General features: G+C 47.6%; 2 protein-coding genes and 1 long non-coding RNA gene across 7 annotated transcripts; 1 reads left to right on the forward strand and 2 right to left on the reverse strand.

The window, feature by feature from the left end:
- Positions 1–665: 665 nt before the first annotated feature.
- Positions 666–13,654, forward strand: LOC308577464 (vomeronasal type-2 receptor 26-like). 3 transcript variants are annotated; one of them, XM_081177671.1, is made up of 6 exons: positions 666–1,374; positions 2,205–2,496; positions 8,194–9,048; positions 9,813–10,031; positions 10,598–10,724; positions 11,981–13,654. In XM_081177671.1, exons 1-6 carry the CDS (start codon positions 1,160–1,162, stop codon positions 12,883–12,885), a joined length of 2,613 nt encoding a protein of 870 aa, XP_081033797.1. In that variant the 5' UTR covers positions 666–1,159; the 3' UTR covers positions 12,886–13,654. The 3 variants fall into 3 exon arrangements, with proteins under 3 accessions (XP_081033797.1, XP_081033798.1, XP_081033799.1); XM_081177672.1 differs by having other exon boundaries at positions 10,601–10,724; XM_081177673.1 differs by lacking the exon at positions 9,813–10,031.
- Positions 13,655–16,559: 2,905 nt separating this feature from the next.
- On the reverse strand, positions 16,560–43,176 carry SLC5A5 (solute carrier family 5 member 5). 3 transcript variants are annotated; one of them, XM_081177765.1, is made up of 15 exons: positions 41,737–43,176; positions 30,211–30,276; positions 29,745–29,796; positions 29,360–29,427; positions 27,402–27,556; positions 27,143–27,283; positions 25,076–25,205; positions 24,502–24,590; positions 23,178–23,290; positions 22,676–22,746; positions 20,599–20,685; positions 20,066–20,271; positions 18,862–18,965; positions 18,324–18,427; positions 16,560–17,818 (listed from the first exon to the last, which is right to left on the reverse strand). In XM_081177765.1, the coding sequence occupies exons 2-15, from the start codon at positions 30,265–30,267 to the stop codon at positions 17,624–17,626; spliced, it is 1,572 nt and encodes a 523-aa protein (XP_081033891.1). In that variant the 5' UTR covers positions 30,268–30,276; positions 41,737–43,176; the 3' UTR covers positions 16,560–17,623. The 3 variants fall into 3 exon arrangements, with proteins under 3 accessions (XP_081033891.1, XP_081033890.1, XP_081033889.1); XM_081177764.1 differs by lacking the exon at positions 41,737–43,176 and adding an exon at positions 40,996–41,057; XM_081177763.1 differs by lacking the exon at positions 41,737–43,176 and adding an exon at positions 38,250–40,882.
- A 14,254-nt stretch (positions 43,177–57,430) lies between these two features.
- On the reverse strand, positions 57,431–58,121 carry LOC308577371. Its single transcript, XR_014003620.1, has 2 exons — positions 57,818–58,121; positions 57,431–57,774 (listed from the first exon to the last, which is right to left on the reverse strand). It is a non-coding gene; the product is annotated as an uncharacterized lncRNA (long non-coding RNA).
- Between the last annotated feature and the right edge of the window lie 12,082 nt (positions 58,122–70,203).

Genomic DNA, 70,203 nt, shown 5'->3' on the forward strand with positions numbered 1-70,203 from the left:
TGACATATGGTTGTCAAGCCTCTGCTTAAAGACCTCCAAAGTAGGAGACTCCACCACACTCCTTGGCAGCAAATTCCACTGTCGAACAGCTCTTACTGCCAGGAAGTTCTTCCTAATGTTTAGGTGGAATCTTCTTTCTTGTAGTTTGGATCCATTGCTCCGTGTCCGCTTCTCTGGAGCAGCAGAAAACAACCTTTCTCCCTCCTCTATGTGGCATCCTTTTATATATTTGAACATGGCTATCATATCACCCCTTAACCTCCTCTTCTCCAGGCTAAACATGCCCAGCTCCCTTAGCCGTTCCTCATAAGGCATCGTTTCCAGGCCTTTGACCATTTTGGTTGCCCTCCTCTGGACACGTTCCAGTTTGTCAGTGTCCTTCTTGAACTGTGGTGCCCAGAACTGGACACAGTACTCCAGGTGAGGTCTGACCAGAGCAGAATACAGTGGCACTATTACTTCCCTTGATCTAGATGCTATACTCCTATTGATGCAGCCCAGAATTGCATTGGCTTTTTTAGCTGCCGCGTCACACTGTTGGCTCATGTCAAGTTTGTGGTCAACCAAGACTCCTAGATCCTTTTCACATGTACTGCTCTCAAGCCAGGTGTCCCCCATCTTGTATTTGTGCCTCTCATTTTTTTTGCCCAAGTGCAATACTGAGACCTTCTGCATGCAAAGTGGGCACTCAGATATTGAACTATGGACCTTTCCATTAGAAAGCAAAGTTGTGATTCTAGTCCCTTTGATTTGAATGAATCGTTTTGATAGGCTTGCCAGGAGAGTGGTCCATCCAGGCTGGTATGGCCTATAGCGAATTTCCATGGTTCCAGAAAACATGTTTATCATTTCTTCCTAAGATGGTGCAAAAAGAACTTACAGCATGAATTATCTTCTCTTCCCTGAAATTATCGCAATAACAGTCATTCCTGTTGAACCTCTGGAGGCTTACAACGATCGAGTCAATAATAAAGCAAAATACAGGACAAAACCATCTTGTGATAATAAGAAAAATGATCATGTTGAGCTACTCCATTTTATGCCTGACTATTGATCTCTCTGACCTAAACCCCCAGCTGAAATTGGTAGTTTTCAAATCAGGTTCTGCAAAGGTGCAATTGTTGTTTCAAGGGGAATATAATATCTCTCTGAGCTGCGGATGATTCGGTTGCTGCTTTTGTCCTGGCTCCTGCCTCAAGGCAGCTGCTTGATGAAGGGGACAGAGACACGATCCATGAAGCCCTTTCAACTCTACGAACACTTCCATAGGGAGGGAGATCTCATTGTGGGTGGGAATTTACCCCTGTTCAGGGCTGTGGTCAAAGACCAATCCTTTAAAGAGTATTCCAAAGGACAGGACCATCCTGATTTAAAGTAAGTATTCAGACAGGTAGGGCTCTGAGTTGGAAACTGGGTTGCTTATCCTGCCCCCGCCCCCCCCAACTGAAATGCTGTTCATCTTTCTTGTGCAATCTGGGGACGTCCTATGCTAGGGCAGGAGTGGGGTGGGATCTGCTGGGGAGGTTGAAAGGAGTAAAATATCTCTACAGCAATTTGCTGTATATTCTCCCTCTCAATGTCACCATTTCATTTAGTAAGAAATCACTGCTTTGCATTCAATTGCTTCCTTATTGTTCAACATCACTGTTAATTTTGTGAGATTCAAATGTTTCTCTCTCTTCCCAGTTAAACCCATTTCCATGATTTTCTGGGGTTCCAATATATTATTATTATTATTATTATTATTATTATTATTATTATTATTATTATTATTATTATTATTATTATTATTATATTTATACCCTGCCCAACTAGTTGGGATGCCACAGCCACTCTGGGTGGCTTCCAACATACAGTGGTACCTCTGGATGCGAACGGGATCCGTTCCAGAGCCCCATTCGCATCCAGAAGCGAACGCAACCCGCATCTACGTGTGCGTGGGTCGTGATTTGCCACTTCTGCACATGCGCATGACGTCATTTTGACCATCTGCACATGCGCGAGCAGCAAAACCCGGAAGTAACGCGCTCCGTCACTTCCAGGTCGCTGTAGCGCGCAACCCGCAAATACTTATCCCGAAGCTACTTCAACCCAAGGTATGACTGTATATCAAAACATAATATAACATCAAACATTGAAAACTTCCTGATACAGGGCTCAACTTTCCTATCGTTCCACCCATAACCATTTTACTCGCATCGCAGGCTTGTCCCCAAAAACTACCAGTACATCCTGGCCTTGCAGTTTGCTATCAAAGAGATCAATGAGGACCGGACTCTCCTCCCCAATGTCACTCTGGGTTCCCGTATCTACACAGAATGCAATTTTGCAAGCAAGACCATGGAGGCCACGCTGTCTCTGCTTTCCACGCGGAGACAAATGGTGCCTAACTACAAGTGCGACAGTCGGGACCAGCTGCTGTCCGTCATTGGAAGCCTAGACGCCACGACTTCAAGACAGATGGCATCCATCTTGGGCTCCTTCAAGATCCTGCAGGTGAGGAGAGCCACTTGCAGAAGCTATAAATATACAAAAACCCATTCTCTGTAAACTGCTTCTGTTATAATGCCTGGATAGCTCAGCTGTTTAGAGCCTGGTGCTGGGAACGCCAAGGCTGCAGGTTTGATCCCTGCATGGGGCAGCTGCATATTCCTGCCTTGCAGAGGGTTGGACTGGATGATCCTCAGGGGTCCCTTCCAACTCCACGATTCTATGACTGTGATGGTTAGTGATCAGTTTGGTCTTTTGCCTTCAAGCGCCTCATTAAGCTGTTGACAATGAATCAGGATCAGATATGGTACGATTGATCCTAATGCCCACTTACCCATTCCCTCTTATCTCATTTTTAATCCATTTTTATCCCTTAGTTTCTTTCTCCAGCCCAATGAATGAATGTCCTGATTATAATCCCATTGCATATTACCAGTGGTATTATTCCACCTCTGTCTGAGGGAAGAGTTCTTTTTAGAAAGACAATGAAGAACTCCTGCCCCAAAATTTACTCTCCCCCCATCAATTTATTGTGCATAGCCAAAGGCCTTTACAAGGCCTTCCTCTGAAATCACACAACATACCCTATAAAAGTTTACAGCATAGAAAGTTTACAGCATAAAATTTTAAAATTTTGTTGTTTAGTCGTTTAGTTGTGTCCGACTCTACGTGACCCCCTGGACCAGAGCACGCCAGGCACTTCTGTCTTCCACTGCCTCCCGCAGTTTGGTCAGACTCAGGTTGGTAGCTTCGAAGACACTATCCAACCATCTCGTCCTCTGTCGTCCCCTTCTCCTTGTGCCCTCCATCTTTCCCAACATCAGGGTCTTTTCCAGGGAGTCTTCTCTTCTCATGAGGTGGAGTCTTGGAGCCTCAGCTTCATGATCTGTCCTTCCAGTGAGCACTCAGGGCTGATTTCCTTAAGAATGGAGAGGTTTGATCTTCTTGCAGTCCATGGGACTCTCAAAAGTCTCCTCCAGCACCATAATTCAAAAGCATCAATTCTTCGGCAATCAGCCTTCTTTATGGTCCAGCTCTCACTTCCATACATCACTACTGGTAAAACCATAGCTTTTACTATACAGACCTTTGTTGGCAAGTTGATGTCTCTACTTTTTAAGATGCTGTCTAGGTTGTCATTGCTTTCCTCCCAAGAAGCAGGCGTCTTTTAATTTCGTGGCTGCTGTCACCATCTGCAGTGATCATGGAGCCCAAGAAAATAAAATCTCTCACTGCCTCCATTTCTTCCCCTTCTATTTGCCAGGAGGTGATAGGACCAGTGGCCATGATCTTAGTTTTTTTGATGTTGAGCTTCAGACCATATTTTGCGCCCTCCTCTTTCACCCTCATTAAAAGGTTCTTTAATTCCTCCTCACTTTCTGCCATCAAGGTTGTGTCATCTGCATGTCTTAGGTTGCTGATAGGTTCCAGCAATCTTAATTCCGGTTTGGGATTCATCCAGCCCAGCCTTTCGCATGATGAATTCTGCATATAAGTTAAATAACCAGGGAGACAAAATACAGTCTTGTCGTACTCCTTTCCCAATTTGGAACCAATCAGTTGTTCCATATCCAGTTCTAACTGTAGCTTCTTGTCCCACATAGAGATTTCTCAGGAGACAGATGAGGTGATCAGGCACTCCCATTTCTTTAAGAACTTGCCATAGTTTGCTGTGGTCAACACAGTCAAACGCTTTTGCATAGTCAATGAAGCAGAAGTAGATGTCTTTCTGGAACTATCTAGCTTTCTCCATAATCCAGCGCATGTTTGCAATTTGGTCTCTGGTTCCTCTGCCCCATCGAAATCCAGCTTGCACTTCTGGGAGTTCTTGATCCACATACTGCTTGAGCTTTCCTTGTAGAATTTTAAGCATAACCTTGCTAGCGTGTGAAATGAGTGCAATTGTGCGATAGTTGGAGCATTCTTTAGCACTGCCCTTCTTTGGGGTTGGGATGTAGACTGATCTTCTCCAATCCTCTGGCCACTGCTGAGTTTTCCAAACTTGCTGGCCTATTGAGTGTAGCACCTTAACAGCATCATCTTTTAAAATTTTAAATAGTTCAGCTGGAATACCATCACTTCCACTGGCCTTGTTATTTGCAGTGCTTTCTAAGGCCCATTTGACTTCACTCTCCAGGATGTCTGGCTCAAGGTCAGCAACCACACTACTTGGGGTGTACGAGACATCCATATCTTTCTGGTATAATTCCTCTGTGTATTCCTGCCACCTCTTCTTGATGTCTTCTGCTTCTGTTAGGTCCTTACCACTTTTGTCCTTTATTATGGTAATCTTTGAATAAAATGTTCCTTTCATATCTCCAATTTTCTTGAACAGATCTCTGCTTCTTCCCATTCTGTTGTTTTCCTCTATTTCTTTGCATTGTTCGTTTAAGAAGGCCTTCTTGTCTCTCCTTGCTATTTTTTGGAAATCTGCATTCAATTTCCTGTATCTTTCTCTATCTCCCTCACATTTTGTTTGCCTTCTTTCCCCCGCTATTTGTAAGGCCTCATTGGACAGCCATTTTGCTTTCTTGCATTTCCTTTTCACTGGGATGGTTTTTGTTGCTGCCTCCTGTATAATATTGCGAGCCTCCATCCATAGTTCTTCAGGCACTCTGTCCAGCAAATCTAAATCCTTAAACCTGTTCCTCACTTCCACTGTGTATTCATAAGGGATTTGATTTAGATTGTATCTTACCGGCCCAGTGGTTTTTCCTACTTTCTTCAGTTTAAGCTTGAATTTTGCTATAAGAAGCTGATGATCTGAGCCACAGTCAGCTCCAGGTCTTGTTTTTGCTGACTGTATAGAGCTTCTCCATCTTTGGCTGCAGAGAATATAATCAATCTGATTTCGATGCTGCCCATCTGGTGATGTCCATATGTAGAGTCGTCTTTTGTGTTGTTGGAAAAGCGTGTTTGTGATGACCAGCTTGTTCTCTTGACAGAACTCTATTAGCCTTTGCCCTGCTTCGTTTTGATCTCCAAGGCCAAACTTGCCAGTTGTTCCTTTTATCTCTTGACTCCCTACTTTAGCATTCCAATCCCCTATAATGAGAAGAACATCCTTCTTTGGTGTCACTTCAATAAGGTGTTGTAAGTCTTCATAGAATTGGTCAATTTCAGTTTCTTCAGCACCAGTAGTTGGTGCATAAACTTGGATTACTGTGATGTTAAAAGGTCTGCCTTGGATTCGTATCGAGATCATTCTATCATTTTTGAGATTGCATTCCAGTACAGCTTTCGCCACTCTTTTGTTGACTATGTGGGCCACTCCATTTCTTTTGCGGGTTTCTTGCCCACAGTAGTAAATATGACGGTCATCCGAACTGAATTCGCCCATTCCCGTCCATTTTAGCTCACTGATGCCCAGGATGTCAATATTTATTCTTGCCATCTCATTTTTGACCACATCCAACTTACCCAGGTTCATGGCTCTTACATTCCAGGTTCCTATGCAATATTTTTCTTTACAGCATTGGACTTTCCTTTCGCTTCCAGGCATATCTGCAACTGAGCGGCCTTTTGGCTTTGGCCCAGCCGCTTCATCAGCTCTGGATCTACTTGTCCTCCGATCTTCCCCAGTAGCATGTTGGACGCCTTCCGACCTGAGGGGCTCATCTTCCAGCGTCATAACTTTTATATGCCTGTTGTCTTTGTCCATGGAGTTTTCTTGGCAGGGATACTGGAGTGGCTTGCCGGTTCCTCCTCCAGGTGGATCACGTTTGGTCAAAACTCTCCACTATGACCTGTTCATCTTGGGTGCCCTGCTCGGCATAGGTCATAGCTTCTCTGAGTTCTTCAAGCCCCTTCGCCACGGCAAGGCTGTGATCCATGAAGGGATTTTAAAATTAGAGAGCATTAATATATCTTGGACAGAGCTTTTAGCTGCCAGAGCAAATTTGGCTACAGTTGACAAAATTTACTCACCTGTTGCAGTTTCCTAAACTACCATGTTGACCCAGATAATAGTTTCATTCAAACTTTAGACACATGAAGGAGGGGGAAATGACAGAGTGAAAAATATTGAAGCATTATGTTCAATAAAAATTATATTGGGGGGGGGGGTATAATTGCATTATGCAAAGTCCAGGGAATCCAGAGTCCTGCATTCTCAAAAGGACAACCTTCAGTCGGTGCTGAAAGTGAATTTTGGGAGACAGTCTGAACTTTAAAGATGGCATTTTGCTCAGGCTTCATTGGAAACTGCAAGTAACTCTTTGAAAGCCCTGTTTTTATGATGAACTTCTTATAGATCTTCCGTGGATGACTTAAAAAAATATTACAGCCAAATGAAATTGTGGGGAGCATTTGAGATAAAAGCAGCAGAAATGACAAAATAATTGCAATAGGGATGCTTGTAATGTTTACTGTTTTTATATATGTTGGAAGCTGCCCAGTCAGATGGGGGAAGAAGAAGAATGAGAAGGAAAAGGAAAAGAAATAGGAGGAGGAGGAGGAGGAGGAGGAGAAGAAGGAGGAGGAGGAGGAGGAGGAGGAGGAGGAGAAGAAGAAGAAGAAGAAGAAGAAGAAGAAGAAGAAGAAGAAGAAGAAGAAGAAGGAAGAAGAAGAAGGAGAAGAAATAGGAGGAGGAGGAGGTGGAGAAGAAGGAGAAGGAGAAGAAGGAGAAGAAGAAACTTTTTGTAATAGATAAAGATTGAATGCAGTAGAAAAGGTTTGAGTAAAGACACTGTGGAGGTGCTGCTTCTGGTGAAAATGTTCAAAAAATGTAATAAAAATTTGTGTGTATAGTTTTCATAGAATCATAGAATCATAGAGTTGGAAGAGACCACAAGGGCCATCGAGTCCAACCCCCTGCCAAGCAGGAAACACCATCAGAGCACTCCTGACATATGGTTGTCAAGCCTCTGCTTAAAGACCTCCAAAGGAGGAGACTCCACCACACTCCTTGGCAGCAAATTCCACTGTCAAACAGCTCTTACTGTCAGGAAGTTCTTCCTAATGTTTAGGTGGAATCTTCTTTCTTGTAGTTTGGATCCATTGCTCCGTGTCCGCTTCTCTGGAGCAGCAGAAAACAACCTTTCTCCCTCCTCTATGTGACATCCTTTTATATATTTGAACATGGCTATCATATCACCCCTTAACTTCCTCTTCTCCAGGCTAAACATGCCCAGCTCCCTTAGCCGTTCCTCATAAGGCATCGTTTCCAGGCCTTTGACCATTTTGGTTGCCCTCCTCTGGACACGTTCCAGTTTGTCAGTGTCCTTCTTGAACTGTGGTGCCCAGAACTGGACACAGTACTCCAGGTGAGGTCTGACTAGAGCAGAATACAGTGGCACTATTACTTCCCTTGATCTAGATGCTATACTCCTATTGATGAGGCCCAGAATTGCATTGGCTTTTTTAGCTGCCGCGTCACACTGTTGGCTCATGTCAAGTTTGTGGTCAACCAAGACTCCTAGATCCTTTTCACATGTACTGCTCTCAAGCCAGGTGTCCCCCATCTTGTATTTGTGCCTCTCATTTTTTTTGCCCAAGTGCAATACTTTACATTTCTCCCTGTTAAAATTCATCTTGTTTGTTTTGGCCCAGTTTTCTAATCTGTCAAGGTCGTTTTGAAGTGTGATCCTGTCCTCTGGGGATGGAGGACGGGGTGGCAGGAACTGAGGGGCCTAGAAGGCATCACGGAACGTTCACATTATGTCTCAAAGGTCACTTTCAAAGCACATTTCTTGCTCTTTTCAGCTGGGTTATGGCTCCTTTAACTCTGACAAGGAAGATGAAATGGTATCCTCGTCTTTTTGCCGCATTGACCCCAACCAAGTCCTCCAGTACAGGGGTTTAGTCCAGTTACTCCTGTACTTCCACTGGAATTGGATTGGACTCCTTGCTCCGGAGGAGAGCAGTGGCGAAAACTTCATCCAGACTCTGACACCCCTCCTCACCCAGAACAATATCTGCGTGGCGTTTGCCAGAAGGGTCATTCCAGAAACGGTGGCTTTTCTGCAGCATGGGAAAATATGGATGAAACACGTTTCAGATCTTTTCAAGAGCGACGTCCAGGTGGTGATTGTCTTTTTGGACTCCAACACTTTGCGGAACCTATTGGGTCCCATGTCTGTCATGAAAAAGCTCAACAAGATCTCAGCCAGGAAAGTTTGGGTCCTGACAGCCCAGTGGGATTTCGTCTCTGAGGGGTCCCAGAAGCAATGGAAGGGGCTGAAATCTTTCCATGGGGCCCTTTCCTTCCAAATCCACTCAAAGGAAGTGCCAGGATTCGCCCAGTTTCTCTCAGAGTTACATCCATGCCAACCACAGGCAGATGCCTTTCTCTGTCGCTGGTGGAGAGTTGTGTTTGACTGTGAGTTTCTGGGACCAGGCCTCAGACCTTCACGGAGCAAGAGAAAATGCACAGGAGAGGAAAAACTAGAGGACCTGCCGGCCTTCTTGTTCTCAGTGACCATGACTGGCCACAGTTACAGCATCTACAACGCCGTTCATTCCGTGGCCCACGCATTGCATGACACCATGCGCTCACCGGGAACCAACCGTGCAGTGATAGGAGGTGTCAACCGTCTTCCAAAACTCCAGCCATGGCAGGTAATGTCCTCGCGCTGCCTAGTTTGGTGACTTGGTTGGAGCAGCAAGAACGTTGCAGAAGCTGCAACAGAGATGGGGAACCTCAGGTCTAGGGCTGCATGTGACCCATCTGGGTTCTCTTTCTGGTCCTCAGAACTCCTCAGTAGGGCTGGACGAGATTTAGTTTTCAACTTTGGGATATATATATATATATCACAATGGCTGAAATAAGGGTGGAGCTGCTTTTAAACTTTGTGATATATCACCAGCTATGCATTGCGATATATTGATATAGACTGTCCTCCTTAATAGTCACCCAGCTTTAAGGTGACGGGGAGAAAGTTGCAGGAAAGGACCATATTGGGGCGTGTGCCCTGTGCTGTGTTTCTTGCTTTCCTTCCCCACAAGGACAAAATATGGCTGCTTCTGATCTTCATCTGGTTTTGCCCTCTCCTCGTCCCCCACCCACCCACCCATGCGCACCCTAATTTTGGGAAAGGCAGGCTGGGGCTGCCATGTGGGGCCCTGCAGAGCAGCGGAGCTGCTTGGGTTGCCATCAATGCATGCGCTCCCACTTAGATGAGCACCAAAAATGGTGCCGGAATGGGGAAATCCCAACTTACTGTAACAGAACCTCTATGTAAGGGAGTTCTACCAGGGAACTGCAGAAATAATGTGGCTGGTTGAGGGAGCAGTGGACTCAAAAAGGTCAGAAACCAGTGGATCCAAGGGAGCCAGACCAACAACCCCCCCTCCCCGTTTTCTGAGTGTCTCTTCCATTTCAGATTCTTGCCGCTTTGAGGAAGACTCGGTTTAACAACAGCGCTGGGGACGAAGTCTCCTTTTCTGAACATGGCAGGAGACCAGCTGGCTTTGATATCCTGCACTGGGCCTTCTTCCCCAATGACTCTTGTGCTGTTGTGGAAGTTGGAGGTCTGGATCCTCGGGCTCCGCCAGGCGAGGCCTTCAGCATCAACCCAGACACCATTGTGTGGGATTCCCAGGTGGGGCAAAATGAGGGCATAAGGCCAAGGCAGCACAAGAGTTGGCTCCCATCTCTCCGCAGCCATCACTACCTGCCCTTTCTTTCATGGTGGGATCAGTGGGCCCCACATCTGCACACTGCATTGTGGGAGTGCTGTTCTCCAGACCAGATCAAACCACAGTCTCATTTAGTCTTGAAATGTGGACTACATTTGACAAACTTGATCTGAGTTCATTTTTGCAACATTTAAAGAAACTGCAAAGTTCTGAAATGGATCTGGCACTCCCAAGCTGGTTGTCTCTCTCCATCAATAGGGAATCTCCCTTCACCTCTTCCAAGTCCTGTTTAGTTTTTTGGGTTTCTTAAAATCTATTTAATCAAAGCAAAGTGGTCTTTGTCCACAATGTCCCCCTAAATGATTCATTTATTCTGTGAGCCTCAGTTTTTGTGGTTCCCTATAACCTGCAGAGGTATGGAAGAGATTTGGACCACTCAAGTAGATAAATCCCTCCAAGTCCTTTTTCACTGCAAGACAAGCATTGACCTTGTGCAGCAAAACTCAGCAATTTCGCTCTTCCCTTTCAGAAGATCCCCTTTGCCAGGTGTGTGAAGAGATGTCCTCCGGGGCAGAGCAGAAGAGTCCCAGAGGAGAAGCCGCTTTGCTGCTATGAATGCATTTCTTGCCCAGAAGGGACATTTTCTAACCAGACAGGTATGTCAAATCTAGAAACCCCTATTGAGGTGCAGAAGTTGTTAGGAGAAGCGTGGCTTGTGGAGAGAGAGAGAAATCCTGGATGAGGAGAAGTGGAAAAACCCCCTGCAACTTGGATTTGGGTTTATGATTTTACCTGTTCACAAAGATGTTGTGGATTTTGGGCAAAAGATTCCTACATTGCAGAGGCTCGACTAGATGGCTCTTGGGGTCCCTTCCAACTCTAAAGTATGACTCTAGGATTCATCAGAATAGTTATCAATAGTTTAATAAGTTCTAAACCACTGATAATTATGAGAAACTGTTCCATATTTTCATAGCCTCTGTTTTCATAAACATATACATTTTAAAAGCGTGTTAAAATGGGGTGGGTGGGTATTGGGTTGTTCTTGTTTTTATTTTGATTATGTATTTTGTGTTTTTATATTGTGATTTTATCCTGTGAACCGCCCTAGGACCTGCGGGTATAGGGAGGTATACAAATTATTATTATTATTATTATTATTATTATTATTATTATTATTATTATTATTGAAGGTGATGATGAGCTCAGATTAAGCACTTCACATCAAGATATGTTTCCGTAGCTGTGGTTAAAGAGTCAGCTAATTGGGGTTTTAATCTGACCCTGTGATCCAAAACAGAACTGTCTAACCCCCCCCCCCAAGTGTGTCAGGGATCGTGCTGAGGAGGGCTGCACTAAAGAGAAATGGTGGGAGCCTCCCCCCTCAGCTCCTGATCAGGATCCTGAATCTTCCCAGGAGCAGGGAAGTAGTATAGATTTGGAACAGCGGTTTGCAGAGGGACATAGTTCAGAAGGCAGAAGCTGGGAAATACTGAATGGGGAACAGCTACTAGAAGAAGCACTGGGAGAGAGAGAGTTAACAGATTCGCTGTCTCTGGAAAGCATCCATCCGCGCAGCCCAAGGTCAAGAAGAGCTGAAAAGGAGGCAGCACAGAAAGCACAGTGGTTACGAGATCAGGTTACAAGACGCGGGAGTGATGGGGGTGACTAGGGAGGAAGTGGGTGGGATTCTTAACTGGGAGCACCTCCATCCCTAGGAAATGGATTCTTTGTTCTCTCGCTGTGATCATTAAAGTTTCTAACTGGTAAGAAGACTCCTTTTCCTTTGTTCTGCTTATCTACTGCCAAAGAGGGGAGGAAGCCAATTCCCTGATGCCTGACAGAGCGGCAACCACGGTTGAAAACACAAATGGCATATGTGATATATTTCAATAGTGTTTCCTTATGCCAGATGCCACTCAGTGTACCAGCTGCCCTGAAGACCAATGCCCAAACCAGGACGGTGACCAGTGCCTGCTGAAGAAGATCAACTTCCTTCCATACCAAGAGACTGGGGGTCTTCTTTTAGCTTCCCTTGCCCTCTTCCTCTCTCTGATCACACTTCTCATGCTGGCGACCTTCATCAAACAACGGGACACACCAATCGTCAAAGCCAACAACCGCAGCCTCACCTACGTCCTCCTCGTCTCCCTCCTGCTCTGCTTCCTCTGCTCCTTCCTCTTCATCGGTCGACCCAGGAAGGTCACTTGTCTTCTCCGACAAACTACTTTTGGCATCGTCTTCTCTGTTGCCATTTCTTCCGTCCTGGCAAAGACCATCACGGTGGTCCTGGCTTTCATGGCCACCAAGCCGGGAAACATGGCAAGAAAACTGTTGGTGAGACAACCAGCAAATTCTATTGTTCTGATCTGCCCCCTCATCCAAACTGCTATTTGTGTTGTTTGGCTGGCAACCTCTCCCCCATTTCCAAACCTGGACTTCCATTCCATAGCTGGAGAGATTGTAGTGGAATGTAATGAAGGTTCAATCACCATGTTTTATAATGTCCTGAGTTTCCTGGGTTTCCTGGCCCTCGTCAGCTTCACGGTGGCCTTCCTAGCTAGGAAGCTCCCTGATAGTTTTAATGAAGCCAAGTTTATCACCTTCAGCATGTTGGTCTTTTGCAGCGTTTGGGTCTCCTTCGTCCCAACCTACCTGAGCACCAAAGGGAAGATCATGGTGGCTGTGGAGATCTTCTCCATCTTGGCCTCTGGTGCTGGTCTTCTGGCTTGCATCTTTCTCCCCAAATGCTACATTATTCTTCTGAAGCCCAACCTCAACAGCAGAGAACATCTAATGAGGAAAACGGGAATGTAACCCACTTCAATCTTCCATGCCAGTTAAATTTTCACAAAATTGTAGGATTTAAAACTTGTAGCAGTCAAGTACAACATTCATACAGTGGACATGTTAGGGGATGTTTTGTCCCACTCAGGAGACTTCCTGTTTCCTGCTGAGCTGGGACAGACTTGAAGAGGGTGCTGTCTGTTGTACTAGCATGGAGGAGCCCACGGCCTCATGTTCTGATCAGTGTGTGTTCTCCATTGCGTATGTTGCTGTGTGTTTGGAGAAGTGACTCCTTAGTCACAGTCACTTGGGACTCACTTCTTTATGGAATAGTTCTAGTTGTTATGTAACCTAAGCCTGCCTTCAGGGATAGGTCTGTGAACCTGAATGAATCTGAGTAAACTACTTTTATAGTAACATTAATCAGATTCTCATGTCTATTCTTTTTAAGAGGGAGTAGAAGGGATCTCACCAGGAATCTTAAGTAGTGAAGCTCCGACAAGCCAGCAACAGGCTAACCACTGTGTAATTTAAAAAGGGGGATGTTTGGAACTCTGCTAGAATATGGAACTTGCTAGCACAAGTTAGGAAGGATATGATTAAATAATATATCCTCTCCTGCCTCCCTAATCATCCCCACAAAAATGAATCACAGTTTCCTAGTTATCAATACAAACTCTCCCGTCAAATTCTGCAGTTGGCAATGAGAGCAGGTTTGGTTACTTTCCAAAAGTCTAAGCAATTCTCTGTATTTCCCCCGAATATCCTTTTTCTCTCAATCAATAAAAACTGTGGAAAAACCAGAGAGAATTGTGCCATTCTATTCAAGTGTTGAAGTTGCTGTGTCTTCTCCCTTCCTCGGAGGTGGGCCATCTGGCATGGACGCTTTGGGGGTTGGGCTGAATGACTCTTGAGGGGCCTTCCAACCCTACAATTCTCTCCCCATCGCTTCGTCCCCTGGGCAGTGGAGGATGCCCGTCTCTGAAAACCTAGCTGTGCCCCCTTCTCCAAAGGAATAATATATTCTGCTCCAGTGCTAGATCCCACAGAGAAAGGCTGGAGGTTGCTAGACCAGAGAGAGTTCCCAGTGAGAGAGTTGCTGCAAGCGAGGTTGGGAGCCAGCAGAGGCCTTTTATCCCTCTGGGTCCAGACTAAGTCCCCCAGACTCTACCCCTGTGGGAAGGGACTTCAGAGTCTTAAAGGGTCGACCCTGTCACCTGAAGATGCTCCTCCATCCCAGAGCCTCCCTTCTGGGGCAATTCCTGGCTGGTGGTGGGTAGTGGGAGGCACCTGGTTCTTCAAACTCAAGAGGTGGTCCTGGCCTTGGCCATATAGGCCCTGCGACGGCGGCGGGGGGGGGGGGTCTGGGAAGTTCTTCTGTTTCTGAGAGGTGGCTTGAGCTGCCTCTAGAGCGGCCCTTTTAAGGACAGCTTGCAGGAGCAGTAAGTTAAAAAGTTCAGGGGAGCACATTTCTACCTGATGGAATGCTGGGTACCAAAAATGATTATAACTGTGCAGTGTATTATTTGCATGTGTGTGTTGGCTCAACTTAGCCCTATCGATTCGGATGCTCTCATTGGGTTCTTGTTATTATCTTGTTGGGCTGTGTGTGTATGAAAGAGGAGCCACCCCAGGGTGAAGGCGTCCTGTTATTTGTCCCCATGTCAGTTTCAGTCTGTTGGTTAGTTTTTGTAGTACAGCTGTTATCCATACGGTTTGGTACCAGTGGTCCATGTTCATTCCAGACCGATCCCTCTAGTTTCCAGTAGGGTTATAACTTTTTTACAACCTGCTGTTCCTGAAGCTTAGTTAGATAAACTATTGCCTAAAAACAAAGGAATGAACCATCATTTCCAAATCTTTTGAAAAAAGGTCACCCCAAAATCCACAAATCATTTTTCGTATATGTAACTGTATAATGTATTTTTTGTACAATACAGGAGGAAATTGAATTTGCTAATTTTCTAATACTTGCACAAAGTGTTATACATTGTACATCCCCTCTTATTGCTTAGAATAAATCAAGGCCTTGGTTTCTGCTTCAAGCACCATAAATTTCCCACATCAGTTTGGTTGCGTGTTGTGCGCACAGATGGGATCTGGATGGCTCCCACTTCCCGGGCTTCTCCAAGACAGTTTTAGGTAGTTTCAGACAGCTGTAAAAGTTGCAAACAGTTCCTTGAAGTTTTTAAGTGTTCATACTTATGAGTAGTAAGGTTATATATACAGTGATTCCAATTTTTCATTTTGGGGTGACCATTTTTCACAACTGAGAAGAATTAGTCAATTTTTCAGTGTTTCTAAGCAAATGTTCATCCCTTTATGATACAGGAAATCATTTTTTGTTTTTGAAGAAAAAAAGAAAGTCAAAAAGTTATCACTCTAATGTTCTGCCATGATGCTCCTGGCTGCTGAGAGTAGAGGGCTTGTAAAAACCTCACAGATCCGTAGAAGGGGCTTCGTGATTTGAAAACAGAGACGATGTATGTACTTTTGCAACCCCAAAAAATCTTTAATAAAAACGATTTTTAAAAAATCTGTGCGTTTTTTTGTTCTTATGCATCTGGCTTTGTAATACCTTCGGTATTAATTGCCTGAGCAACGGCAATTAAGCTAAGCAGGTCCTGTAGCCACCCTGCTCAGCTTTGCACAACGTCCTCATTCTGGCCACAGGGATATGTATCCGTTCCCTTCTGAATTTGTCATTCCAAACACAGAATTAGCATTGGCTTTTGTACAACATTCTCTTTATTTCATGCCGAGCGTTTACCCTCAAATGGCACAACACCAGAGTCCTTTGGTCATTGGAAGCCAGAGCAGACTGAATATATATCTTTATATGCAAAGATAGGAACATACACCCTCTGGCTAAGCCCACCCATTCAACTCTGTAGCCCCTGTGCAGCTTGAAGGTCCCAAATCTCCATCCTGGTGCATCTTATTTACATGGCAAATATCAGGCGGGGAGATGGAGAAGAGGCCAGAAGGAGCTGTCAATAGTCCTGTCTACACACTTCCGACGGGAGGACGGCCAACATGGGACGGAATATGGAGGAGAGGGCACAGCAGGGACCCAGCTGGACTCTATTCCCATCCTCCAGCCTAAGCTTTGGTCCTCTGAGCATGCACAGAGTGGCTTTCCCATGACAGGTAGAGGCAAGCAGGAGGAGGATCAAGGTCCAAAAGGAAACGATGCAGGAGGCCCTGAGAAGTGGCAAGGATGGTGGGGGCAGGTGAGCTGGAAAGAAGGCCAAGATATTTCGCACCTGGCAACTAGGGCACCCCTTTAGTTTCTGATAGTACATGGGTAAAGGTAAAGGTAAAGGTAAAGGTACCCCTGCCCGTACGGGCCAGTCTTGACAGACTCTAGGGTTGTGCGCCCATCTCACTTAAGAGGCCGGGGGCCAGCGCTGTCCAGAGACACTTCTGGGTCACGTGGCCAGCGTGACAAGCTGCATCTGGCGAGCCAGCGCAGCACACGGAACGCCGTTTACCTTCCCGCTAGTAAGCGGTCCCTATTTATCTACTTGCACCCGGGGGTGCTTTCGAACTGCTAGGTTGGCAGGCGCTGGGACCGAGCAACGGGACCGCAGCCCGCCGTGGGGATTCGAACCGCGACCTTTCGATCGGCAAGCCCTAGGCGCTGAGGCTTTTACCCACAGCGCCACCCGCGTCCCAGTACATGGGTAGACGAGTCTAAAAGCCCAGGACACAAATTTCCACAGCCTTCTAGCAGCTATGGTGGTTCCTTAACTAGAAGAGATGTATTTAGTGTTAACTCTGGAAGTGCTGACTCAATTCTGACCAAATGAAGCCTCCTAGAGCAAAATATACATCAGCTGCCCAGAGTGGCTGGGGCAACCAGGTCAGATGGGCGGAGTAAAATAATAAAACTATTATTATTATTATTATTATTATTATTATTATTATTATTATTCCAGTTTGCAACATCTGCTTTTTCTCATCTTTGCCAATCTCAAACTCCTCCATTTCCAGGTGAAAATTGAGAATAGATATCAGGCTAGATGAGGAGGAGTAGTGGAGACGGCCACCCTAAGAGGCGCCCAGGGAGGGGGCAGAAGAAGATAGTGTGGACCCAGGTCCTTGGTGGTGGGAAACAGGAGGAGAAGGAGGAGAACTGGGAAATATTGGAGGGCAAGGAACAGGGGTGAGCTAGCAGATGCACCAGCCCTGAACAGAGACAGGAGCCAGATGTGATAGGGAGAGTACCAGAGCCAGTTGATACGATGTCCCCCGAGAGCCTGATAGATCCCCCTCCTTCCCTTAAAACCAGGTGTTTCCTCCATGTCAGAGAGCAGAAAACTAGACATCGACAGAAGAGTCCCTTGGCAGCCACCGTAGACAGCAGGACGGGTCTGATATGGAGAAAGCGAGCTTCTGGGGAGAGGAGAGGCCCCCTGGGCAGCAGCTCAAGCCTTGATGGATCTCCTGTGCTTCTGTTTGATACTAATAAATGAACTGATGAAGAAGCTCCTTCGTGACAGGACCCAGTTGGGGATGTGTGTCCTCTAAAAGGACAAACAGAAGCCTCCAAGGGTCCACGTCGCCCCGTGTTGTTGGCACAACTTGGCCAGATTTTGATAACAGGACAGGAATGCCCTGCCAAATTTCTCCAGAGGTTGCAGCTTGGCCTGGCCAGAGATCTACAAATATCTCTTTGTGGAATGAGGTCCATCCCTCCCAAAATGGGGTCCTTTCCCAAGTAAAGCTGGTCCAGGAGGCTTCTAGCCTCCAAGTGCCCAACCCTTTACACGTTGGTCTCTCTGAGCAGGTGGAAATAACTGCTCTCAAAGGCGTTGCAGACACAGAGGTTCTCCTCAGAGGGCTCTGATGATGCCTTCTCCTCCTTGGCCATCAGGGTCTTCTCCTCGGCCGGGAAGCTGGGCACCAGAGACGTTGAGCCAAAGGCTTTCTTCTGCAGATTGGGAGAGTTCCCTGCATCCTGTGCGGGCGGTTGAGAAATGGAAGGAAGCCATTGATTTACACCCAAGCAAGATAAAAAGAAAGAAATGATAAAGAAAATACAAATAATGATTTAAGGCAGAAAGGCAAGGGGCAGAGTAACCTTGTTTGTTTTGTTTCTGTTTTTCTTGTAAGGGTATATGAGCAGGAATTGACCAACAGGCATCCCTAGCTAGCAGGACCAGTGGGCAGGGTTGGTGGGAACTGTAGTCCAAAAACAGCTGAAGACCCAAATTCAGGTAATGCTGCTCTAGTGGCAGAGAGCTCCACAGGACTGGAACAATGACACTAAAGGCTGCTGTCAAATGAGCCTCTCCAAACTGGAGAACGGCCAGCGATGCTCCTGCAGCTGCAGGTGATGGCGATGATCAAGCTGGAATATGAGGGTTCAGGTGGTCCCTGTTCTCTACGCTGAGTGATGGCAGCTCCGATGTACTGCCCACTGCCCACCATTCTCAGAGTGCCCAGTTTCCCCACTGCCCTACCTTGGTGAACGGTTTCTTCAGCCCCTCTGGGGAGACCATGGCGGTCTGCTTCATGACGTCCCACCAGAGCACGCCTGGCTTCTTTGAGCTCCTTTTCGCAGGCCCTGCAGCAAAACCCAGAACCACGAGGGAGAGAGAATTTGCACACTTTAAGGCAATGAAACATGAAGTATTGAAATCAACTTCTAAAATTGTATTCTTTTGTAGAATATTAGGGGGGAGGGACCATCATAGTTATGTCAAAATGTACGCAGGATTTGAACAATAGCAACAGATGAGAATTTGTCATTTAAAAATTTGGAATTGATGTACAGAATGGATAAAATATCAGTAAGATAGCAGCTTTATAAGGGAATAAAAGAACACCATGGAATGTGTCAACAGATATGAGAGATTTGTTCTGGTTGCATTTTAAAAGGATTGGTTAAAATTGGAAATATAATAAAAAATATTATTTAAAAATGGAATCAACTTATTTAAAAAAAAAACAAATGAAGCAAATTAATAGATAGCTAATGGCTCCACCCCACCAATTTACCGGTTAGGCAGCTGGCCAGAACCCCAATTACAACTGTGGTGAGCGTTCCCAAGGCACCGTAGTAGAGGTAGGAAATGGCATAGAAGTCATCCGCAATGGCCGACCTGCAAAGGAAGTGAGATGGTGAGATCTGCAGGCAGGGGAATAATTGAGTTCTGGCTCCTAGAAGGTGTTGGCAATCTGGGAGGAGTACAGAGGAGGGTGACCAGGATGATCAAGGGTCTGGAAACCAAGCCTGATGAGGAACGGTTGAAGGAGCTGCGGATGTTTAGCCTGGGGAAAAGACTGAGACTGAGAGCAGACAGGAGAGCCATCTTAAGGGCTGTCACAGGGAAGATGGAGCAAGCTTGCTTTTTCCTGCTCTGGAGGGTAGGACTCGAACCCATGGCTTCAAGTTAGAAGAAAGGAGATTCTGACTAAACATCAGGAGAAACTTTCTGACAGTGAGAGCTGTTCAATGGGGAAGGGACTTCTGGGGGGAGAGGACAGTGACCCAGAAACCTCCTTGGAGGTTTTTAAGCAGAGGCTGGGGGGCCATGTCTCATGGATCCTTTAACTACGATTTCTGCATTGCAGGGGTTTGGAACAGAGGACCCTCAGGGTCCCTTCCAACTCCAAGATTCCACCAAGATCCCTCAATCCTTTTCACATGTCCTGCAAGTGAGCCAGGTGTGCATCTGGCTCTTCCTGCCCAAGTGCAGAACCTGACATTGTCCCTGCTTGTCCCTTTAGGGTCACCTGGTTGGCCCCTGGGAGAAGAGGATGCTGGGGTCAGTGGCCCGCTTTGGCCTGGTCCAGCAGGCAGATTCCTCTCATGGAACCTCCAGCTCCGCAGGCAGACAATTTGCAGGTTGGCCACTATGAGGACCAAATCGGCTTCCTTTGACCTGATCCAGCAAGATCTTCTTATGCTTGCTTTGAACCTTCAGCAGTACCTTGTTCCTGGGCTTGTAAGCACATTGAACAGCACCAAAGCGCATTGAGGCGCACTGTAGAATGTCCTTAGTTCTTACAGGCCATAAATGATGTTTTCCCATTACTGAATTCTACTGAATCCTCCTGAATTCTACTCTGGGCAAAGAAATGTTGTTTTGCTATGTTTTCCTTTAGTGTTAAAATAATCTTATTACTTATACCTGCTCATCTGGCTGGGCTGCCCCAGCCACTTATTTGAATTTGCACCAGAGATCAACAACCATCTCACCTGTCTGCGACTTCTGTGATGTTCCGGGGTGGCAGTGGGCCGAGCGTGATGGTGGCGTTGGCTCCCTCGGAGGCGTTGTAGAGCGGGCACAAGTCTCCGTAGGATGGGAGCACCCCCATGGTGGCGGCGCTGGGCGGGTAGAGGGTGCCCCCCACAGCCACCCAGAAAGAGAGGGCGAATCCCACAAGAAGCCCAGTCAACACCCCCTGGGAAGAAAGGAGAGGTCGGGTTTTATGCTGCTGCTGAGCTTAAAGTCCCACCTCCCACCCAGGAATTTTTGCATAGGAAGGGAGATTCCCCACAGGCCTCCAGTTGGCCACTGTGAGAAGAGGATGCTGGGATACATGGGCACCCTTTGATGTGCTTATGGAACCTCCAAGTCCAGGGGCAGTCTATCTAGATTCCTGCATTGTTGGTGGTATTTTTGTGTTCTTTCGTTCCAATCCTACTGCTTTGTTGCAAGGCCCCTCCATGGCACAGCACCTTTCTTCCAGCACCCAAAAGCATCCTCTCGGGTCCTCTTTGGGACTTACCACGGTGTTGCAAGCTGGGATAAACATCCCCAGGATGAAGGCTCCCAGAAGGGGCCCACTGATGACGCCCATGACGGTGAACGAACCCTGTGCAGAAACACAAAGCGGGGCAGAGAAGGCAAGGGTAAGCATGTTGTTACGAGGTTGTCAAGCTGGAAGGTGTGCAGCAGAGGAGAGCGGCCAAGATGGTGAAGGGTCTGGAAGCCAAGCCTTATGAGGAACGGTTGAAGGAGCTGGGGAAGTTCTGCCTGGAAAAGAGGAGACTGAGAGGAGAGAGAACCATCTTCCAATATTTCAATGACATGGAAGAGGGAGCAAGCTTGTTTTCTCCTGCTCTGGAGGGTAGGACTCGAACCCATGGCTTCAAGTCACAAGGATGTCCTGGATGCTTTAGCTGGGATTCCTGCATTGCAGAGGGTTGGGCTGGATGACCCTCGGGGTCCCTTCCGACTCTATCATTCTATGATTCTGTTAGAGGCCTCACACCTCCTTCCCAAAACTGGGCAACTGCTTACCAGGCGCCCAACGCAGGGCCACCTGTCACACTGCCCTCAAACCGCCTCTGGTCAAATTTTAAAGTTGGTGGCCTGTGGGAGGGAGTTCCGCAGATTAACTCTGTGAAGAATGACTTTCTCTTATCTGTCTGTAATCCTCTGCTGGCTGTCCAAGAGTCTCATGTCACGAGAGAAGGAGGAACACTTTTCTCTGTCCACTGTCTCCCCGCCACGCACAATTGTGCAAACCTCTTATCGCGTCACCTCTAACACACGAGTAGCAGCTGCAATCTGAAAGTGCCAATCAGCTCCCAGATATGCAACTATGCAGCTCGAGTTGTTAACATATGAGATACAATGCAGAAACCGATAAGCCGTGTGTGCGCACATCTGTGAATGCAAACTTTTCCTGGTTGCTACAAAGGCGGGTGGAGTGGCCTCCTTGTTGAAACAAAATGAGACAATACTGGGCCGAGCGTGAGAATCAACTCCCTATGTCATAAAACCAGCCACCGGCACACATGACTGGAAGGCAGAGGCCTGGCTGCCAGCTTCTGTGCCTCGGTGGCTCCCAGGCTGGACTACTGCAATGCACCACATATGGGGCTGCCCCTTGGAGACTGTTGGCAAGAACGCATATCAGCCTGCATTGGTCCTCAGTACATTCCCAGGGCCTGATGCAAAGCGCTGGATTTGTCCTTTTAAAAGCCTCGCAGCCCACCCTCTCAAGCTTGTTGAGGAACTACTACACCAAGCAGCGTAGTTAAGCTGGACCTTGTAGTTAACCTACGGAACTCCCTGCCACAAGAGGCCAATGACTTGGAGGACTTGGAAAGAGGCGGGGCAAATTCATGGAGGAGGAGGAGGCTATCAGTGGTTCCTATACTGTACAGCTACAGATAAAAAGAAGGGTTAGGGGAACTCCCTGCAACAGGAATCATAAAAGGACCTCCTTCTGGGTTTCCTTTGGGGGCACCTGTGAGAACAGGTGCAGGATGAGATGGGCCTGATCCAGCAGCCAAGCTCTTCTTAAGGAGGACTACTGTGACAGCAGAACCTCCATGCCCAAGAGCAGTCTACCTCTGAATACTAGATGATGGGGAAACAGCAGCTGTGCTCAGATCCTGCTTGTGGGTTTCCCTTGCAGGCTGGCCACTGTCAGAACAGGAGGTGGGACTAGATGGGCCTCATCCAGTCAGCCAAACTCTTATGATCTTCTTATGGAACCTCCTGGTCCAGGGGCAGTCTATCTCAATTCCCAGATTCCTAAGGACATTTGGCCGCTGTGAGTGCAGGATGCTGAACTGGGGGGGGGACCCTTTGGCCTGATCCAGCAGCCTCTTCTTGGGTTCTTAAGTAGTTTGGCTCCCTGAAGAAAATAGTGGAGAAGCGTGGCCTGTAAAATACCCTGTTGCTATCTTGAATGCAGATTGTGCTTTCAGGAAAAAACACATGAGCCAAATCCTTGTGGAAGAAAGAGAAGAAATTGAGGGAGGGGTCATAAGCGGAGACAGTTACCCTGCCAGATGGGCAGTGCATAAATAGTAAAAATAACAAAATTATAATAATAAAATTATTATTACCTGCAACACCCCACCTCCCAGTAACGAAGACAGCGCTGCAACGGTGATGCATGACGTCCCATAAATCAGTGCTGGAAATGTTAAGAATAAAAGCACAATTTCCATTATTATTATTATTATTATTATTATTATTATTATTATTATTATTACTGCTAATTTTTCTCATTGGCCGTTTTAGTGTTTTGGCCTTGCTGGAGACTGCTTGTTTGTTTGCTTACAATCAAGCAGTGTATAAATTTTACGAAATGAACAAATCCTCAGGAGTAGATCTGTTGAAAACAATTGGCTTAGGGTGGTAGAATCATCGAGCTGGAAGGGACCCGAGAGCCATCTAGTCCCACCCCCTGCAATGGAGGAATCTTTTTACCCAATGTGGGGCTCGAACCCCCAACCCCGAAATGAAGAATCTCCTGACGGAACTATGCTTGTTCCCAAGGGGTCTCCTGGGATGCCAGCCCAGCCTCCCCACGCTTTGGAGGGTGCCCCGGCCACCTTCACTCACAGAGCCCTTTGGAGATGAGGGTCAGCTTCCGTGGGGAGAGGCTGGGCAAGTTCGGCTTGATCAGGTCCTCCACGGTGACGGCGGCCATGGCGTTGATGCTGGTGGAAGCCGTGCTGAAGAGGAAGGGAAGACGGGGCAGCTGCTACAATGACGTGTCACGGAGGACAAAGCCACCAACAGCCTGAATTAGCTAGGAAGGAGCCTCCAGCTTCAAGAGCAGTCTATCATCAAATGCACCGGGGAATCCCAAGAGACGGCTGTTCAGCTCATGCCATGCTTTTCTGGCAGTGCTTTTTTTCCCAGCCAGAGAATGCCAGAGTGCAGTTCCAGCACCTCTCAGGTGGGTGCCATCGACTCTTGTGGAACCTCCAGGTCCAGAGGCAGTCTATCTAGATCCCTAGGTTCTTTGGGGTAATTTGGCCCCTCCAGGGATGAAATGCAGACCTAGATGATCCTTTGGCCTGATCCTGAAGGCTAGCTGAAGGTCTATATCTTCCCATATAGCGGGAGAGGAGCTTTTTGGTGGTGGCTCCTCCCAGACAACTTTGGAACTCCCTGCCTAGAGAAGCTTGGCTGGCTCCCTCCTTGCTGACCTTCTGCTGGCAAGTGAATCCTGTTCTATTTCGATGGGTCTTTTTTAAAAAAAGGAAACGGTTTTTAAGAGTGCTGTGTTGTTTTTATTATGTGTCTTTTAATAGATCTTTTTCATATTAGAATCTGTAGTGTTGGAAGGGACCCCAGTGATCATCTAGTCCAACCCCCTGCAATGTAGAAATATTGTTTTAATTCTATTAAATTCATGATTATTTTTATATGTTCCTCGCTTTTTGCATCTCACCTGCAGCGTTTTAATCTGCGTAAACCAACACCCGTCCCGTTCTAGAAGAAAGTGAGACGTGTATTTCTGGTGTTCCTAACTCACGGGGCCACCCCTATTGAGGCCCCTAGAGATCCTCAGGCTGAGCCCAGGACATTTTGCCACTGCCATTTGTGTACAAAACCTAACCAGGCTGGCTGCTGAATTTCAGGTCAGCATCCTGCACTGAACCAGAGTGCTGGAAATACTCAGAAAACTGAAATGGAAACGCTCCCTGAGAAACCACAATCTCCCTCCAGGTGGAGCTGGGGACTTTGGGGGCAGCATGCTCCACCCCAGAAGCAGATGCAATAAAATATTTTTTGTTGACTTTCCTAGAGCTTCTAATATTAGATAGCTTTAGCTATACTCAGGAATCAAAGTTTTTGTGTCTCCTTTGCAGGAAATGTAATTTCTTTGGGGGGGGGTTATTCTGCATTGGGCAAAGAGGGGGTCTCCCACACTCACCTCAGGGTCCCGCTGTATGCACAAGCCAGGAAAAGTCCCGGCACCCCGGGGTATTTCTCAAAGATATCCAAGACCAAATAAGGCATGTACTGAGAGAAAAGGAGAGAAAGTGTCAGTTCTGTTTCAGGGGCAGCAGGAGGGGAGGGAGATGGCCATGATTTGAAGCTGGCCACAAGATGCACAAAGAATGGTAGAGTCAAAAGGGACCCCAAGGGTCATCCAGTCCACCCCCTGCAATGCAGGAATTGTTAACAGGGAAAATGAAAGAATCATAAAGTTGGAAGAGTTCCATGATTCTATGCCCACCCCCTGCAAGGTAACTAATACATTTCTTAAATTAAACAAGCAGACCTCAGCAGTTTCCACCCCGTCTGCTGTCTTTCTCATTTCTCCAATGTGTGTTCTACCTCCCGCCATCCCATAACATTTTTGCACGACTGCAGCACAAGAACTTCTCTGTTGGGGGTTGTTTGTTTGCCTGTTTGACCCTTTGTTCTTTCCTACGGCAAGCAGTTTGCTTTGGCTTTCCAAGCCCCCCCTGAGCCCCAGCCCCACCCCTGCGAGGCAGAGGTACCTGGTCAGGGGCAGAGATGTATCCGGCCCAAAGGGGGTCGCAGTCCTTGTAGAGGGTGAACATGACAATCCCGCAGCCCACAGCGCTGGAGACGATGAAGAAGAGGCCCACCTGGTTGACAAGGAGAGCTCTGGGGAGAGAGAAGAGGGGAAGCAGAGAGGACAAAAATAAAATTTGAACCCAGGACAGGGAGAATAGGGGAAATCAAGCAATTAAGGAGCGTACAAAGGTCTGGAAGAGGGATGGGGAGCCCAGAAGGTGGCTCAGTTGGTCAGAGTGTGGTGCCAAGGTAGAATTGTAGAATTACAGAATTGTCAAGTTGGAAGGGACCCTGAGGGTCATCTAGTCCAACCCCCTGCAAGGCAGGAATATTCTGCACAATGCATGGCTTGAACCCACGAGATTAAGAGTCCCATGCTCTGCTGACTGAGCTATCTTCTCAGTTCGTGGGTTCAATCCCCGTGTGGGCCAGCTGCATACTTCTGCATTGAAGGGGGTTTCCAACTCTACACTTCTGTGATTCTGTAATAAGGGGCTTCTGCTGGGTCAGGGCAATGGCCCCTTCTAGTCCACAGCAGCCAACCACGTGCCCTGAAGGGAAGCAGGATTTGAACACAAGAGCCCTCTCTCCCCTCCTGTGGCATTAGCCCACCTCCCAGGGTCATTGGGGGGGGGGTGTTAAAAGAGGAGACCCAGGCAAGCTGCCTTGGGCTCCTTGGAGAAAAGGCTGTGATGTAAATGCCCTGATTAAATGAAACACTGAGGTCTGGCACCTTGCCTGGTCTATGCAGGAAGGCCCTGGATCTCCCAGTCTGTCCCCAGCCAACCTTTTTATCAGCCCAGCACAGCCCAGCCAGCTGCTGATAGCTTTGTGGGGCTGTGGGATGGGCACCTGGGTGGGGTGGCCAAAAGGGTGCCCCCAGGTTATCGAGCCTCCCCAGGAATACAGCTTGAGTCTATAGACTCAGGGACACGGACCAACACAACTACCTGGCAGGTGCCCCGGGATCTGCCATGGGGATCTCATGGGGATCTCAGAAGCCTCGGCCAGAGGAACAGCCAGCAGCTTCCGAGGAAATAGGAGACAAAAATGCAGCCCTTTTGGGGCAGGGAGTCTCTGTTCGCCCCAGTGCAAAAGTCACCTCGGATTATTCCCTATTAAGGGTTATGTGGGAGCATTTACAATGCCAAAATAGATGTCAAATTTACCCATCCCCAAATATAGGAAAGCTTTTATGCTAACCAGATTTAAAATTCTACCTTCCCTACTCCTCAGAGGCAGAAATAATAAGTTGAAAAGTGGTAATTTCCCTGTGACATGGGAAGTGCCAATGTATTATTCCATTGCCCTTTTAATTACAACCTCCGCAAACAGCTCATTACTCCAATTCAGGGAGATCTGAAGCATTCTATTTAAAATACCTATTATCAGATAGAAACCCTCTGATTACACACAACGGAGCACAATTCTGTGCATCTGCTGTTACCCGCAGGAAAATCATGATAAATCAAGACAGCAAGCCTGAGAGAGGCATTATTATAATTCCTTTTATGAAATCTTGTATTTCAGACACATGGCTCGTCTTCGAATCATTTTAGTAACAACTAAAATTCTAGCTGGTTGGTGACTCGTCTCCCTGCTTTTATCCAGCTTGTTCTTACAACTATTGTATTCTTAGCCTTTTTTAAACTGCTGGTCTATGACTAAGTGATTGATTGATTGATTGATTGATTGATTGGATTGATTGATATCCCTTATGCTGTGTATCAGCCTCCACCACTTTGGGGCTTCAGTTCCCTCTGGCCCCTCCAACATTTCTTCAGTGAAAATAGGGGCAGCTTTTCTCTATTTTCTGTTAGTTCCCTCTGAAACGGGGAACTGGGGAGCTGCTCAGATGCAGCTTCTAGGAAGACCAGACACAAAAATGCACCCCTTTTGGGCTGGGGGTCTCTGTTGCTCCACGGAGAAAAGATGCCCCAGGTTATTCCTTCTCAGTTCCCTCCGGCGTCTAAGGGCGATGCTTAAATGAGCCCTCCCTTCAGGCTTCCCCCTTCCACCCAACTCACAGTTTCGCCTCTCTCTCTGTCTTGCAGGCCACGTAGCGCTGGACCTGGGCCTGATTCACCCCGTACATGGAAAGCCAGACCATCGTCCCGCCAAAGATGAAGGTCCAAAAAGTGTAGCGGCTGCGAGGATCCAGATTAAAGCTGGGGAAACAGAGAGGGAGGATTGTGGGAAGACAGACCTAGGAATCAGGATAGACTGCCTCTGGACCCCCCAGAGATGGCGCCGATAGCGCTACAGTTTCCACAACCCAGGACGTACTCGTTGAAGTTGATGCGGGAGTTATTGTAGGCGATGGCCAGGACTTGTGCGGGGCTCCCCACCAGGATGGTCCCCTGGATCAAGATGGCGACAAAACCCGAAAGCATCACCACCACTTGGAAGACGTCCGTCCAGATCACGGCTTTCATTCCTCCCTGGAAGACGGAGGGGAAAGTTAGGGGCGCCCAAGTCGCCTGGCTGCAGAACGCACAGAGAAATAAACGTGTCGTGGCTGGTTTCCTCTTTCAAATCTCTCTCTCTCTGTCAATTATTTAATTAAATGCTAACATCTTTACATATAAATTCTACATTCCAAATTTGTTATGTGTTTCTCTTTCAACTTCTGGTCTTTCTCTCCATTCTTAATCCCATCCCATTTACAGAATGTATTCTATTTTTTTCTGCCAATTAATTTTTATTCATTTTCAAATTTAAAACACATCAAAACCAAATTAAAATTAATTTCATACAGGTTTCTGCAAAAACTGGTTTCCCACTCTCTCAGATATATTCCAGTTCATACCCTTTTACATGCTGCTTATTTCACAGATATATCTCAAATTAACACCCATTTTAAAGCAAATTCCTTGTCCTTCAAGCTGTCCCTTTACCAACGCCTGCATGTAGATAAAACAAAACTATATCAAATAACAACATACTGCATTTCACCCAAGACATATTCTCCTTCTTCATATATTATCAGTTCTCTGCTGCTGCTCATATTCCAAATCCTGCTCATAATGTCATCTGATTGTGATATTTAACAAATATTCCAAAATATTATTTCAAATATTCCATTCTTCCAGGAACAGTCCGTCATACTGATTTCTTATTTTTAAGAGTGGTTTTCTCATTTTATATTATTATTTTATTTTATTTATTTTACTGGTACTTTTGTTGCAAACCACTTGGAGAGCAGGTATCTACCGGAATGGGTCAGGGAGGACTTTGGCTCACCCCCGGGTGGAGAGGGAGCCCCCAAGCACATCAATCGCTTAGGATGGCAGTGCCTAACCTTTGGAACTCCCTGCCTCTTGGCATCAGGCAGGCGCTCTCCCTGCTCCCTTTTTGGCGCCTGCTAAAAACAACCTTTTTTCTCCAAGCCTACCTTAAGAAGAGGTCATAGTAATTAGTTTTAGTATTTTTATTTTAAAGCAGGGTTGTGCATTTTTACCCTCCAGGTGGTGTAACGATAAAACTGCTAGCACATTTGCAAAGCTAAGCACATGCCCCGCCCCACCCCTTTTGGTGATGTTTCCAGGTCACTTCCGGGATCAGTGTGTGTGTGTATGGTTGCGCACAAACTGAATGTGCATAAATAGAAATTAATTAATTGTAAAGAAATTTTAAAAAATTGGGAAATGATATATAATGAATTGAAGAAAATGTTTAAAATGTCATTTGCAAAAAAAAAACCAGAAGCATTTTTGTTAGGGATTGTAGGACAAGACCCGCCAAGGAAAATAAGGAACTTATTTATGTATGCTACAACAGTGGCAAGAGTCTTGATGGAAGAATGAAGAAATCCCAACAATGGAACAGTGGCAAGAGAAATTGATGAACTACACAGAACTGGCTAAATTGACATACAATTTGCGGGACAAGGACAACTGTGACTTCAAAGAGGAATGGGAACTTTATACAAATTATTTGAAAATACAACAAAATGAACTGGACTCCTTGGCAGGTTTTGAATAAACATACACAAATTTATTGTTGATAACATGAAGGACAGATATGTAAGGATATATATAATTTTATAATAAGCAGAGAAAATATGTGCAGCAAAATCAGGGAGAGGAGCTGAGGAAAGTCCATGGGAGGGGGGGGGCAGATTACGTAGGTGATTGTATAGTTTGATAATTTGTTATGTGGAAATTGAGCACTAAAAATATTTTTAAAAAAGAAAGAAATTAATTAATGGAAATAAATCAATGAGCCCATCCAATCGTACTCACAATGGTTGTGTAGAAGGTGCAGATGATCCCCGTGGAGAGCAGGGAGGCCCAGATATCCAGCCCAGTCACTAGAGACATAACCAAGAGGAAAGGTTGGTCTTGAAGCTGCCAGCAAAAAGTGTTGCTCCTCAAAAGGAAAGGACTGTGAGCTCAGGGGGAGTTTTCAAGCAGAGGCTGGGGGGGCCCCTGTCAGCTGAGATCCCTGCATGACCCCCGGGGACCCCTTCCAACTCTGCCATTCTACGACGCTTGCTCCACCTTCCATGTGAGAGCCCTTCCGCTCTTTGCGGTGTCCAAGGTCTCCTCCAGGCTGAACGAACCCCACTCCCTCAACCACTCCTCATCTGGCTTGCTCTCCAGACCCGAGAGACAACACAGGACTGACCTTGGTTGAGGATCAAGGCTGGAGCATAGATGACAATCCCAGTATACAGCATCTGTGTTGGATGGGGAGAAGGAATTGTTTCAACATCGGCATCCATGTCTTAGAAGAAGGAACTTTGGAGGAAACAGGGGTGGACTTTGGGCTTTCAAATTTCAACAGTGCCCTGTGCAACGCTAAAATTTGGTGCCCCCCCCCCACGTCTTGCACTCCGTTCTACAGTGTAGTTTTGGTGTCCCCTGCAGCATAGCACCCAGTTGTGCTACCCTAAACCCACCTCTCCTGCTTCTGGGAGACCAGCGGGGAGGGGAACTTCTTGCAGCAGGAGGGGGGAGACCCCATGGCGTCTTCACCAGCCAGACTCCTCTCTCCCCTTGACCCCTCCTCTCCTGCTTCAGCTTCTGCCCTGATTCTGCCCTCCTCTCTCCCACAGATTATTTGCCCACCCAGCAGACCCCCAGCAACTTACTGTGGCAATGATATACTGGATCGTCCCACACAGGCGGACTGCTTTGGAGAACCTCATTTCCAGGTACTGTCGAGAGAAGATGGAGAGTTGAGAGGAGAGGGAGAAGGACTCCTGGGATCTTTCCAAAGAGTCTCCACAGGAGATTCCTCTCAGAAGAGTGACTGCCTTGCTGGCAGAAGGTCCCAGGATCAGTCCCATGGGGGCATCTTCAAGTGGGACTGGGAAAGACCTCTTCTCTGAAGTCCTGCTGGTTCAAGGCAGCCAGCCAGTGTAGAATCATAGAATCATAGAGTTGGAAGAGACCACAAGGGCCATCGAGTCCAACCCCCTGCCAAGCAGGAAACACCATCAGAGCACTCCTGACATATGGTTGTCAAGCCTCTGCTTAAAGACCTCCAAAGTAGGAGACTCCACCACACTCCTTGGCAGCAAATTCCACTGTCGAACAGCTCTTACCGTCAGGAAGTTCTTCCTAATGTTTAGGTGGAATCTTCTTTCTTGTAGTTTGGATCCATTGCTCCGTGTTCGCTTCTCTGGAGCAGCAGAAAACAACCTTTCTCCCTCCTCTATGTGACATCCTTTTATATATTTGAACATGGCTATCATATCACCCCTTAACCTCCTCTTCTCCAGGCTAAACATGCCCAGCTCCCTTAGCCGTTCCTCATAAGGCATCGTTTCCAGGCCTTTGACCATTTTGGTTGCCCTCTTCTGGACACGTTCCAGTTTGTCAGTGTCCTTCTTGAATTGTGGTGCCCAGAACTGGACACAGTACTCCAGGTGTGGTCTGACCAGAGCAGAATACAGTGGCACTATTACTTCCCTTGATCTAGATGCTATACTCCTATTGATGCAGCCCAGAATTGCATTGGCTTTCTTAGCTGCCGCGTCACACTGTTGGCTCATGCCAAGTTTGTGGTCAACCAAGACTCCTAGATCCTTTTCACATGTACTGCTCTCAAGCCAGGTGTCACCCATCTTGTATTTGTGCCTCTCATTTTTTTTGCCCAAGTGCAATACTTTACATTTCTCCCTGTTAAAATTCATCTTGTTTGTTTTGGCCCAGTTCTCTAATCTGTCAAGGTCGTTTTAAAGTGTGATCCTGTCCTCTGGGGTGTTAGCCACCCCTCCCAGTTTGGTGTCATCTGCAAATTTGATCAGGATGCCCTTGAGTCCATCATCCAAGTCGTTGATAAAGATGTTGAATAAGACCGGGCCCAAGACAGAACCCTGTGGCACCCCACTAGTCACTCTTCTCCAGGATGAAGAGGAACCATTGATGAGCACCCTTTGGGTTCGGTCAGTCAGCCAGTTACAAATCCACTGAGTGGTAGCAGAGTCAAGACCGCATTTTACCAGCTTCTTTACAAGAATATCATGGGACACCTTGTCAAATGCCTTACTGAAATCAAGGTAGGCTATATCCACTGAGTTCCCTTCATCTACCAATGTGTAGACAGTACTGAGCTACATGGACTAGCAATCTAAGCTGGTATGACGCAGATTGCAATTAAATCCCTCCTTTTTTCAGAAACATGAGGGCAGGAGCCTCATCTTGGTTTAAGAAGAATCCCAGAATTGTAGATTCAGGTAACATTGTAGTGTTGGAAGGGACCTCAAGGGCCATCTAGCTCAACCCCCTGCAGTGCAGGAATCTTTTGCCCAACATGGGGCTCGAACTCATGACCCTAAGATAGAGAGCCTCGTGCTCTTATCCACTGAGCCCAGGGCACCTTCGCTCAGCAGTCAAGCCCCTAGAAGGTCACCCAGGGGCATCTCCAGGACGGGCTGCAGGGAGAGACCCCCAAGAGCCACAGCTGCCAGTCTGTCTAGACAAGACTGTGGTGAATGGGTCAAGGCTACAAGGGAGATTTCTTTGTTCCTATTGAATCAACAGGCCATGGTTGCTTTAGCTGAGATTCCGCAGGGGGTTGGACTAGATGACCCTTGGGGTTCCTTCCAACTTTACAGTTCCATGATTCTAATAAGGGTGTGGACTAGAATCTTTTTTAAAAAATATTTTCAGTGGAAGGAAGACTCCTGTCCTGAAACTCTCAGTGTGGGCACCACTAGGTTAGATGTACCTAGTGGTCTGGCTCGGGCAGCCCATTCAGCAGAGCACGGGGTTGGGCTAGATGACCCCAGGGTTCCTTTCAGCTCTACAATCCTCTGATTCTATGGCAGGATTCCAGCTGTTTCCATCATTCTTTCAGCTCAGCCATTCCCTGCCAAAGATAGTAAGCAGACTTCGTTCCCGGCAGCATCTCAGCTGACTGCCTCCCTTGTTCCAAAACACACACACACATTTTGTTTATTGATTTTGCAAACACACAGAGACACCCCTGTGTGTGTGTGTGTGTGTGTGTGTGTTTCGCCTTTCACCCCATCTCTGATGATTTCCAGGAGGTCAAGAAGTGCAGGGATGGGGACTTTGCCCCTGAGCCTTCTCTCACCTCTAGCTCAAAGGTCTGCGGTTTTGGCCTGACCCAAGAGGGGCTCCTCTGATGTTCTTACAGGTGCACCTGGATTATGAGGCAGCTTCCAGGTTGCTGTGATGTCCTTGAGAGCTCCTTGTGGAACCAAGCTTCCACATCGGCTCACCTGCGGCACTACCATACGCAAATGCGCACCTCATCCTTCCACGGCTGGCTTCCTCAACCCACCTGAGACACCTTCACTCCAGAGCTACATGGCTCTCTGCCTCTTTGAAAGCCCTTGATGGTGCTTCTTGGCTCCCTGCCCAGCCATGCAAGCAAAAGCATCCAATCCGTGATGGGGGCTTTTGCGTCAGGTGAGGCCTGGCTGCCTGGGCTTCATGTCTAGTCCTTCACCCTGTCCCCACAGTGGCCAAAGACCCCTAAGAATCCAGGAATCTGGGTAGACTGCTTCTGGACTTGGAAGTCCCATAAGAAGATAACCAGAGCCAGCTGCATCAGGCCAAGGGAAGCCCATCTCGCCCAGGGTCCTGTCCTCCCGGTGGCCAAAGACCCCATAGAACCTGGGAATCAGGATAGACTGCCTCTGGGCCTGGAGGCTCCACAAGAGCACGAGAAAAGCCTGGCTGCTGGATCAGCGCCCTGTCCTCACAGTGGTGCCCCAGGTGCCCCCAAGGGAACCCGCAAGCAGGGTGCAAGAGCATCTCTCCCCTCCTGCGGTTTCAAGCAACGGGAACTCAGAAGCATGGCTGACTCCAAACAGGTACGCATACCGCCAAACATTTTGTGAATCTAAGTTTGGCCTCATTGAGGGGCAGTATTTCAGTATGAGTAGGAAAATGAGAATACCCCTAAGCATTATTTTTAGAAAAAAGGCACAGTTTAAAGCCATCCAGTTTGGAATCCCTCACTCCCCCTGTGGCAGGGAGTTCCACAGTTCATCTACGTGCTGTGTGCAGACGGTTTCTTCATTTATCTGACCTCAGTTTCCGTTGGCTACAAGTTCTTGTGTTGCGCGACAGGTAGGGAAACTCTCAGCCCTTCTCTTTCACAATCCAAACCACTTTGCAAGACTGGCAGTTCCTAAACCCCAATTTCTTTAAAAATAGTAATAATCCCAGCTAACTGCAGGCTGCTATGCAATGCAAACAAGATGACTTCAGGGCTTTGGGACACCGCAGTGTGATCCCAGGGATCTAGTCCAGATGCAGAGGATTAAATCTGAAATCAGTCAACAGGTGACTCAGACCCGAGGTTCACTCCTTGAGTCATTTGTTGATCTGCCTGACAGCATCAAACGTCTCCGAGGCAAACAATATAATCCTGTATATGCAACATTCCTCTATATGTAATCCACTGTGTACTTTCAGACCTCCAAGTGTCCCTTTTTGCAGGGAAACTCCCTGTTTTACAGAAGCTGGCCAGATTTCTGATTTGATCCCGAAATGCCCTGCTTTCCTTTAGGACCAGTGGCGGAGGAAGAGGAGTGTGGGGGGAGTGCACCGCCCCCGGCAGCACAATCCCGGTGGGGGGGGGGGTTTGCCATCGCGGCTGCTCTCCCTGCCCACGCTGGGCGCCATGCCCCTGGGACGCGCACCAGCCCCACCCTGCCTGCTCTCCGCCCCCCGGTGCCGGAGCATGAAACTCTGCCACTGTTTAGGATGTCCCTATTTTCTCTGGAGAAATGTTGGGGGGTCTGGAGTTATGCAACCCCCGAGCCAAAGAGATAAGTCACTAGACAACCTTTGGACAACATCTGAACACAGCCCTGGATAGGGAAGCTTTTTTTAATGTGTAATGTTTCATTATGTTTTATATATGTTGGAAGCTGCCCAGAGTGCCTGTGATATAAATGGTGGGGTATAAATAATAAAATTAATTATTATGGTATTATTGTTTTGGTTATTATTATTTAACAGGACATGCCTGTTTTCATCAGAGAAATGTTGGAGGTTTTGTACTTAGCTGGAACACAGGAAGCTACATTAAACCTAGTCACACCTTTGCTATATCACAGAATCCTAGAATGGTAGAGGTGGAAGGGAAGGGACCCCCAGAGGTCATTCAGTCCAACCCCCTTCAATGTACCACCAGCCTTCGGGTGAACGGCCAGACCCACTGTGCCACATGAATTCATGGGTGAATATAACGTAGAAAAATGTATTCTGATAGCTCTGCAGGTAGAGCATGAGAGCCTTAATCTCAAGGTTGCAGGTTCAAGACCCATGTCTCTACAAGTCTATGATTCTAAAAGGGATAGCAAAAATGTGTTTATTGGGAGCAATCTGCTCTAAAGTATTAGTAAAATTGCATGCAGTGGTAGGGTTAAAAAAAAAAAGAAAATAGCAAATTGATGCAAAAACGGGATTTTAGATCAGAAGCACGAGGAACCTAACTGAGGAGAGAGCTCCAATGGGCTACGTTTGCTTTGTAAATTTTACACACCTTGGCACATTCCTGGCCAGCATTCCGGGAGTGAGAACAAGGCTGCCTCTGCTGCCAAAATCTCTTCTCAGCTGGTCTGGATATGCTTGCTCTGCAAGAGGGTGCTCAGACAGGGCTGATTCAAAAGTCAAGAGGTGGTTTGTTTTGGGAGTCTCAAGATACGCTAGGAAAACACCCTTATCCTGCCATCTGGTTCGGGAGAGGCCTCTGCAGCGCATGGGCATGTGCACTGGAAACATGCATGTGGTCACGTGGGTTTGTAAAGCCAAGCTGGGCTTGGAGATCGTGAGCAGAGGAGCATTTTTCTTCCTCTGTCCTCACACTAGAACTCAGGGAACACTAGAATACCCTCCGCAATTTAAGCTGGAAGGTGTGCAGAGGAGGGCAGCTGAGATAATCAAGGGTCTGGAAGCCAAGCCTGATGAGGAATGGTTGAGGGAGTTGGGTTTGTGGCCAACAGTTTGCAAAGCTCAGCTTCATGGGCAGCTCAGCTCTTGCAACACGCATCCAAAGCAATAGCTTGGCCCAAGGGGTTCATCTTCCATGAAGCCTTGTGTCCAGATCCTGGAGATTTGTAGTTCCACTATTCTGCCTTGGTCAGACCACACCTGGGATATTGTGTCCAATTCTGGGCACCACAATTTAAGAAGGACATCGACAAACTAGAGCATGTGCAAAGGAGGGCAGCCAAGATGATCAGGCCTCATGAGGAATGGCTGAAGGAGCTGGGTATGTTTAGCCAGGTGAAGAGGAGACTGAAGGGAGACAGGAGCCATCTTCCAAGGGCTGTCACATGGAAGAGGGAACAAGCTTGTTTTCTCCTGCTCTGGAAGGTAGGTGCCAAACCAATGGCTTCAAGTTACAAAAAAAGGAGATTCCAACTAAACATCAGGAAGAACTTTCTGACAGTGAGAGCTGTTCAACAATGGAACTGTCTCCCTCAGGACACTCCTCCTTTTTTAAGCAGAGGTTGGGTGGCCACCTGTCATGGATGCTTTAGCCGAGATTCCTACATTGTACGGGGTTGGACTAGATGACCCTCAGGACCCTTCCAATGCTATGATTCTAAGGCAGCTTCCTGTGTTCCTAATGCCCTTATGAACATAAAAAGACCCCTCCTGGATCAGGCAAATGGTCTACCTAGTCCAGCCTCCTGTTATGGGAAACCCGCAAGTGGGATGCGAGTGCGAGGATCACCCAGTGTTAGGGTCAAGGTGATGGACAGCCTTGCCTCTTACTCTGTTTTGTTTCAGGTTGTTTTGAGCAGGCAACACAAATCATCTGGCATGTTTTTAACTGTGCCAAAGTGACAAGCACCCAAACAAAACCACAAGGTCCACAGGAGACGGTGCAAAGATTAGTGCTGTGCAAAAGGACTGACCTCGGTTTATCCTGAGGTCACTTTGCTGCTGGAAGGCTGGGTGCAAAGCAGCTAAAGTTCGCACAGAGCTCCTTCTCTCACCCGCAGAGCAGCAGCCAGTTAAGCCCCCTAAACTGAGGTTGCAGTAACCAAAATGGAATGTCTAGTTGCCATTTTGGGGCAAGACGGCTCTAAAATCTTATTTTGTCAAATGATGGGCTGACAGTGCTTGATTCTCAGTTAAACATCTGACTAGTTCCGAGGACGACCCTGAACTGGGTTAAGAGCTGTGATAACTTAAAGGAAAGTCACTTGATCCAGGAACAGTCTGCATATATATTAGCCTCTATACCGGAGACATGGACCATTCATAATGTAAGAATATTCTTCTCAACTCTGAGCAGGGCGGGGGGGGGGGGGGAGTGAAGACATGCAACAATTCACTATTGTTCACCGATCTTGCTCAGGCTGCACAGAAAAGGCATTTTGGTTCCAATTGTGCAGATGAAATATAACTGATAAAATTCTACAGGATGGGGTATCAGTGAGTGAAAACAGTCCAGATCCAGGGATCCCCAGATGGTGGAGATGTCAGGGAGGAAGTCTCAAGGTGCTTCACATGGTCAAACCACAATAAACACTTCACCTCTCCAGTCTGCAGAATTGGACAGAGCCCAGCCCCCTGTTCTCACAGGGGCCAAATACCCCATAGAACCTAGGAATCCAGAGAGATTGCCTCTGGCCTGGGAGGTTCCTTAGGGACATAGGAGCCGGGCAGAAGCTGGACCTGCCAAAGGGGCCCACCCAGCCCTTCCTCCTGCCCCGATGGGAAGCCCACAAGCAGGAGTCTGGCAACTCCCTGCCAAGAATCACTCACAGATGCCTGTCCAAACTCTCATAGATATCTCCTAGCTGGAAGGAGCCCTGTTTAAAAACCTTCCATGGATCATAGAATCATAAATTGCTCCAAGGGTCCTCCCAGCACAGCCTGCTGCAGTGCAGGAATCACAGCACAATCTAAGACCTGGAAGAGCTCAAGTCCTCCCACTCAGCCATGAAGTCCACTAGGCGTGACCTTGCGGGCACTGGCCTACCTCACAGAGTTGTTGTGGGGATTAAATGAGGACCAGGAGCTGGAAGAGACCTGGGTTCAAGTCATAGAATTCTAGACTTGTAGAGTTGGAAGGGGCCCCGGGGGTCATCTAGCCCAACCCACTGCAATGCAGGAATCTTTTGCCCAACGTGGGGCTTGAACCTGCAATCCTGAGGCTCCTGCTCTACTGACTGAGCTAGGAAGAGGTCTCACTCGACCATGAAGCTCAGTGGAAGCAACTTTGGGGGCAGCCTCTGCCTCTCAGCCTGCCCTACCTCACAGGGCTGTTGTGGGGACTAAATGAGGAGTGGAAGAACCACCATGTGCGTCAATTTATCTTGGGACAGAAATGCAACGAAGCAATCAAGAGATCAGGAAGAAAGAGTCTTTAAGCAAGACTGGAAAAGTTTTCTGGAATATCTAAAAAAATTATTTTGAACGGATTAAGACGTTAGTAGGTTTAGAGTAAATTCAGCAGTGTAAACCTAACCGAGAAGATTGAAAAAGAAAAGAACACAGATTGATTGGAACATGCAGTGGGAAAGGATAACTAAAATGCATGACATGTTTGATCCTTTTACATGGTTTTGTATGCTTCATGGTATTTTATGCAATGTGATTTGCTGCAAAAAATTGTAAAACTAAAAAACTGATAAATACATTTTTTAAAAGAATTGCAATAAAGCAAACCAAGCAATGAGCTCACCTCGTAGGTGCTGGTGAGGCCGAGGCGGTAGAAGACCGGCAGGAAGAGGTAAGCGGTCAGGAGTGTGTTCAGCAGCTGCCCCAAGCACATCCACAGGAACTTCACCCCATAGCGATAGGCCTCGGCCGGGACCCCCAGAACCTGGATGGCCGACATGAAACTGGCGGACAGGGAGAGCCCCACCGGGATGGCCGACATCTGCCGCCCGCCTGTGAAGAAGTCCTCCGAAGTCTTCTGGCCTCCTTTGGAGAGGGCATAGAAGAGGCCGATGCTGGTGGAGATGAGGAGCATCAAGGCAAAGACCCCATAATCCCATAAACTGAAGGTGAGCATCTCTGCTCTGAAGACCTCTAAACCACCTCCTAGCGCCATATTGGGCAGCTGAGAGGACCAGCACCACAGCAGATGGAGAGAGCAACCCTTGGTGGGTCCAGCGGAGAAAGAAAAAGGAGGAGGACTTGGAGGGTTGGAAGGACAACAGCAGAGGGAAGAGAAATGAGCTTCAGTCCTTGGGGAGAAGGGAGTAAAGGTCCAACTCTGCTCAATACAGGAAGTGGGGTGAAAGAGAGGGGGGAGGGATGGAGAGAGAAAGAGAGAGAGAGAGAAAGTCTCCACAAATTACTATTTACAAGATTTGGAGGTGCCTGGATAGCAAACAACTTAACCACAAGATGTGATACATTGGAATAGCAAAAAGTTTGCAGGCGAGGAAGAAAGGAGCAAAGGTTTTATTTAAACAGAAACAAAAAAAGTGTGGAAAGCAGAAGGAGAGCCCCCCCCCCCAAGGAAGGGCGAAGGAATCAAGCCAGGAAAATAAAACCACCCAAAATCTCTCAGGGATAAAAAGTCAGCAAAGACACCCCCCCACACCCCCCCCACACACAGCCCCACCAGAATTGGTGTCTGTAAAGTAGGAATCAAATAAGATAACCTATATCTTGCAATTATAGAGTCTACTCTATCCTCTCTGCCACTGTCTCTTGAAAAAAGGAAAATCTGGTTTAGGTGATAGCAACAGTTCAAAAGGAAATGAATGAATAGACGAGCAAAGGAGCCAGGTGGATAAAAAGGGAGAAAGCGAGCGATTTGTCCTGTGAGGTTCAGCGAAGAGGCTGAGATCCCGAGGTGAGAGGAAAAAGAGAAATTCGGCGTAGAAGAAGCAAAAGGGGAAGCCAAGAGAGGAATTGCCCGGGTTGCAAAGGCGAGATCAGCTGTTCGCAGAGCTTCCTTGCAGCCACCTGCGAGGACTTTTATGAAGCCAGCGATGAGAGAGGGAGGCGTCACCCTTTCCCGCCCCCCCCATCCCTTTCTTCTTTATCAAAGGTGATCTGTTTGGTGGAAAGAAGGACCCGGGCACGTGCAATTCTGGCTCCAGGTTCCCTCTCTTTCTCCCCCCCCCCTCTTTTTCTCTGCGCCCTTTCAGCCCTGAGATCAGGAAGCCCGGGCGCAAAAATAACCTGGGGTTTCTGCAAGAGGAAGTCTTCCAGAGGGCGAGGTCATGGGCGTAGGCAGGGGGCAGCTGGCCACCCCCTAAATCAAGGAAACAAATAAAAATACTTATCTAAAAGTAGAAATGATCAGAATATTGGAAAATGAAATGCTTGCCGAGAGGTTTTTAAGCAAAGGTTGGGTCTGTCAAGGGTGCTTGAGCTGAGAGTCCTGCCTTGCAAGAGGGCTGGACTAGATGACCCCCCGGGGGTCCTTCCAACCTTGACATCTGTCAAGCATCCATGACGGCCATATTTCAAAAAGTGAAAATCCGGACACAAAAAGAGTTTTTGAGCTCTTTTCTCAGACAGTCAGTGATTTCCACTCAGACGCTGTTTACAAGGGCTGAACACCGGCTATTTCCTTTCTTTTTAAATTTATATTCCACCCATCTGGGTGGATTTCCCCAGCCACTCTGGGTGGCTTGCAGCATATATAAAAACACAAAATATCCTATAGAAGCAACAAGCCAAGCTGCTCAGTTGCAGGTATGGGGTAGAACTTTCATTTTAAAGGCATTTGAAAGCAGAGCTACCTATTTGCAAATGAAATTCGCAGAAGAGAGAAAGATGAGTTTGTTAGGGAGAAGTGTCCTAACTAACACCTAACATTGAAAGCAAATTTCATAAAATCATAGAATTGTAAGGTAAAGGACCCCTAGATAGTTAAGTCCAGGCAAATTCAAGTATGGGGGTGCGGCACTCATCTCACTTTTCAGACTGAGGGAGCTGGCGTTTGTCGACGGAAGGGATCTCAAAGGGTCACCTAGTCCAACCCCCTGCAATGCAGGGATATTTGAAGCACAGGATTCTCGAATCCTGGGAACTGTAGTGTGTTAAGTAAGCTGGGCATTGCAGCTCTGTGAGAGGGAAAACTGCAGTTCCCATGATAATGATGTATGAACTTCAAATGTATGGTTTAGATCTGCCTCAAGTGAAATGATGTCGCAAAACATTGAGAAAGTCACTTACCAATAAACAAATAGTCTATGGGGGGATTATGAACACATTCCACCAACCCTGACGGCTTCAGCAGAGGATTCAATAAATTCATGGAGGAGAGGTCTATCAGAGGCTGGTCTCGTGTTTGAATCCTGCTTGTGGGCCAGATGGGCCCCCATTGGCTTGTGCCTTTATGAAACCTCCAGCACCAGAGGCAGTCTATCTTGATTCCTTATGGTTCCTTAGGGGCATTTCCATGGGGCATCTCCTATCACCCATCGCCTGCCAGCCCACTGGCATATCTTAGGCACACACACCTTCAGGAAATGAGGGAGTTCAGAAGAAGGCCAGCTCTCTGCACTCCCCATACCCGCATAACCTGCAAGAGAAAAAAGCCCCACATCTCTGGGTTGTGTTATTGTGCAACCAGGAAATTTCTCTTTTCCTTCTGCACGCACTGCAAGCCTTCTTGCATCTGTCAGAAAGGACCCAGTCACCTGCAAATAAATATTGTACTCTATTTTTTTAAAAAAAATGCAAACACATCCCTTCCTTGCAGAGGGTTCAGCTAGATGACCCTTGGGGGTCCCTTGGGGGCTACTGGCTGTTGCTCTCCCAGCACCTGCCCTTTCACTCCCTGCCACCTGAATAACCTGCAAAAAGGCCCCAAATCAGTAAGAACAGTAAGTCTAGGGTTGCTCAACAACAACTTTGCCAACTTTTTGTCTGGATTTTCATATTTTGAAATATGCCAGCCCTACTCTCACATGACGTCTTGCCCGCGGCTGCTGAATTGTGTGCCTGCCTCTCTTCGAAATCCCTTCCTTACTCAAACAGCCCCAACAAAACAAAACAGAAAGTTTGTGGAGAGAAATGTGTCATCATAGACACGGGCTGGAAAATTCCCCAATTGCTGCAAGGCCCACGCGGTCAAGTTGCATGCATGGGATTTGGCACACTCATCACTTATAATCACTGGAAGGGACCAGGTCACTTGAGAGCTTTTTTAAACAATGAGATTGGAAAAGAAAAGAAAAAAGGCTGTTACATTAACATACCTGAATATGCAGGTGTGTATATTCTTATTATCTGTACAGCTGAAAGGGAGCCCGAGAGTCATCCAGTCCAACCCTGCAATACAGGAATCTCAGCTCAAACTTCCAGGAAAGATGGCCAGCCAACCTCTGCAATAATTGTCAGTAACCTAATATATTCTGTGTAAAACTCATTCCCAACATCATGGTATTTATCCAAAGGAAGTCTGCCTCTATAAGAAGTCCATTCATACGCTGCCAGTATTGTCATGTTGTTGAGCCATTGATGAAGGAATAGGGCCCTCGTATTTACGGGACTGCCTCTCCTGGTCTACCCCACAGAGGACCTTAAGGTCCATGAATAACCATAGTTTAGAGGTCCCGGGCCCTAAGGAAGTCAGACTATCCTCCACCAGGCCCAGGGCCTTCTCAGTGGTGGCTCCGACCTGGTGGAATGCTCTGTCGCATGAGACCAGGGCCCTGCAGGATTTAACCTCCTTCCGCAGGGCCTGTAAGTCAGAGCTATTCCGCCTGGCTTTCAATTTGAACTTAGCCTGATCTTTTATTCCCCTTCCTTCCCTCCCTCTCCCCTTTTTATGAACATTACCCGCTCTGAGACCCCACAGCTAATTCTCCCCTGGTCTCCTCACTGGCCCAAATAGGACTAATTTAGCCAGCTAGCCCTGGCTAAATAAACATCTAATGTTTATTTGATGGATTTTCCCCCTAAACTGATTTTTGAATTCTGCATTTATTGTTATTCACATTTTATACTGTATTTTATACTGTTTTTTGTTGCATCAATTAAGTGGTTTAAATTTGTTGTTAGCCACCCTGAGCCCAGTTTTCAGAACCGGGAAGGGCGGGGTATAAATAAAATTATTATTATTATTATTATTATTATTATTATTATTATTATTATTATTCCAATTCATCCATATCAGTCTCTTGGCCACCACTGGGCAGCCTAGAATCCATTTTTGCTGTTGTCAATTTCCATACAATGAGTATATGGAGAGTAAGGAATATTGTGTGTAGTTCTGGATGCCTCAGCTCAGAAATCCAATGCTTTTGAACCTCATTCTGAGGAGAAATCTGCAAAATAACTAAGCATGTATTAGGAGCCTCTCCAGAACCGGCCCTACTAAATATTTTTCAAGATGACAATGCACACTAACATTACAAAAAAAATCATAAGCTACTTGCAGATAGGAGTGTCATAACTAGACATTAGAGAGACCTGTCAGGAGTGAACATGGGCCACTGGTACAAGACTGTATGAGAAACAACCCTACTAGAGGGGGACATAATCCACAGAATCTAAGTAGGAAGGGACCCTGAGGGTCATCCAGTCCAACCCCCTGCAATGCAGGAATAGGCAGCTGTCCCTTACAGGAATCGAACCTGCAACCTCGGCATTCCTTTTTACCCTTTCTTTCTTTCTTTCTTTCTTTCTTTCTTTCTCTTCCCTCTTTCTTACTCTTTTTCTTCCCTCTTTTCCTTTGATAAGATATTTAGATTCAAGTTTTCGTTTGGGGTGGGGAAAAGATATTTTTGTGCCTTTTTCCTTTATACTCTAACAAGCAAACAGAAATCAGAAACAGTCCTGCTGGAAAAGCTAACCAACAAACTGAAATCAGCACAAATGAAAGAGGATGGCGTCACCCTGTTGTGGCTCCTTTGTTATATATACAGCCCCAAAAGACAACAGCCTAAGCCCCCTGACAGCATGGTTAGCTTGACCCAACAACCTTCATCACACAGAGACAAAAACTCAGTCCAAGCAGCCGCATGTGATAGAATGAATGCTCACAATTATTATGTGTCCAAGAACAGTTGCAGCAGCTGGGGATGTTTAGCCTGGGAAAGAGGAGACTGAGAGGAGACAGGAGAGCCATCTTCCAATAGCTCAAGGGCTGTCACAGGGAAGATGGAGCAAACTGGTTTTCTCCTGCTCTGGAAGGTAGGACTCGAACCCATGGCTTCAAGTGACAAGAGAGGAGTTTTTAACTCAACATCAGGAAGAACTTTCTGACAGAAAGGGCTGTTCGACCATGGGATGGAAGGTGGCGGACTCTCCTTCTGGGAGGTTTTTAAGCAGAGGGAGGTTCCAGGATTGCAAGGAGGTTGGACTAGATGGCCCCTGGGGTCCTTTCCAACTCTACAGTTCTATGATTCCATGATGCCATGCGCAACCTGCCCTTTGAGCAGCCTGCTTTTCCCGTTCAGGAACAGCAGGTGGCGAAGGAAGGATGCTGGTTTCATGCAACAGGGCACTTGGGGAAGGGCTTGAATGGCAGGATCTCTCCCACCCTGCAGGTAGAATCTGAAGGAAGAGCATCAGCCTGGTGGAGCAGAGGATGTGGAGGATGGAGAAGTCGGGATTCATGGCCCTCTCCAAAACAACACGCGAACCAAAAACTTCTCTATCCTTCAGGAAAAAAATTGTGCATCTCCGAATTTTTGCAATGAATCTCTGCAGCCAAAGAAATGTGTAGATTAGGGGAAAATGTGCATTTAAAAATGCAGGTAGGTATCTGCAAAAATAACATACAGGAATGCATTGCATATGGGCTTGCAGGAAGGTGCTTATTAGGAGAAAGGCAGGCTGGAATTCTGATGGATTTTCACAAGGACTTTAAAAATATGGAGCAAACATTTCCCAAAAATCTGGCAAACAAAATGGAGGGTTGGGAAAACGTGGAACTGAGAGTCCTTGAAACTGACAGGCTTGTCCTTCCGCATATGATGATGATGATGGTGATGATGATGATAGTGATAAAACATCAGACATTAAAAGCTTCCCTAAACAGGGCTGCCTTCAGATGTCTTCTAAAAGTCAGATAGTTGTTTATCTCCTTGACATCTGATGGGAGGGCTTTCCACAGGGTGTACTGAGAAGGTCTTTCAGGACCGGTGTTATATGGTCTCGGCAGCCACATACAAAATTGAGCATCATTTACTAGAAAGGCCTTTGGTCTGATATAACTTATGGCCATGATGTAATGAACCACATCCTGACGCTAGTCCTCATGAGAAAGCAAATGTCGCTGAGTCATTGATCAGGGTCTGCGGACTTTCCTCTGTCTACCGAAGTAAATGTTCTCTCTCTTTTTTAATCCCCATGTCGCTAGTCCTCATGAGAAAGCAAATGTTGACGCGTCATGCCTAGGGCTTGTGGACGACCTCTGAACTAAATGTTCTTTTCATTTTCCCTCAGTCGCCATGAAGAAACATTTCCTCCTTCTCCCTGAGAGTTTCCCGTCTCTTAATCATCTTTCCCTTCCACACCCTAGAGAATAAACGCATCTCCCTCCTTTCTGCTGCATCACTCTGCGCACCTTTGTTCCCCAGGTGCCAAGATCAATAGCGCTTGCATAATCCATAATCCAGGCTGGGTGGGTGGGAAAGCCATGGGGGGCCCTTACACACAGGGTGCGCCCGCCTCGCAAGGAAATACTTTTAACCCCGCAAGAAAGATCAGGGTGTCAGAGGCAGCGGGGAGACTGACAACCCCACATTCCTTATGGTGGACGTCTTTCATTGCTCGAGATTTTGCTATGATAAAGAAGCAGAAGAACCCAAGAAGTGCCTGGCTGCTGGATGAGACCCAAAGGGCCTGGACAGCTCAGTCAGTAGAGCAGGAGACTCTTAATCTCAGGGTTGTGGGTTCGAGCCCCACTGGGTGAAAGATTCCTGCATTGCAGAGGGTTGGACTAGATGACCCTCGGGGTCCCTCCCAACTCTTCCATGATTCTGTGATCTAGCCCAGTGGCCAAATACCAGTCTATGATTCTATGGCCATAACAGATTGGAGAACTGGGCCAAAACTAACAAAATGAATTTCAGCTGTCCCTCCAAGTGGCCCTGTTTTCCAGGACAGTCCCAGATTTACAAAATCAAATCATTGTAGAGTTGGATGGGCCCCCAATGGTCATCTAGTCCAACCCCAAAAGGAGCTGTCCCAGTTTCTGATTTGATCCTGGAATGTCCCACTTTTCCTTATGGTGTCCCTATTTTCATTGGAGAAATGTTGGAGGGTCTGGAGTTCTGCAGCCCCCGAGCCAAGGAGATGAGTAACCTATAGAAGACACCAGAAGGCAGTCCTGGATAGGGAAATTTTTCAATCTTTTATTATGTTTTTATGTATGCTGGAAGCCGTCCAGAGTGGCTGCTGCATCCCAGTCAGATGGGTGGGGTATAAATAATACATTATTATTATTATTATTATTATTATTATTATTATTATTATTATGGAATAGGACGTCCCAATTTCCACTGGAGAAATCTTGGAGGGTATGTTTCAATGGGGACAAATGTACGGTTCTGCACTTAGGCAGGAAGAACCAGATGCACCAATATAGGACGGAGACACCTGGCTTACTAACATTACATGTGAAAAGGATCTCGGGATCTTAGTAGACCGCAAACTTGACATGAGTCAACAGTCTGATGCAGCACCAAAAAATGCTAATGCTATTCTAGGCTGCATCAACAGAATTCTAGTGTCCAGATCAAGGGAAGTCATAGTGCCGCTCTATTCTGCCTTGGTCAGCCCCTACCTGGAATACTGTGTCCATTTCTGGGTTCCACAATTTAAGAAGGATGTTGACAAGCTGGCTTTGACAAATCTTCCTCTTCACTAAATGTCTTGCAATACCCTCTTTCATTCATCTACAAAAACAATTCAAAGATTAATTACAATTGCCATAGCTAGCTGATTTTCTTTTCATGCATATCGTGGACATCGTAGATTCCAACAGTTTATTCTTTTCCATGTTCTGGAACGACCTTTCCCTGCATTGCAGGAAGAAGAAGAAGAAGAAGAAGAAGAAGAAGAAGAAGAAGAAGAAGAAGAAGAAGATTTTTAAATTTTCATTTTAGCGGTGGTGGGCAAATTACCACCCATTCTGGGATGCTCTGTGAGCAAAGGGCTTTGCACCCGTCTGTTGGCACCCTCTTTCAATAGCTTTTAATATCTCCAGTCCGAAAAGAGAAAAAGAGGCATGAAGGCAGGGAGGGGAGTTTGCTGTGCCCAAAACTTTGCCCCTGCCTGCAGACGCTGGGAGAAAGATCTGATTGTTTTGCATGGAAAGCCGAGGTTCGCCCCGGCAGGAGATGAGAAGCGATCAAGGGCATAGTGACCTGATGCCAAGGAGGTGGTGTGAGGGGCGTGGGCGTTCCAAGCCAGAGACCTTTCGTTACCTGCATATGAAAAAGATTAGCAAAGGACATGGTATCTCAAAGCCTGGATAGCTCAGTTGGTGAGAGCGTGGTGCTGATAATGTCAAGGTTGCAGGTTCGATTCCTGCCTTGCAGGGGGTTGGACTAGATGACCCTCAGGTTCCTTTCCACTTCTACGATTCTATGAATCCAGTTCTCTCCACAGCCACCAATCTGCCAATGGTGTGGCTCTGCGTAAGGCAGCTTCCCTACTCCCCCATCAGATGGGAGGCATATTATTATTATTATTATTATTATTATTATTATTATTATTATTATTATCCTCCAGGATTACCTCTTCACAAACTCAGCCCTGCACTACAACTCCCAAATCCCATGAAACTTCAGCTGGGTGCTCAGCCCTCTTGCTCCCAAGTCCTGCCTCTTCGTCGCCTCCTTGCTTCCTCCCAGCAATTGCATCACACTGTAGGCTCCCTGGGGGCAGAGACCTATCGGGTTTCCTGCTTTTGCAATTTGTAATCTGCAGATTGGGGAGCCTGTCAAAAAGCTGAAGACAGATGCAGCATCACCCTCTCTCCTCTGCCCAGGGGCAAAGCGGATGTGGCACAAAGAAACACCCCCAGATTCAGTGATGTAAGAGCCCCGCTCAATCTGGGTCAAACCAAACTGGGTCAGCAGGGCCAAAAGGCGGAGATCCCGCTAAGTCAAGCAAGAGAGAGCAGGGCATGCCAGGGCACCAACTCTGAACTGCGAGTGCTGCACCAATTATTTTTAAAGCAATATTATGTTTTTACACAATGGGAAACGTGTGATTTCACATTCTTGGGGCATGTACATCCATGTTGCGGATTAACCCAGGGCTCGGTCTCAGGTTCTGACCCCCCCCCCCTTTTCTGAAGCTTCCTGGGTGGTTTTTGTTGTGCCTCAGACATAGACATAGAATCATGCAGCTGACAAGGACACCAGGGGTCATCTAGTCCAACCCCCTGCAATGCAGGATTTCTTTGCCCAAGGTGGGGTTCAAACCCGCAACCCTGTGATTTCAATCCCATCTCATTGCAATCAGGAGCCACAGAAATGCAAAACTGGCTTCATAAGCCCATGGAATTTGCTGCCAAGGAGTGTGGTGGAGTCTCCTCCTTTGGAGGTCTTTAAGCAGAGGCTTGACAACCATGTCAGGAGTGCTCTAATTGTGTTTCCTGCTTGGCAGGGGGTTGGACTCGATGGCCCTTGTGGTCTCTTCCAACTCTATGATTCTATGATTCTATGATTCTATGATTCTATGGGGAACCTAGACCTAAGTTTCCTTAAACTGCAGCCACTCCTACCAATTGATTTTGAAACCAAGGGACGTCTTGGTTTGTGTGGCATGGTTGTCAACGGTCAGTTTTTCTTTTTAAAAAGAAAAAAACTTCCATTGGGCTAGTGGAAGAAGTTTCCTTGAGCAAATATGTGAAAGTCCTTTTGTTTGAGCTCAAGCCATTGCTATTGCACAGAAGTATCAAGAGATATGGGTGTCATTTTTCTTGCATTCTCTTGGCTGCCTAGAAGCAAATACCGTATGTTGTAATCAGCCCCCAACTGTTTTGTTTTCAAAGCTCTTAGAGGAATTCTGCAAGAATCTGTGTGATCTGCTCTTACAATGTCCCACACTGGCAATTTTGGGGGGAGGCAGACCCTCCAAGGGCCCCTATTTTCCAGGGACAGTCCTGCATTTACAGAAGCCATCCCGGTTCCTGATTTGATCCTACTTTCCCATTGGACGTCCCTATTTTCATCAGAGAAATGTTGGAGGTTATGGGGTTATGTGACCCCCAAGCCAAGGAGGTAAATAACTATACAACCTTTAGAAGATGTCTGAAGACAGCCCTGTATAGATAAGTTTCTTAATTCTGTTGGGAGCCGCCCAGAGTGGCTGGGGAAACCCAGCCAGGTGGGCGGGGTATGAATAAGGTAAAGGTAAAGGTACCCCTGCCCATACGGGCCAGTCGTGTCCGACTCTGGGGTTGTGCGCCCATCTCACTTAAGAGGCCGGGGGCCAGCGCTGTCCGAAGACACTTCCGGGTCACGTGGCCAGCGTGACAAAGCTGCTCTGGCGTGCCGGCACCAGCGCAGTACACGGAAACACCATTTACCTTCCCGCTATAAAGCGGTACATATTTATCGACTTGCACTTAAGAGTGCTTTCGAACTGCTAGGTTGGCAGGCGCTGGGACCGAACGATGGGAGCTCACCCCGCCGCGGGGATTCGAACCGCCAACCTGACGATCGGCAAGTCCTAGGCGCTGAGGTTTTACCCACAGCGCCACCCGCATCCCTCCAGGGTATAAATAATAAATTATTGTTTTTGTTGTTGTTATTATTATCATTATTATTATTAGTATTATTCTCTTATATATGTTGGAAACCACCCAGAATGGCTAGGGCAACTCAGGCAGATGGGTGGGTAGTATTGTTGTTGTTATTAAAGACATCCCTGTTTTCATCAGAGAAATGTTGGAGGGTATGGAGAGGGTAATAGAAACAATTAACTTGACCGTACAGAAAAATTCTTTGATGTTAATTACTTTATTTATTTTTTAATCTTAACCTTTCTTCATAGGGGAGTTGCTCCAATCCCTGGATCATTTGGGTTGCTCTTTTCCAAAACTTTTTTCAAATCCTGAATATCCTTTTCCAGAGGAGACGATCAAAACTGACCACAGCACACATCCCAATGCAGCCTCGCCGTAGATTTGCATAATTGCATTGCTAGGCTGCCAGTTTTGTTTTCGATTCCTTTCCTAATGAGAGGAAAACACCTTTTGCAAACAGATGAAATCAAACAATGCAGCTGCCTTCTTCCTGGTCCGTGGTTCAGAGTCAACATGGGAAGGTGCCACTTGAAAAAATCTGACACCTATTTTTCCCCCTGGGCGATGCAAACACCCAGGTGCCTCTGACACCCAAAGAACTTTTGACACCCACTAGAGGCAGGTGCACAGAGCCAAGGCGATAAATTGGAGGCACCCAGATGTTTTGCACATGCAAGGAGAGGCCAGGAGGGAGCTGCTATAAAAAACACACGAGGGTGCACACACATAACAGACACAAAATCCGCAGGAAACCAATCCTTCACCTTTCAGAATTTATGAAATATTCTCTGAGGAAATCACGCTTTATTTTAGCACGCAGAAGCTGTACTGGCAACTCCCAGACCCACCAACATTTTTCTGTTGAAAATAGGGATGTCCATTCCATAATGATAATTTTACTATTTACTATTTACACCCCACCCATCTGACTGGGTTCCTCAGCCACTCTGGGCAACTTCCAACATATATAAAAAACATAATGAAGGAGAATGTGGGTTGAAGGAGAATTATATGAAAATAATGTACCAGTGGTACTTAACACCTATAAAATTAGCAAATATGTATAGAATTGCTTCAAATGTATGCTGGAAATGTAAGGAGAAGGAAGGCACATTCTACCATATGTGGTGGACGTACAAGATAACAAAAGCCTTCTGGGAAATGAATATAATGAGTTGAAAATGATGTTTGTAAAAAAACCAGAGATACCAAAGGTGCAGAAATGACTATTTATGTCTTTCTTTCTTTGGTGATCACTCATAGCCAAGTAAGATTGTCTTCCATAAACATGGTTTTAAAAGTGAGTCCGTAAGTTACTGTGGAGGCCAATTCTGGATCCACACGTCCTTCCACAGTGGGGACATTGGTATCCAGGCAGGAGTTGATCCCGGTGAGAGTTTGCCAAGCGTGCCTTCCTCTTAGCCTGTTTCTCCCTTTCGTCCTGAGTTCAAGTGTCTTCAAAGCCCATGACACCTTTGGGAAAGGCACTCACAGGCCAGTGTTTCCCAATTGTTGGTGTTGATACTACTTTTTTTTAGATTTGCCATGAAAGAGTCTTTAAACCTCTTTTGTTGGCCACCAGCATTGCACTTTCCATTTTTAAGTTCGGAATAGAGTATTTGCTTTGGAAGACGATTATCAGGCATCCGCACAACATGACCAGTCCAACGAAGTTGATGTTAAAGAATCATTGCTTCAACACTGGTGATCTTTGCTTCTTCCAGTACACTGATATTAGTTTGCCTGTCTTCCCAAGTGATGTGTACAATTTTTCAGAGACACTGTTGATGGAATCTTTCAAAGAGTTGGAGATGGTGTTTATAGATTATGCCGAAATGGCGAGAATGACCGGGAGAATCAGAAACCAGAAAGAGAACTTAATAATAATAATAATAATAATAATAATAATAATAATAATAATAATAATAATATCTTTATTGTCATTGCCCCCTCTCGGGGACAACGAAATTACTTGGCTGCTCCATCCACCCAGGTAGGGGACTCCACACAAAATCAAAACAACTATAAAAACACTAATTAAAACAATACAGTATAATACAGCAAGGAAGATTAGATGACTTTCAAAGTCCAGGCTTCCCATTCAGGGCCGAGATCGCTCTGGAGAAGAAGCTGTTCTTAAGACGGCTCGTTCTTGTCTTCATCGTCCTGTATCTCCGTCCTGACGGCAGGAGCTCGAAGAGACAGTGACCAGGATGCGATGGATCTTTTACTATGTCCAGTGCCTTCCTATGGCACCTTGTGGCATAAATCTGCTCTAAGGTGGAGAGTGGGCATCCAACAATGCTCTCTGCTGCCTTAACAACCCTGCACAACCCCATCCTGTCCTGGGTAGTACAGCTTCCATACCACACACATAAGCCATAAGTGAGCACGCTCTCAATGGCACAGTGATAGAAGGCAAGCAGCAGTTTCTGCGGAAGATGGTTTTTCCTTAGTATTCTCAAAAAGTACACTCACTGCTGCGCCTTCTTCACAAGCCCCCTTGTGTTGACACTCCAGGACAGATCCTCTTGTAATTTAATGCCCAAAAATCTGAACGTTGTTACCCTCTCCACACAGACCCCATCAATCAAAAGTGGCTGGACATTGCTCTTCTGTCTCCTGAAGTCCACCACAAGCTCCTTTGTCTTCCTTGTATTTATGAGCAAGTTGTTAGCTCTGCACCACTCTGTCAGCTGCTCCACCTCATCTCTATAATCCGTTTCACCCTCCCTTTCAGAGATGAGCCCAATCACGGTTGTGTCATCTGCAAATTTGACAACCCTATTACTAGGGTGAGCAGCGACACAATCGTACGTGTAGAGAATATAAAGGAGCGGACTGAGTACGCATCCCTGTGGTGTTCCTGTGTTAGTCTTAAGCATACTAGAGGTATAAGGGCCCAACCGAACCCTCTGGGGGCGGTCTGACAAAAAGTCCAATATCCACCCACAAAGTGATAACGGAAGCCCCAGATCTTCCAGTTTAGACATCAGACGTTGTGGTAGAATGGTATTAAATGCCGAGCTGAAATCTAAAAAAAGCAGTCTGGCATAACCCCCCCCCCCCCCCGCTGCTCCAAATGTGCAAGAACGGCATGGAGGGCAATCGCCACAGCATCCTCTGTCGATCTTTTCGTTTTATAAGCAAATTGGAATGTGTCCAGTCCCTCTGGTAGGCAGGCAATGACATAATTTCGTACCAGCTTTTCAAAGCACTTCATGATTATAGGTGTGAGTGCTACTGGACGAAAGTCATTCAGATCTTCCGGGTTAGATTTTTTTGCTATTGGAACGATAGTAGAGGACTTTAGGCAGGATGGAACAATAGCCTGGGCTAGGGATCGATTTAAGATCCCAGTGAAAACTCCTGCTAGTTGATCTGCATAGTCTCTCAATACCCTTCCAGCTACCCCATCTGGCCCTGTGGCCTTCCTTGGGTTGATTCCCTTCAACACCTTCCTCATCTCTTCTTTTTCCACAGAGACTACTACATTCCTTTGTACTGATGATGATGGTGATGGTGGTGATGGTGGCAAGGCCTTCACAGGGAGTGGTGGTGGTGGTGGTAAAGCCTCAGCAGGTGTTGCTGCAGATGTTACTTCAAAACGGGCAAAAAAGGCATTCAAATCCTCTGCGAGGGATGCCCCTCCCTCGTCTGCCAGGGAATCCTTGGATTTATACCGTTAATTCTTGTACACCTTGCCACACCTGCCTGGTGTTGTTACTTTGTAGATGATTCTCCAGCCGCTGTCTATACGCCTCCTTTGCTACACGGATACCTCTCTTTAGATCCGCTCTAGCTAAGCTGTACAACGACTTATTTCCACTTCTGAAAGCAGTATTTCTTGCCTTTAGCAACCCCTGAACCTCCCTTGTCATCCAGGGCTTCCTGTTTGGGTAGATCTTTATCCGGCGCCTCCATGTTACATTGTCAGTGCAGAACCTAATATAGTCCAACACTTGCTCAGTATGAGTCTCTACATCCTGTTGGGCGAATACCTCCCAATCGGTGTCATGAAAACAGTCTTGTCGTTGTTGGGATGCTTCAGCTGGCCATATTGTAATATCCCTCTTTATAGCTGGAGTCCGTTTCCTCAATGGGATATATTCAGGAGTCAGGAGCAGGGACACATGATCAGATTGGCCTAGATGTGCCAGTGGTTCGGCCTTATAGGCCTGTTTGACATTTGTATACAGCCTGTCCAGAGTCCTTTCTCCCCTGGTTGCACACTTTATGTGTGGATAGAATTTAGGTAGGACCACTTTCAAATCTGCCTGGTTGAAATCCCCGCATACAAGAAATGCAGCCTCGGGATACTTGCTGTCAGGGGCTCAGGAGCAGAGGCACAGGGGAGAGAGGAAATGGAGAGCGAAGGGGAAGAATCTGAGGGCAGCGTAGGGGAGTATGGCAGTGACCCGAGAGATTCCATGAGCTTCTCCAGCGAATCAGAAGATTCCCAGAAGGAGGCGCCGATGGTCAGGGCAAGGGGGGTCCCAGGGGGGACACACCAGAAACATGGGGCCAGCGGGGACTCCCAAAGCAGCAGCTGGAAATCAGGACCAGCTTCCCCACCAGAGCGTAGTGGGGGGGAAGAGTCCCATGTGGCAGGACCAGCGTCTCATCCAGCAGGGAGAGAAGATGAGTCAGGGCTGACCACGCCTCCATCGGAGAGTGGGGGAACGGAGGGGAGGTCAGGTCCAGCTAGCCCCCCCGAAGGGGGAAGCAGTGACAGGAGCAGTGTAACGGTCAGGAGGAAGGTTGCCGGCTGGGCGCGCGCGCCAAGTTCAAACGTACAGGTGCGCGGAACAGCAGAGAACCCGGATTGGGAACCAGGTCCTAAAGCCCGCCGGAGGCAGGGGGAAGACTCAGGGGACTCAGCATCAGAAGAGTCTAGGAAGGGTGAGACCCCAGCTGACAGGCGGAGCCAGAGGAGGAAAGAGCAAAGGAAGAGGTGGAGCAAGGCTAGAGTCTTAAACTGGTGTCTGGGGGGAGGAGATTCAGACGGAGCTTCGGCGGTCTAGAGTTTCAGACGTAGAGCTGCACGCTGCGGCTGTCAAAGTGAAAATGAACTTCAATAAAGACTTTTGTATATAAGAACGAACTGGCGTTGGTCCTTTGTGAGCTGGGACCTTGGGCAGCTCTGACACTTGCCTTGTTGTCTGCTGATGGCATCATGCAGAAGACCCATTGCCTCATTGATGTTCGCATCAGGTGCAATGTATACTATAGTTATCAGTACTGCTGTAAATTCTCGGGGGATATATATAGGTCTGCATTTAAGCGTCATAAATTCCACAGTTGGGGAGCAATGACTGGCTATCACAGCGTGGTTTGTGCACCAGCTGTTATTCACGTATGCACACAAACCTCCCCCCTTCTTTTACCAGAGTCCTCTGTTCTATCATGGCGGAACACTGTATAGCCTGTTAGCTCTATGGCTGAGTCAGGAATAATTGGTGTCAGCCAAGTTTCTGTAAGCAGCAGAAGACAGCATTCACTCACAGTTTTCTCCGTTGCTATCCACAATTTCCACTCCTCCAGCTTATTCACCAAAGATCTCACATTCGCATAGAAAATGCTGGGAAGCGGTAAGTTATAATGTTGTGTCTTCAACCTTAATTGCCTTAATCGCCTTCCTCCTCTGCAGCCTCTCTTCTGTTTACGGTCTCTCCTGTGTCTCTTTACTCCCCAGTTCTTTGAAGTCAAAAAATCTTCCTTGCAGACACGGAGACACTCACAATTTGTGCAGCACTCACTCCTTAGCCGAATAGATAACATGTCCTGCCGACTATAAACTTTAAGAAGGAATGGGAAAAAATTATAATGTATTAAGAGAACACTGTAAACAACTAAAAACTTTGGCAGGATTTGAGTAACACTTGTATTGTGTTAAAAAACTAAAGGAAAGAATGGATTATTATTATTTTTTAAATAGAGAAAATAAGTGAAGTTGTTGAAAAATATTGATAATGGTAACCATGGAAGGGTGGAGGGGAGTCAAAGGATTCAGGAAATCCTAAATGATGATGTTAATGTTTAATGTTTGAATTTAAATTTGCAATGTAAAACTTAGTAATAATAATGAAACATGAAATGTGTTTTTTTCCCAAAAAAACCCCTCTCTATACAGCGTTACCTTTAGATGTCTCGGTGCTTGATAACTCCAGACCCTCCCACATTTTTCCAATGAAAATAGGAATATCCTAAGGAAAAACAGGACATTCTGGAATCGAATCAGAAACCAAAATGGCTTCTGGGTCTGTCCCTGGAAAGCAGGAGCACTGGAGGGTTTGCTGTACTAATAACTCCAAATATTTCCTCTGCAGAAGAAAATATGTTGTAGTGCAGCCTTTTGAGGCTTTGCCTTCGGGTGGGAAGAGAGATTATAAAAAAAGTTTTGAGGCTTGAGGCCTGGTGGGGGGGGGGGTGACTACACAGGTTTTTAGGGTATCCTAACCTGTCCTCTCCTCCTTCATTAGAAAGCTTTCCCAACTTCTTCCTCAACAGCCTGCTTCCAAAGAGTCTGACTGAGAGTCCATCCTGCTCAGAACCGAGGTGACTGACTGACTGACATCTTCCTGAGGACACAGAGAGAAAATGGCTGCCACTTCGAAGGGGAAGGAGTCCCATGCCAGAGTGAGAAAATGGCTGCCAAGTCACATGACGGGGTCACATGACCCCAGTTGGCAGTCAGGCCTGGATGACTTGACTCGGCCCCAAGGACTTCCCAGCCTGCTTTGCGGCTTCGGCTCTCAGGGGTCTTGGTCACATGACACTTCCTCCCCTCTGATGGCTTAAAAAAATCAACCTTGACATCTTTACATTTCACTTTGTTTCCAGTCCTTGTTATATCATTACCTCAAATATTATCTTCCTCAACCTGAGCAGGTAGCAATTCCATCCCATCAAGCCCTTGTCTTAGCCCTAGGCTGATTCAGGGCAGATTCCCCTCTTGTCATATCACTGCTGAGGTCTGAAATCTGCGCAGGAAAATGCAGATAATATTACAAGCTATAAACTTGCAGCACCACAAGGGGCCATAGCCCGCCACCATGTTACCTGCAGGGCTACGGTCTTCCTCTGTTGTTCACCACCCCCACCCCCAAAGCTGGCTTTCATCAGGTATTCTGGCTCTGAAGGTGGAGGCTCCATTTCTCCTTCCTAAAGGAACCATTGATGAATTAATCTACTCTGTTCTTTTGGAAACCCAGTGGCTTGGAATAAATCAAGGAAGACCAAAAGGAAAATGAATGGGAATCCTGGTTAGCCACTGAATTGAGTGGATTCACTGGAGACAAAGGGAATGACTCTGGATTGCATTTGTTACCAGTCAATGGCAGCTCACCTCGGTTCCCACAGCTGCTTCCTGCCTCTGGTTCATGGGTGGCACCATTTTGGCAACATTAGCCAAGGTACATCCACCCACACCTGAACATAGGAGACAGAAGGAATTATCCAGTGTCGCCATCATCATCAGTAGTAGCAACAATTTATGGTTATTGACAGACCAACTCTGTGCTACGAAGATGTCTGCTGGCAACATCTCTGTGGGAATCCCCGGACAAGAGGGGTGGGCAGATACACTCAGACCCCCATTGCCAGAGCAGCTGCGGGGGGGGGGAGGGCTCTTTGCTCTTGCATTAGGAGTGGGGTGGGTAGGTAGTCTGGACAGCCCAGGATGGCCCCTGCCCCCGGGAGAGCTTTGAGGGCCCTGTGGGGTGTGCTTGTGGGGGGGGTGGCCCTCCTCTTTCCTGGCGCACCTTTATCCTCTCGATCCCGGCCTCGATCCGCAGCTGCTCCACCAGCTTCCGTGCCTGGGCGATGTTGTTAGTGGTCGACATGGTCTGCCATGGGCTCTGCGTCAGCCCCTGGAATGCTGCGAGGGGGAGAGGAGAGGAAGAGCATGTGGGGCTTCCTTCTTCCCTAGAGTGACCCACTCCCCTCCTGCTCCTGCCTCTCAGGGCGCCCAGGTGAGCAAGAGCAGCTCAGGCATCTCCTGCTAATGTATCTTGAAACTTAAATCTTTACATTCCCTTTCTTAAAATACAGGCAACTGTAGCAGGAACCCCCCCACCCCAATCATTCTGTTTGTACAAACTTCACACACGCTCACACTCACACATTACATACGCCACATTTCTGTTATAAATTCATAGAAAAATCAACCATACATCGGATTTGCACTGTTCCATTTTTATTTTACTCCATATGACAAGGACTATCAAAGGGGGGTGGCTTGGTTCTGGTCAGCCATAATCCCTTCACCATCCCAGCACATCCACAGGAGCCCTGCCCAGTTGCTATGTCAACCCTGATAATCCCAGACAGAAGACAATCAAAATCACAAATAACCTGCATATGGTAGTGGATTCAGCATGGACTGAAACAAAGGACAATGATCAGATCTTCCCTCTGGGGGCAGGAAACTGCAAACTCCCCTTTGTCTCCTGGAAAATGACTCATGGGGAGGGGGAAAGGAGGAACCAGCCAGGTGACAGGACACTCAGGTTACCACCAACTCCTCCCTCAACCCCTCCTTTCTGTAATGTATGCATGATGTCAACCCCTCCTTTCTGTAATGTATGCATGATGTCAACCCCTTCTGTAATGTATGCATGATGTCAACCCCTCCTTTCTGTAATGTATGCATGATGTTTCTGGGGGTGGGCTTGACCTAGAGGAGGGGAATTTCAAAAGTTTTTATAAGGTCTTGCACACCATATTTCTGGGTCTTTCCTCTCTCTTGCAAGTGAGGGGAACACCCTGTTGCAACAGTTCAATAAAGGCCAAGCCTACAGGCTGCTGTTTTGCTCCAAGTTATCCTGGTTGGTGTCTTTGTTTTTGTCCAAGGGAGCCCTCGGATTTTTCCGGTAACACTATCAATCTGAAACAAATCTAGAAGGCACAATTTGCTTCAAAGGAGAATGCTATGTTTGTCATTTCTTAATCTTCCGACATGCTCTGCATTTTGTATATTTGTACTTCTCGTGCTCTGTGTTTCTGTGTTTTGGATGTTTGCTATAAGCTGTTTTGAGCACAGCTCATTGTGGGAAAATGGCATAGAATTGTAGGGTTGGAAGGGACCCCAGGGGTCATCTAGCCCAACCCTCTGCAACGCAGGAATCTTTTCACCCAATGTGGGGCTTGAACCCACAACCCTGAGATTAAGGGTCTCCTGCCCCAGCATGTAAGTGAACTCACTCACTCACTCACTCACTCACTCAATCAATCAATCAATCAATCGGAGGGAGGCCTCTTCCCTTTCCCCCTTTTTACGATAACATTGTTGCCCACCCCACCCCTCCCTGAAGTACAGAGACAGTGCTAAGGAGCAGTCCATGGGAACCAAGACTCAAAGCGGTTCCGCCCAGCAGGAATCAATCAAGGGAAAGGGTGGCTCTGCAGTGTCCCAGGAGAAAGCCGTGTTTGAGAAGCTGGCACAGAGTCAAGCTGTACAGAAAGCAATGCCGCTTTTCCCCCAGGGTGTAAGAATTCTGCCCCAGACCTGCGACACCCCAACCCCTGCTTGGATTCAGATTGCTCTCTCATTTCTGTTTCCGGGTTCCTGCGCCCTGAACAGCTTTCTGCACCGAGGGGATTTCAGCAGGGTATAAGCTCTATGGGAGAATTATTTTTTTTAAAAAAAAATAATTTTTATTGAATGATTTTATGTTACAAAAAACAATACAGCCATACCACCATTAAATATAATTAAGAAATAAAAATTACATACATCGGTATTTAGTTTTTTATTTGTTATTTACCGTCTTATTTCCTCCCAAATATTGCATCCAACAACACACATATGCGCAGAGACCCACACACCCATACCCGCACACAAAATGGTAATAATGAAAGTAAATATTTTTCCACTTTTATCTTCCAAAGTCTTTTCTTCAACTTTGACTTCCTGTCAAGTCCCTTTGCATATGTTTTCTCTTACATTTGAATGTACTCAAAACAATAAACCTTTCTATATAATTTTCCTAATGCATTCTGAGCTCTATGGGAGAAATTGGCTACCCGGTGCCTTAGCTAGGGGTGGGCCAGGGGGCTAGCCGGGGGTTTTGCCTCCAGAGGGGCACCATTGAGGTGCCCAGCCGGTGTGCATGTACACAAATGTGCCAAACTGGGTCTTTGACCCAGGTGAAATAAAGTCTCGGTTCTTTAACCAGGCCTTTGGCTGACTGACATTCAATGAACTTCTAAAATGCGTTGGGGGGGGGGCAATTGGGTTGTTTTTGTTTTATGCAGACAGGTTCCAGGACAATTGGACGGTGCCTTGAAGGGCTGCACAGAGACGAGGTGAAAAAGGGCAGGAAAAGCTTCTGGCTTCTCCCCCCAAACAGGAGACACCCCTGCCCTGTTCAATGCGCTGCAGCAGAGCCTCCCTCCTGGGCTCCCTGGTGCAAGGGGGGTCAGGATCGGGGCCACAGGGTTTGCAAGTCCACCTGCAGCCCAGGTGTGACTCATCTGCAGCCCAGGCTCCCTCCTGCATAAAAGGGGCTTAGCAAGGGGCTTAGCTGAAAGAAGCTTTCAGGAGGGAAGGGGCGGAAGAGGTGGGCAGTTGCTTGGAATGGAGGCGTTGTCAGCAGGTAGGTGCCCCAAGAGAGCCGAGTTCCTCCAGTTCAGACTGGGAGTGCTGGTTTTGGAGCTTTCTCCAGCGAAACCTGGAGGCTTCTCTCCCTTGGCCTGGGAGCACGTGGGGGGTGAAGGAGAGGATCTCTTAAGGCACCCAGAGAGAAAGCAGGGGGTCCTCAGCCCCCTGCCCTCCCAGGAGTCCTTGGAGGTGTTATTCAAAAGATAGGACCCCCAGCGAAGGTGTGTGGCAGTTTTGAAAGATTTTAGGGACTGCCCCGCCCCTTAGCCAAAGACCACCTCAAAGCACCACACCGAATTCTGAATCTGCAGCAGAAATCTGAGTGTGGCTTGTGAGGGTTTGTCAGAAGATCGGAGAATGCTGGCAGGCTGCCTTATCCTGGCCTGTCGGGGACATTTTTGAAATGGTTTCTGAAACCTGCCCTATTCACACACAAAATGTCCAAAATGCAGAGCCAGTGTGGTGTAGTGGTTAAGAGCGGTAGTCACGTAATCTGGGTAACCAGGTTCGCGTCTCCGCTCCTCCACATGCAGCTGCTGGGTGACCTTGGGCTAGTCACACTTCTCTGAAGTCTCTCAGCCCCACTCACCTCACAGAGTGTTTGTTGTCGGGGAGGAAGGGAAAGGAGAATGTTAGCCGCTTTGAGACTCCTTAAAGGGAGTGAAAGGCGGGATATCAAATCCAAACTCTTCTTCAAACTCTTTTGACTGGATTGGAAGGATCTGTAAGTGAAAAGAACCTTTGGGAGAGGTGTTTCCAAGCTATTCTCTTTTGCAGAGAACAAATTTGGGGTCCTTAAGAGTGAAGATGACTTCTGGATTGCTCCCCTGTTCTATTTTAGAAATAATAATAATTTTTTTATTCTTTACAGTCCGCCCATCTGACTGGGTTATACTTATGTGTGTTTTACCTTGAGTACTTAGAAACATTCATTTTATTTCTGGCACCTTAGAATTCTTAAAACAGAGGGAAGGCTTACATGCGAGTCATCTTTGCAGGTGGTGTCTCCACCTGAGCCCAGAACCTGCCCATGCTGCAGGTGGAGGTCTTCCCTTGCAGGGCTGGGGGCTCCACTGACTCTGGGGCTGAGCTACAGGAATTTGGTGGGGGCTGGAGAATGTGGCAGCACGGCGGGAGGGGGTGCCCAAAGTGGCCCCCGCTAGCCAGAGCAGCTCAGGGATGGTGGCCAACGTGTGTCTACGCTGGCTAGGTCCAAAGCCCCAGCCGCTTCCCATGTGGGGGCAAAGCCCCTTTGGACTGGGGAGGTGGAAGTGGGGCCCCTTCCAAGCAGGCGGCTGGGGTGGGGGGAGACACATGCGCCCCTTGATGGATGTGCAGGACGCAGCAACAGCCGCAGGGGCAGTGGCTGCCCACAGGTGCCCCTCTCTGCCGAGTCTGCAGCGTTCCAGGTGGGGGCGCCGCCAATTCGCCCACGCTGGATGGCTCTGAGGGGAAATGCTTGCCCAGGGGGACAGTGGTCCTTAAGGGTGGGTGGGGCGGTTGCAGGGTGCCTGGCGAATGCGCTCCTCCTCTTGCCTCTGCAGCCAAGTCCTCTGCCTCGCTGGCCGGCCCCCTGGCCCCCCTGAACCGCCGCAAGGCGCAGAACCCGCCCACGCTGACCCAGGTGATGGAGGGGGAAACACGCCCACACCAAAGGAAGCGGCTAAGGTTCCTATACAGACAACGAGGCTGGGAGGTAAGGAGGAAGGGCCACAACCACCCCTGGCTCTGTGGTTGCAGGGGGGCTGGGGGCCTCCATGGACGGAGGCAGGAGAATCAGGGCAATGGTTGGGATTCATCGGTCCTGCTTGTGGGGCAGCTGGGAGACCAGGGACCCTTTGGCTTCCCCTCCTCTTAAGCAGGTCTGTTGGGATAGCAGCACCTCCAGGGCCAGGGGCAGTCTACCCCTGAATGGCAAAGCAGGGGCAGGGCTCTTGCACTCGGGTCCTAACCCACAATGGGCACATGCTTGGCCCTGGGAGAACAGGAGGCTGTGCTAGATGGGCTCTCTTTATGTTCCTGTGCTGGGAAATGTGTGGTCTTTACTTCCTTTCTGGAACAAGAAATCCTGCACTGCTTTTGCACAGTGGAGGCAGTCCACCTCCCCAACCCGATATTGTGTGAGGATGGAGGGGGCAGGTCTGACCCAGCAGCCAGCTTCTTCAGAGGCCCTCATGGAGCCTCCAGGTCCAGAGGCAGTCTATCTGGGTCCTGAGGGGCATTGGTCTGCTGTGAGGACAGGAGGCTGGACTGGACTTTGGGCCTGGTCTTGCAGCTGCAGGGCTCTTTTTCCAGGTCTTTCCTGAAGACGGCTGGGAAAGCGGCGCCAGGCTGGTGGGTCGCAATCCTGCTTCAGGGTGCCTGAGCTGGGTCAGCCGGTGGGTCTCCTGCCCTGAGGAGAGTCCAAAAGCAGCAGCAGCAGCAGCCGTGTTTCTGGGAGGAGCAAGGGCGGCAAAGAAGGTCCAAGCCTGGCTCTCCTTCTGGATGGCCATCTCTCTCTCTCTCTCTCTCTCTCTCTCTCTCTCTCTCTCTCTCTCCCTCCCTCCCTCTCCCTCCTTGGCTCGGCCAGCCTTTCCGCTCTGGCCACAGACCCCTTGCTTAAGAGGCTGGGCCCCCACCCTGGGCTCCCCCTGCTCAGCTGTGACTTCTGGGGTGTTTTTGCTCCCTCTCCAGCAATCGCAGAAGGGGAGGAGGAGGAGGAGGCGGGTCCCAGCACAAGCCCCAAGGCGACAGCTACCTCCTAGGTAAGTCCTGGGTCTCATTCTTGTTGATTACGAGTGCACCCCCCTTCACCTGCAGAACTCAGGGCGGTTGGTCTTCTTTGCTGGGGGCTGCCGCCCCACAGTGCTGAGCTCTGGCCTCTTCTTGCCACCAGCCAACCAGGCTGTGGGGCAGAAGGGGCCGGAGTGGGGGTCACTAATCCAGCTGAGAACGAGGAAGCCCTTTCTGTCTGGAATGGGTCCCTGAGAAGATGGGGGGCTCTCCTTCCTTGGAGGTTTCTAAGCAGAGCTTGGGCGGGCATCGAGTGTCAGGGATGCTTGATCTGAGAGCCCTGCATGGCAGGGGCTGGGCTGGATGACCTCTGGGGACCCCTCCCAACTCTGCTTCTCTAACAGCTGGGCCTCCAAGCCTGCTGAGGTCTTAACTCTCTGCCTCCGCCCCTCCAAGCTGAACCTCTCTCTGCAAGCTCCTTCACACTTTCCTCCAGGGGCTTCCTCTGTCTTCTTTGCCCTCCTCTGAATTTCTTCCAAAGAGCATCATCCAGAACCGGCCTCAGGCCGCCAAGATGCTGCCATGCAGCCGCCTCCCCTCCTGCACGGTCCAGGTCCCCTTTCAGTCAGAAGGCTTTCCGTCCCGGGGGCCGCACGCCCATCTGCACAACCTTCCAGGGGCCAGTGGGGGAGGCGAATGAGTGGCCAATGTCAGGGCTGCCTTTGGTTAGCAGGTGACGCACACTCGCCCCTCCTCGAAATGAGAGGCAGTTGTCCAAGGGCAAAAGCACTGGCAGAGCCTTTTGAGGGCCAGGCAGTAAGTCATGGAGGGCCGCATCTGGCCCTTGAGAGTGTACCCCATCCCTGGCCTGAAGGAACAAATGTTTGCATTTGGATCTCCCTTTAGCTTGCACCCAAGGAAGTGGGGAAGTCCTTCATTGCTTCTCCATAGTGTAGTTGGAAGGGGACCCCCAGGGTCATCCAGTCCACCCCCCTGCAAGGCAGGCATCTTTGGCTCCGAGATTCAGAGCCTCAAGGGCCACTGGGGTGACTTGTGTGCAGCAATAAGGCTGCTGGCACATTGGCAGAGCTCAGCAGGGTCCGGCATGGCTTCCAACTGGCAGGGCTGGGTGGCCCTCAGGGTCTCTTCCAACTCTGCCATTCTGCCACTTGAGCCCCTTCTCCTCTCTCTCTCCTACCTCGCAGGATCCAGGGAAACCTCCAGCGAAGGCCAAGGCATGGAGGAAAGCAAGACGGGGGGCCGAGGACGAGGGGCCCCCCAGGCAGAGGCCAAGGCGCCTGCAGCGGCCAAGAAAGCCAGGTTGACCAGGGGTCCAAGCGCCCCAGAGCCAAAGGGTTTCTATAGTATAGTGCGTTTTAAAATGGGGTTTTAGAGTTTTTAGGGGGGTTTGAGTGTTTTATGTAGTTTTTATGTAGTTTTGTAGTAGTTTTATGCAGTTTTTATGTAGTTTTATGTAGTTTTGTAGCAGTTTTATGTAGTTTTGTGGTAGTTTTATGTAGTTTTGTGGTAGTTTTATGTAGTTTTGTGGTAGTTTTATGCAGTTTTTATGTAGTTTTATGTAGTTTTGTGGTAGTTTTATGTAGTTTTGTGGTAGTTTTATGCAGTTTTTATGTAGTTTTATGTAGTTTTTTTCAATTTCATTGTCCTGCATGGGACAGTGACAATAAAGATATATCATATATCGTAAGGGGGAGGGGGAGAATCCAGCCAGCCGGAGCCCCAAGGAGGCCTGAGGGGCCAGATCCCGCAGGGGGGGCAGGATGGGGGCACATGGCTGTCCAACGCGGCACCCTCCATCCGCCTTGTCCAAGGGAGAGGAGACCCCTTTTATGGTGGGGGCTGCCCCTCCACCTCTGGCAAAACGTCCCTGTCAGAGCTGCTTCCAGATCCTAGCTCACAGAGGATCACGCTAGCCAGCGTTCACTTTATAAAAGTCTTTATTGAGTTACAGTTTCCATTCTCAAACTGCTGCGTGCAGCTCTACGTCTTATGGGTTAGACTGGTGAAGCTCCGTCTGAGTCTCCGCCCCCTGAGCACCAGCTTACTAACCTAGCCTTACTCCACCTTTTCCGCCTGACCGTTCTTCTCTGGGTCCCTCTGCCCCCCGTGGTCTCTTCCTTCCGGGATTCTTCTGACGCGGACCCCCCGGACCCTCCTGTCTCCTTGCGCCGGGCTTTAGGACCTCCCCCTCGCTCTCCCCGGGCTTTAGGACTCCTCCCCCTCGCTCTCTGTTTCCTCCCTTGCCCTCGCCTCTGCTCCTGAACCCCTGACAATATGATTTTTATTTGTTTTACAGTCACATTGCATAACACCATGCCCTCTTGTTTTATCTCTTTGGCTCAACTGAGCCTCACGACTTCCCTTCCTGACGCGCAGCGTAAATTCACAAGGCAGAGTTTTAGAGAAGAAGAGCTTTACTGCGTTAAAATCAACTTCTTCCTCAACAACCTGCTTCCAAAGAGTCTGACTGAGAGTCCATCCTGCTCAGAACCGAGGTGACTGACTGACTGACATCTTCCTGAGGACACAGAGAGAAAATGGCTGCCTCTTATAAGGGGAAGGAGTCCCATGCCAGAGTGAGAAAATGGCTGCCAAGTCACATGATGGGGTCACATGACCCCAGTTGGCAGTCAGGCCTGGATGACTTGACTCGGCCCCAAGGACTGGGCAGGCCCAGCACTTCCCAGCCTGCTTTGCGGCTTCTCTCAGGGGTCTTGGTCACATGACATTGTTTCTATAATGGACCCTTGCCAAGGAGAGCCAGAAGCAGCAACTGAGAATTTGGAGAGAATTTGGAGAGGACCTGAGAGTCACAGGGGACTGCAATAATTAAATTTGTCACCTCCATCGAACTGCTAGGTTGGCAGGAGCAGGGACTGAGCAACAGGAGCTCACCCCATCGCAGGGATTCAAACCGCCGCCCTTCTGATTGGCAAGCCCTAGGCTCTGTGGTTTAACCCACATTGCCACCCGCGTTCCTCCTATATCTGTACCTCAATGTAAATTATTTTCCACGTTGGAATGGGCAACTGCAATACCTGACAGTCCGTGATCTCTGTCGAGTTGCTTTGGTGTGTCAGACCGCGGGGCCTGGGACTCTTAGGTCGGCTATCAGATGTGAGGCGTCCTCTGCCCGTGGTTCTCCCCACAGGTTGTGCTGTTCCCCTCTTCTGGCCGAGGCAGTTGTGGTGGGCATGCGGCTTGTGGAAGCCGCTGCACTCGGTGCACATCCTCCCTGTCAGATTATGAGTCATGGGTGAGGTCTTCGTGGTGGATCCTCGGTTGGGACGATGAGTTCGGCTGGAATCCTTGCGCAGACCTCTCAGCGGCTTCGGTTGCCAGGGCCTCCTCTAGGGCGACCAGGAATGTCAGGTCCTTCTTGGCGTGGAGGCGCCACTGCAACTTCTCTTCCCTCAGGCCACCCATGAGCCAGTCGCGGAGCATGTTCTCCAGCTCTGAAGTTGCAGAGCCTGGCAGCCTGGCAGAGGGAGGTCACATACCCGTTTATGGTTTCTCCAGGGGCCTGCTGCTTTGCGTAGAAGGCGTTGTGACACGCTACCACCAAGGCTTGCTGTGAGAAGGGCCCCTTCAGCCGTTCCATTATCGTGTTGTAGGGAAGGGTCGTGATATTTTCAGGTGTGAGGAGGGCCCGGGTGATCTCGAATGTTTCCTCTCCGCAGACGCTGAAGAATGTTGCCTTCTTCTTGGCTGCGTCGGTGACGCCCTTTGCCTCCAGGGGGAACTGGAAGCGGGTGGCGTATCCTTCCCAGTCTCCTGAGGCTGGGCTGAACTGCGTGAAGCTGTTGTCTGTTGCCATTCCGGGTTCTTGGGTCCTGGGGCTGTGGTGGGCTGTGGTGCAGTGCACGGCAGACAGCTCAGCAGGATCCCACCTTCGTCACCAGTGAAATATATTTTGTGTTCTTTATTGCAGCTCATAAAACAGTGAAGGAATCCATCCTTCCCAAAAAAAACCTCTGACTTTATATACATTATTTACACAATGGGTCCCGTCTGGTTGACTGATTCTGCTTCCCTCCTGGAGCCGGATTGGGCTGCTCCTGCAGGCCAATCACGTTCTTGCATTCTAGGCTCCTGCCTGCCTATTGTTCTAGGATCCAAGCTTAGTACATAACATGAGACTTGAAATGTTTCATCGCAGCACATCAGATCACTTAGGGTTGTTTCTTCATGTCATTTAAAGTTTGCAGTGACCATCAATCTTCCTTTAAAGCACACTGGCTGGTGGTGGTAACCTCTATTATTGGACTACTGCAATGTGCTCTCTGTGTGGCTGCCCTTGAGATTGGTCCAGAAGTTGTAGCTGGTGCAAAATAATAAGAATAAGAACTTATTTCTTATATCCACCCATCTGACTGGGTTGCCCCAGCCTTTCTGGGGGGTTTCCAGCAAATAGAAAAACATAATAATCCCTAAAATTAGGGATTAAAGGGACAGAAATTCCAAAAAAGATGATTAAATTGTCTAGACACAAAAGTGGAAGGAATAAGAAGTTCCCACCAAAGAAGAATAGAGGATAAGTAAGGTTGTTTCATTATGTTTTGATATATGTTGGAAGCTGCCTTGAGTGGCTTGAACAACCGTCAGATAGGCAGGGTACTAATAATAAAATGGTGGTTGTTGTTGACTGTCAGGTCTTTGACCGCAATAAAGATTGATTGGTTGGTGGCAGTGGTGGCTGCCTATGCTGAACTGGCAAAGTTAACAGCCAAAAGAGGACTTCCGGGTTAGCGCCATCGGCAATGGCCGGATTCCTCTGACTAAGAGGAATCTGCTCCGTGGGAATCGGGTCTGGCCGTCACGGCGAAGACGGAGGCCCTCCAGAAATCAGAGGCGGGTGAAGCCTGTGAACGTGGGATTCGGCGGGCACCTTTTGCGCCTCCCCTACTCGCAGGGAAACCCGTTTTCGGGGCTCCGGAGCGAAGTGGGGTGAGCAGCGCGGTGCTGTGAATCGACTGCTTTTTTCACGGAGCAAAGCCGCACAGCCATTGCTGGAGAGCGCTGACTTCTTCCTGTGGACAATTGGACTTTAAAAGATTCTACCCGTGAGTAGAACAAATTGGAAATTCTTAAAAGGAAAAAAAATCAATTCGGAACTGTAGCGGGGAGGCATAAATAGGAAGTCTGACTTCCGCTTTTGTAAATAGAACAAAGCAAAGAGGCTGCAAGCTAGAGTCTTGGAAAGCCGATTGGAAAGGACTAATTTCAACCTCAAAAAATAGTAAATCTCCCCCTGGGAAGCAGGAGAAGAGGGGGGGGGAGTTTTGGGCTAAATATTCCTGCGAGAGAGAGGGAAGGAAGCCAAAATTCCACTGCTCAGAACCTGGGAACGGGCTGCCAATAGGACAATAAGACTGTCGCATTATGAATAGCGCACTGACTGTTAGCTGTCAAAAAGAGATACATTGTTTTTAGCTGTTCCCCTCTGACTTTAAAAGGAGAAAAAAAAGTAACTGAAAATTGATTAGAGAAAAATCTAACAGTGACTGAGAGAGAGAGGTTTCAGAAGGAGACAGGATTAATACTGGTTAAGAAAGTGAAATATCTAGGGGTTAACATGACAGCTAAGAATGTGAATTTATTTAAGGACAACTATGAAAAATGTTGGATGGAAGTGAAAAAGGATTTAGAAATATAGACAAACCTGATATTATCATTGTTAGGCCAAATTGCTGTGATAAAAATGAATGTATTGCCATGGATGCTGTTTTTGTTTCAAACATTGCAAATTTTGGATAAAATGGAGTGTTTCAAGAAGTGGCAGAGAGATATCTCTAGATTTGTCTGGCAGTGCAAGAAGCCTCGAATAAAATTTAAGATATTAACTGATGCTAAAGAAACGCCTCCTCTTAGGTTTGGTCGGGGTTCTTCCGTGAGCTGTCCGTTCCAAGGTCGCCTGCACATTCCCTGAGGACGGACTTTGCTGCTCGTCTTCATATACCTGATCGACTGTAATGAGGGAGAGATCCTCAAATGGAGTCTGCTCTTCGTCTTCCATGCTAGGGGAGAGGACCTCAAAGCGATTGTGTATTTCTAAACAATCAGAGTGAACCCTGGGCCTCCTACTTCTTTGAGTCACGTTTCTCCATATATCTGGCTCCTGTGTTGATGAACTAGCCTCCTTCTCAGGGGAGTCCCCTGTCTCCTCCTTGGTGGAGACGGTGTGCTCTGTTGCTTCCAAGAAGAGCTCCAGCTCTCTAATTCTTTGGAGTGTAGCTACACGTTCCTCCAGTTGCTGGACTTTGTCTTTTAAGAGGGCAATCAACATGCAATTGCTGCAGGTAAAGCTGCCTGCAACCTTTGGCAAGATGGCAAATCTTTGGGAAGATGTGTTGTATTTTTCTTTTTTGCTTTTTTAATGGATTTTATTTTTTCTTGTTTTTTCTTTCTTTTTCTTTTTCTTTATTTTTTCTTTATTGTGATGTGTTGTATTGTTTATGTTTAAAAAGGTGTTTCTTGCTTTTTCTTTCTGTAACTTTAAAAACCTTAATAAATATTATTATTTTTTTAAAAAAGGTAACAGCCAAAAGAGGAGAATCAAATAATTATTGCTTTGTGGAAGGATAGAAGCCCTTTTCGGACTATTTAAGGAAATATTGCTGTTTGATTAACTCGCAGGCAGGATTAGAAATGATAGCAACAGAAGAAATTAGAGATTACAGTATTAAGAAGGAAGTGTGCAGTAGAGGGGAAGAAATTAAATCACTGTGGAAAATGGGGTGGAAGTCGGAAAGAGATTAATTCCTTATTTGTTGATATATGTTAAATCTTTGAAAGCTTAATAAAAAAATATAAAAATTAAATAAAATACTAAACATTGAAAACTTCCTTATACAGATCTGCCTTCAATGACTTCTAAAAGTTGTGTAGTTATTTATTTCCTTGACTTCTGCTGGGAGGGTGCCACCACCGAGAAGGCCCTGATTCCTTGAAACCTGTCTTCTCGCATGGAGGGAACCACCAGGAGACCCTCAGAAAAAGGCACAGTATAAATAAAGATATAGCAAGAATGATAAATACAGAGCACAAATTATTAGCAGTATTATTTGTATTCATTGCATGCCCAGGTTCCCAGGGCAGGTTGCAACATCTGAGAACGAAATGAAAACAATGGAAGCAGCTGACAAGGGAAAGCAGAGTCCAGCGACACACCAAACAATGAGATGTTTCATAGGTTGCTGGGTTAATCTCCTTTGGGTGAGTAAAATCCGGGTGCCTTCCCTCGAGATAAATCGCTGCCTGTGCCAGGATATTGAGAGGGTGGCACTGGGCATGTCCCTGCCTCTCTCTCCTTTCTCTCTCGCTGTCCTTTTTCACATGGTTATTGCAAGGAGAAAACAGATCCAGCTAATCCCAGGTGCCTAATATGTAATCGCAAATTCTTCCAAGGAATGGATGGGGATTTCCCAATCAAAGCCCTCGTAGCAGGAAAGCAGGAAACTGGAAGAAGGAGGAAGGGTGGGGAGATGCACAACATCTGCCGCTCCTTGTCTCCCATGGAGCAACTCTGGCCTCTCTCCTTCCACCTTGGCACATGCACAGCAATTTGTAGGACTTTCAGGAGAGAGCCTTCAGCACCCGGATCAGGCCAAATGGGTC

Source organism: Podarcis bocagei (genome assembly GCF_964188305.1).
Source record: "Podarcis bocagei genome assembly, chromosome: 18".
NCBI lineage: Eukaryota > Metazoa > Chordata > Lepidosauria > Squamata > Lacertidae > Podarcis > Podarcis bocagei.

Coding starts and splice junctions, on each gene's coding strand:
- LOC308577464 (XM_081177671.1), top strand. CDS start 1,160: ATGATTCGGTTGCTGCTTTTGTCCTGGCTCCTGCCTCAAGGCAGCTGC. Junction 1,375..2,204: donor CAGGACCATCCTGATTTAAA/GTAAGTATTCAG, acceptor CTCGCATCGCAG/GCTTGTCCCCAAAAACTACC. Junction 2,497..8,193: donor GCTCCTTCAAGATCCTGCAG/GTGAGGAGAGCC, acceptor TGCTCTTTTCAG/CTGGGTTATGGCTCCTTTAA.
- SLC5A5 (XM_081177763.1), bottom strand. CDS start 38,621: ATGGCGCTAGGAGGTGGTTTAGAGGTCTTCAGAGCAGAGATGCTCACC. Junction 27,557..29,359: donor GCACCTTCTACACAACCATT/GTGAGTACGATT, acceptor TCCGTCTTCCAG/GGAGGAATGAAAGCCGTGAT. Junction 18,966..20,065: donor ATCACAGAAGTCGCAGACAG/GTGAGATGGTTG, acceptor CTTCCTTTGCAG/GTCGGCCATTGCGGATGACT.